The sequence below is a fragment of the Mchenga conophoros genome, linkage group LG20 (assembly GCF_057382185.1).
Source record: "Mchenga conophoros isolate Kocher_MC1m ecotype Shallow Benthic linkage group LG20, M_conophoros_male_GT1.1, whole genome shotgun sequence".
In the NCBI taxonomy this organism is placed as follows: Eukaryota; Metazoa; Chordata; class Actinopteri; order Cichliformes; family Cichlidae; genus Mchenga; species Mchenga conophoros.
In genome coordinates, this window is record NC_140545.1 from 29523282 (window position 1) to 29581111 (window position 57830).

Genomic DNA, 57830 nt, shown 5'->3' on the forward strand with positions numbered 1-57830 from the left:
ACCACCCGCTGATGCAAACTCACACGTACGCATATTAGTTTGCGCGTATGAAGGGTCTTTGATCATTTCTGGAAGCCTAATAGAGAAAATCTCATTTCATCTGCTGGTGTATGTTCCCCATGATCTGCTCTGAAGGGTGGATCAAAAGCAGGGCCAACAGCCACATGTTTAATATCAATAATCAACAGGAAATCACATTAATTCGCAAACACTGCCCGGGCACTCCTCACTCCTCCTCTTCTTCTTCCACGTTCATAAAATCCAGAAAGGCGAGAGAGAGAGAGAGAGAGGGATGTGCTAAAGAGGAGAGAGAGGAGAAACAGCAGAGCGAGTTGGCAGAGGTCACCATCAGTGTAATAAGCACACAAACGCACACAGACACATGCAGCAGACACAGCATGGATGCAGCTAGTGTGTGCAACAGCAGATCAGGTTGTCCTGGCTCCTACAGATGCTTCACGGGACGCTGAGGAGGAGGTGAGTCGGCTCCGTCTCCTCGTATTTCCCTATGATTTTCCTGTTTTTCATGAAAATGGGAAATTAAAATCTGTACAGATAGATGTTAATTTTAGTCACGCACTTTAAACCTCCTGTTTCATGCTCTTTAGGGTTGTTGTTTTTTTAAATCAAAAGCGGTAGAGGATTGCAAAAAACGAGTAAACTGAATTGATTTTTAGCTTTACGGCTTCTGCAAAGCAAATTATGTGTAAAGCAGCAGGTGTCCAGCTTTCTAATAGGATTAAAGGAGCTGAAAGGTGTCAACAAACTCAGCTCCGTGGGCTGGAGGGAATTCTCTGTTCATCTCTAGTGCTTCCAACCTGACACCTCCGGCTGACTGGAAAATATTTTCTCCTCTTCCGACTGAAATTCATGATGTTCAAACTGAAGCTTAAAAAGAAAACAGAAAAGACTAAAGAAAACTGATGATTTTAGCTTTAGCTTTGCCATTTTTGCAAAGCAATAGGCAAAAAAACTTCAATATAAAGCAGGCGTCTAGCCTTCGTCATCAGTCTCGGCTGTTCAGTTTATTTAAACAGATACTGGAGTGACTCCTGTATTTAGCTCCTGCGCAGACACCTCTGGCTGAATGAAAAATACTTTCTCACCTGCAGACTCTAACATTTACATCCTAAAGTGTTTCTTTCTGTCAGACTTGGCAATAATTTCAACAAAAACATAGAAAAAGAGGAAACACAAAAGAGATCTGATGACTTTTCTTTAGTTTTGACATTTAATTAGCATTTTGTGAATGAGTTTTAACTGCTGCAGTTTTTTATTATATAACTACTGGAGGATGAAGTTAAAAATCTGTTAAAGTATATATCCTATAATAAATTATTAATATTACTGTATCCATGCAAGGTTTTACTGTTGGAGTTCATTTAAATCATTTTCTGTCTGCTAATGATCGTTTTTTTTTTTAAATCAATAATTTATCTGCTGATTCTTTTATTGTAAAAATTTGGGATTAAATCAGAAACTCGGCCATGATCACCTCAAATGATTTTTAAAGCAGCTGCCAGTTCAGATGATTCACTGGCAAATCCCTTTAGCTGTTTTTGTACAAACTGAATTTAAAAAAGATGATGTTTAAAATGTAAACAAAACGGACTGCAATGATGTGCTAATGTCACAAACCCGCATTTTATTCACAATAGAGCACAGAAAACATATCAAATGTTTAATCTGAGAAATCTGACAGCATTTTAAAAAAAATCCTTTTTAAATTTGGTGACATTAACACATCTCAAAAATGTTGAGGCAGGTGTTTAAAAGGCTGGAAAAGTGGTACTTTTAACAACTGGAGAATCACTTTTCAAGTAATTAGGTAAAATGGCAACAACTAACATTGACTGTTTGATGTGAAAATAGCATCTTGGAGAGACAGAGTGGATCTATTTCTGAATAATGTTCATCAATGTAATATTGTGAAAACTCTGAATACTCATCATCTACAGTATGTGATATCATCAAAAAAATCTGAGAATCTCGAGAAATCTCTGTGCACAAAGGACGAGGTTGGCAGGTATGCCTGTGATGGACGGGTCTTCCGACAGCACTGCATTAAAAACAGACGTTATCACTGCATGGACTCTTCCAGGAATCATTGTGAACAGTTCACGGTGCCATCGACAAACGCAGTTATAAGCTCTAGCATGCAAATGACAATGAAGGTTTGACTGGATTTATATTTGATGACATCTTGATTAAAGGCATTTAAAACGTGTGACATCCTCCTGCGACGAGCTGCTTTTTAGTAAGCAATCAGAAGCATGTTGCATTGTTATCCGCATACCAAAGTGTTTGACTCCAAACGTGGATGAACTTAGAACAACCTCATTAGGAGCTCAGATCATCAAAGTATGCGAGCAGTTTGCTGCGTTTAATCCAAATCCTGACCTAATTCAGTTTTGCCAACACAAGCAAACGCATCAGTTGACGAGCTCTGTGTAGACCAGGGGTTTCAAACTCCGGTCCTCGAGGGCCAGTGTCCTGCAACTTTTCCATGTGTCCCTGTTGCAACATACCTGAATACAATTAGTAGGCCATTAGCAAGACTATAGAACCTGACTGCATGCTGAGGTGAACATTCAGCCATTTGATTCATGTTACAGCAGCTCATGTGTGAATGAACATGATGCAATAAAAATACTTTGAGAAGTATATCTTTCCAAACACATTTACTTAAATTTACTTGAGTAGGGTTAGGGGTTGCCACTTCAGCATGCAGTCAAGTTCTATACTCTTGCTAATGACCTACTAATTTTATTCAGATGACACATGGAAAAGTTGCAGGACACTGGCCCTCGAGGACTGGAGTTTGAGCCCCTGGTGTACGGTGCGAACGTCCTTGGATGTTCCAGCATCAGTGTGCACTTCACGGGCAGTTTGGTGCCTCCTCAAACTTGGACTTGGATCTGATTTCATGACCAAGCAGGACATCTGTCTGATTTTGAATGCCATGTGTGGAGTTGCACCGGGAACTGAATTAGGACCTATAGACTTTCAAAAATGGATTAACAGTTCAAGATAAAACAGAACACTGGAGGCATATGGATGACATGACTCATGACCCAGGTGTGAGGTCATCATTATCCATGATGATCTACCCACTTCCAGCGAGTCAGTGGGTAGACCATGCTATAACCTCAACCAAGACGAAGCTTTCTTTTTCTACTGCCCAAAGAAATTTGTTGTCTGAGACTAAGAAGTGTTTTATGTCTGCAAATGCTGCATGCATCTACTGATGTCTGTCACACTCACCTGACTACAGAAGCACTTAAAACAATGAAAACTATGCAGAAATGGGCCTGTAAAATCAGACTTGGCCAGAGGTTCTTAGGACACTTGAACAGCTCTTTGCACACTTGGATTTTGTAGGTCCAACTTTGCTTTGGGTTTGCTGGGAAGCTGCTTAGGTCTACCTTTACCAGCCACTTCCATGTAGGGTTTAGCAATAGTTCAGGAGAGGGGATTTATTCACATACAGAATAAATTAGACTGCCCCGGTGCTCAGAATCTACATCAGGGCTGCCCAATCCCGGTCCTCGAGAGCTACTATCCTGCAGCTTTTAGATGCATCCCTACTCCAACACAGCTGAATCAAATGAATGGCTTGTTATCAGGCCTTTGCCAAACACGATGGCATGCTGAAGAGGTAATCAAACCATTTGATTCAGCTGTGTTGGAGTAGGGATGCATCTAAAAGCTGCAGGACGGTAGCTCTCGAGGACCGGGATTGGGCAGCCCTGATCTACATGATATGTGCTGGTGGTGATGAAGATGGCAAAGGAGGATTGGATAAGGAGGAAGCAAGTCAGAAAGGCAAATAACAGAAGAGCCCGGAGCTTTAAACCGCAAAGAAGAGAGGCTGATTGGGTAAAAGGAGGAAAAGAGAATGATTGGCCTACAGTAATGATGTTGATACTGAGTTTGATGGGAAAGAGGAAGTGATGTAAAGAATAGAGTAGCAGCCTGAACACCAAGGAAAATCAAACAGATTAGCTCTTTATTGAATAAATGCATAAACTTCATAAATGATTTAAAAAAAAAACTGTTTTGGACGTTATTTAGATTAGTGATTATTTCAAATAAATACTCAAAGAATTTGGGGAAAATGGGTGTAATGAGTACAATAACTGAAAGAATGGAAAAGAAGAAAGAAGAAAAAAGAAACAAACAGTGCATCTGACAGAAAAAGAAGGGGAACATTTTCAAATGTTTTTATAGGATCTTATACAACAGTGCCATTTGTCTGGCCCATTTGGGATCAAATTGGTCTTTTTGTGTCCCGTGAACTAAAAAGAGATCAACACTTCTTCCCTAAACAAACAAATAAAGGGGTGGAGGGCTTCAAGAATCACAAACAAAGACACTCGGCAGTTTTTACAGTTCAGTGCACGCACGCAGACACAATCATAGAGCCCACAGGGCTCATCAGACCAAATGTGAAGGCAGTAATGAAGTCCTGTTGTTTGGCCAGTCTCCAGTGAACATCATTACAAACTTACGGGCAGTTAGGGATTTCCCCAAAACTGCACCTGATTCTAAGAATTTAACAATAAACTTTTTATAGTGACTGAAAATACATCAAATTAAGAAAAAATTGAATAAATAAATAGATTTTAAATTAACTTGAGTGCTGTACTTCAACCCCCTTTTGAGGTGCTTGTATTAAACTTTCTAAAACGTAATAATAATCACCTGTATACAAAAGATGGACCAGGAAAGATTAACGTTTGTTTCACAGTTTTCCTTCATAACGATGTCATCGTCTTGTCTTTCTGTGGTGTTCCTCTCCTGTCCCAGCCAGCATGTCCGTTTCTGTGATAACAGACACGTATACGTCCATCGACCGGCCGGCGGTCTCTGAGACCCCCACCGGTGCTAATGCTACAGAGCGGGAACGAGACGCCCTGCTGGCCGTGGCCGAGGTGGTGGTGCTGGCGGTCATCTTAGTGATGGCGTTACTTGGCAACGGGCTGGTCCTGGTGGTGTTGCTAAGACGAAGGCGACACCACAACCCCCTGCACCAGTTCATGCTGAACCTTTGTGTGGCTGACCTGGTGGTGGCGCTGTTCCAGGTAGCAAACACTCATTCACGTTGTGGGTTATATGTGTGTTATACAGGTGTGTAATTGTAGTATTATCTGAAAATATGTGCAGATACAATAATCTGGAAATGTGATCTTTTTTTTACAGTTTGTAAACAAATACATAAATCTGGAAAAAGACAAACACACTGAAGTCAGCAAATGTCTTCACAGGTTTCCAAATATGCACACCTACATGTAAATGTGAACTAAACTGGGGTAAAAGTGCACATGAATCTATTATGTGGGGCGACCGTGGCTCAGGGGGTTGGGAAGCGTATCTGTAACTGGAAGGTCGCCGGTTTGATCCCCGGGCTCTCTGTCCTGGTGGTTGTGTCCTTGGGCAAGACACTTTACCCTACCGCCTACTGGTGTTGGCCAGAGGGGCCGATGGCGCGATATGGCAGCCCCGCCTCTGTCAGTCTACCCCAGGGCAGCTGTGGCTACAACCGTAGCTTGCCTCCACCAGTGTGTGAATGCGAGAGTGAATGAATAGTGTAAAGCGCTTTGGGTGCCTTGAAAAGCGCTATATAAATCCAATCCATTATCATTATTATGTGCACAAATACTTGTAATTTTTCATTGATTTTTTTTTTTTTTTTGGTGTTTTTTGTATTTTGTTCACAAATTTGAGATTTTAAATGTACATGCAAATTCAGAAAAGTGCACAGAAGTCTTTCAGTTTTTGCATTAATCTGTAAATTTGAACTGGAATATGTAAATGTGCTCTGGGATTTATGAATGAGCACACTAATCTGTACCTCGAGATTTTTAATATGCACAAATGTCTGTGTGTGTTTGTGTGCACGTGTGTGTGCATAAAATTTGTGCATCATATACCACAACTCTCCACAGAGAAAATATATTGCGACATGTTACTTCAAAAGCATATATCCTTCCTCCCTCTCCTCTTCCTCTCTGAGGTGTTGCCCCAGCTCGTGTGGGACGCTAAGGGACTCTTTCCTGGTCCTGACTTCTTATGTCGCCTGGTGAAGTACCTTCAGGTTCTTGGAATGTTTGCCTCCTCCTACATCATCGTGGCCATGACAGTGGATCGCCACTATGCTATCTGCTGCCCCCTGCAGGCACATCGCAGCGGGGCCACGAAGCGCTGGAACAGCTTCATCGTGCTGGCCTGGGTACTGTCGCTGCTGCTCAGCCTGCCACAGGTATGCCAAAGAGGCTGGCCACAGATCTGCTCCTGAGATGCATAACTTAGGTTCTGATTACCGTTAGGCTCTTAAAATTAACATTAAAAAGAGAAGAAAACAAGGTGATAGTCAAAGAAAGGACAGGGGCATCATTCTGGTCTTAAGCTGTTACTTTAAAGGCCTATCATCAAATTCACATATGTTTGCCTTTAACTTTGAAGATAAACAGAGGTAGTGTCCCATTTTGTCACATTTCCAACCAACACTTTTATCACGTTAAAACACGAAGTCGTAAATAAGCACCGTGCCAATTAAAATCTTATAGAAGAGAGCACAAACACAAAATCAGACTGTTTGCTGTTTCCATCATCTCCACTCATCTCTTTGCTGGTTTGCAGGTCTTTATCTTTTCCCGTTCTGAGTTGGCTCCAGGTGTGTATGAATGTTGGGGCAATTTTGCCGAGTCCTGGGGCCTCAAAGCCTACGTGACGTGGATGACGCTAGCCATCTTCATCCTCCCCGTTCTGATCATCACCATCTGCCAGGTAGAACAGAGAGAACCAGAAGACAAGATGCTTCTGGAAACAAAAATTTACCCTCTCTCGTCTTTCTTCCTTTAGGTGCGAATCTTCAAGGAGATTCATAACAATCTGTACCTGAAATCAGACTGCCGCCTGTCCCCCGCTGCTCTCCCTCAATTAAGAAAAGAAACCCAGAGAGGAAAAAGAGGAGGAGGAGAAGGAAAGTCTAATGTCCCCTTCTATGTTTCCCCCCTCGTGTACAACAACCCTGGAAATGACTGCAGTTTGGACCCTGTGTCCACCTATCAGCACCTCCCGATGGGTGATCATTCTTGGACTCTACAGTAGCTTTGCATGGTTCAATAATGATAATAATGCTTATTTATCCTACACTGAGCCTTGAGATGGACGTATCTATAAGCCTTAAACCTGCAATAGTTTATAATGGCCAGCAGGGGTCGACTGCTGTAGTTGGTAAAGGACAACAGTCTGTAAAGAAGCTTATGGAGAAACAACCCTCATGCTAACTCATGTTTCCTGATTAGTTTAGGCGCTCAGTCACAGCTCTGCAGTCCTGTTGAAATCAACATGATGTTCATTTGGTAAATTATGGTCCTCACTGGTCTGCAGACAGTTAATTATGTATATGAATTATGGAGTGTTTTACCACATGACTGGCACGTCACCACCTAAGAATGTGCACTGTTCTTCAGTTTCTCAGTCAGCAGTTATGAATAGAATAGAATAGAATAGCCTTTATTGTCATTGTACAGAGTACAACGAAATTGGAGTGCCACTCCCTTGGTGCAAGTTTCAATAATAAATATAAATGTAAAATATAAAAAGTACAAAAAAAACAATCGTAAGTACTCAAACAATAGTATGTACAATATATACAGGATAGCAGCATTAATATAATGACAGTATGAATAGCAGCATAATATAATGACAGTGACGGTATGGAATAGGTTCAATTGTTTTTGTGCTTATTTACTACGGTGATAGCTCTGGGAAAGAAGCTATCCCTGAATCTGTTTGTCCTGGTTTTATGTGACCTGTACCGTCGGCCTGACGGTAATAGTTCAAACAGTTGGTTGCTGGGGTGAGAGTGGTCCTTGATGATATTGCCAGCTCTGCTGAGGTACCGAGAGTTTGCAGTGACCTCCAGGCTGGGCAGAGAGCAGCCAGTGATCTTCTGGGCTGTGTTGATGACCCTCTGCAGTACTTTCCTGTCTGCAGCTGAGCACCCTGCATACCATGTTGTTATGCCGTACATTAGGATGCTCTCTATGGTGGCTCTGTAAAATGTCACCAGCAGCCTCTCCTCCAGGTTGTTCCTCCTGAGCACTCTCAGAAAGTGGAGACGCTGCTGGGCCTTTTTAACCACCGCTGTAGTATTTGCAGTCCAGGAGAGGTCATCAGATATCTGCACGCCCAGAAACCTCATGGAGTGTACCCTCTCCACACAGCTCCCGTGAATGTAAAGTGGGGCCGGGTCTGCTCTGCCCTTCCTGAAGTCCAAGATAAGTTCTTTAGTTTTCGTGGTGTTCAGTTGGAGGTTGTTAACTGAACACCACTCAGTCAGTCTGTTGACCTCATCTCTGTAGTCCGACTCATCCCCCTTTGAGATGAGTCCAACCACTGTGGTGTCATCTGCGAACTTTATGATGGTGTTTGAGAGATGGGTAGGGGAGCAGTCGGATGTGTAGAGCGTAAACAGGAGGGGACTCAAAACACATCCTTGTGGAGACCCGGTGCTGAGTGTGATGGTGCTGGACCGGTGGGGGCCGAGTCTGACAGACTGTGGTCTATTTGTCAGGAAGTCCTTGATCCAGAGGCAGATGGGGGTGGAGAGTCCCAGGTGAGACAGTTTCTGGACCAGGATCTCCGGGATGATATGATTGAATGCTGAGCTGAAGTCCAGAAAGAGCATTCTCACATAGCTTCCTCGGTGCTCCAGGTGACTCAGCGCAGTGTGGAGCGCTATGGTGATGGCGTCCTCGGTGGAACGATTTGTCCTGTAGGCAAATTGGTGGGGGTCCAGAGTGGGAGGCAGACCGGCCCTGATGTGCTGACAGACCAGTCTCTCAAAGCACTTCATCACTACAGGCGTAACTGCAACAGGCCTGTAGTCATTTGGGCTGGCCACAGCTGTCTTCTTGGCGATGGGGATGATGGTGGAGGTTTTGAGGCAGGACGGTGTTTGATGACAAGGAAAGGTTGAAGATTTTAGTGAAGACTCCGGTCAGTTCGTCAGCACATGCTCTGAGAACCTTTCCATGTATTCCATCAGGACCTGCCGCCTTCCTGGGATTCACTGACCTTAGAACACACCTCACTTGGTGCTCCCTGAGTGTTAGTGTGCCAGTGCTGGGGGCGGGTGGAAGTGGTGTGGCAGCTGAGGGCCTGGTCGTCTCAAATCGGGCGAAGAAACGGTTTAGATCCTCAGCCAGTGAGGCATCAGTCCTAGATGTTGCCTGGTTATTGCTTCTGTAGTTGGTAATGTGATTGATCCCCTGCCACATTTTTCTGGGGTCGTTGTCAGCAAAGTGATCTTCAATCCTCCTCCTATAGGCAGCCTTAGCTTTCCTGATGCCTCTACTCAGGTCTGCCCTGGCCGCCCTATACGCAGCCCTGTCCCCTGACTTGAAGGCAGTGTTGCGGCTTTTTAGGAGGGATTGCACTTCGCTATTCATCCAGGGTTTTTGATTTGGAAACACCCTGACCCTTTTGTTGACGGTGACATTGTCAACACAGTTCCTGATGTACGAGAGTACAGTGTCCGTGTACTCCTGGAGGTTGTGGCTGGAGAATAAATCCCATACAGTTGTTGAGAAGCAGTCCTGCAGTTGAGAAAGGGCATGGTTGACATGTTGGTGCTGCTCAGGTAAACTAAACTTTCCATAAAAACTCTTCACCCATTTCTGATCATGCTTCAGGCACTTGACTTATTGCAGTCTTACTCCTAAAGCAATGTGGTGGTAGAAGGTGACTAAGATCTGGAGTATGCTCCTCATCTCATGCCTGAAATTAGCTAATATGTGCTTTTACTACAATCAAAAAGTTATATATAAAAAATTAATAAATAAAAATGTAACCATATTTATGGTCTTAACTCATGAAATGAGGAAATTCAGGGAGAGTGAGCGTCACAGGAATGTTTTTGTCCTCCTCGTCAGCTCAGCTGCAAGCCGGCGTCCCACCAGATCCAACAACGCCCTCTGCTGCCTGCTCACCACACCCCACCAAACTGCCTCCTGTCAGAGGTGGAGAGGTAACAGCAGCCATGTCAAAAACGGTGAGGATGACGCTGGTCATTGTGCTTGTGTACTCGCTCTGCTGGGCCCCGTTCTTCAGCGTCCAGCTCTGGGCCGCCTGGGACCCTGACCCACCTCAGAACGGTACACACACACACACACACACACACACAGTCCTGCCAGACCAACTTGATGTAATTTTAAGGATTTTTTTGTTCTCTACATCCCTAAAAAAAAATTAAATAACTTTACATAAATACCTTTAACCCAATTTAAATGGAGCAGTAATCTGTCAGGGTGTTTCTCCGCCTCTCATCCTGTGACAGCTGGTGCAGGGTCCAAACTGTACAACTGTACAACAATGAAGTCATTGTGTTAACTTTAAAACTCTCTAATAAACTTTTATATACAAGACTACAATAAGTACCTTTAGGGCTACCAAAGATACCACCCTGAAGCAGAGTTTGACTTGATGGCCTGATCTGCAGTCCCCTGTGCCATTTACGGACCTCCTCCTCCTCCTGTGTGTGTACACAGGTGTAGCGTTTACCCTGCTGATGCTGTTGGCCAGTCTAAACTCCTGCACCAACCCCTGGATCTACTCCGCCTTCTCCAGCAGCGTCTCCCCGGAGCTTCGTCTGCTGCTTCACTGTCGGCCGCACACTCGGCGCCGAGCTTCCGAAACAAACGACTCCACCATCACGCACACCTCCAACTGAACACTGGACACGATGAAGGGCAACTCCCTCTCAGTGGCACAGCTGAGTCGGCTGATGTTTAAGGAAATATTAGTTGAACTTTTAAAATGAGACCCGAGTGAACCCATGTGAAGGGGCGCTGAAAATGAACAGGGGTGAGTGGAGCGAGGATTTTTATTACAATAGAAATATGTGGAAAAAAATTCTAAAACAAAAATGTAACTGTGTGTATTGCCTTAGCCATGAAAAACACAATAACTACATTATTGGGCTTCGGCACTGCAGAGCTCCATCACTCACACACCCTCCATGACACCATGGAAACCACGAGTCTCTCCAAAGACTACAAAAATCCATCTTCCAGCACCTGTGAGGCTCATTTCTGGGTCGTGTTTGTTAAATCTGAATGTTAGAGCTATGCACTCATTCCATTTCATTAGGTACACCAGTGCAAATTCTTAAATCAGCCAATCAAATAACTTTGTCTGCACGACTGAAAGCACCATGTTGAGACAACCAGCTGAAGTTCAAACCGAGAATCACAACAAGTAATTTAAGTGATTTTGGAAAAGGTGTGATTGTTGGTGCCAGACAGGCTGGTCTTTCAGAAACTGTTGATCTGCTGGGATTTCCACACACACACACAACCATCTCTGGAGTTTACAGAGCTGTTAAGAAAGAGAACATATCCAGTGAGCAGTGATTCTCTGGGTGGAAAAAAGCAAAACTATACAATAACTCATAACTCCTGGCTATAACCAAAGTATGTAAAAGTAAAAGAGGCAAAAGAGCATCTTTAAATGCACAACATGTTAAGCCTTACAGCAGATGGGCTGCAGCAGCAGATAAGCACGCTGGGTGCCCCCCCTCTCAGCTAAGAACAGGAAACTGAGACTCTAATTTACACATGCTCTCCAAAATTGGATAATGGAAAATTAGAAAAACATTCACATGGTAGGGGTCAGAATTTGGAGTGAACGAGCACGAATCCATCCCACCTTACACCAGCAGGCCGAGCTGCTGGTGTGGAGGATATATTCTGGCATGCCTTTTGCCACGTGGCACCAAATGAGCGTGGTTTAAACACCGCAGCATACACACAGATTGGTGCTGTCCGACCCTTCTATGTCTGATGGTTGCATCCAGCAGGATAACACATCATAGAACTCAAATCATCTGAAACTGGTTTCTTGGATTTGTATGTCCCCCTTGATCTCAAGCCAACAGATAACAGATGTGCCATGAAGAATCAAGGAAGTCTAACCCTGTACTAGCAAGGTGTACCTAATGAAATGTCCAGCGAGTGTGAATTTGTCATCGAGTTTCACGTTTCTCTCTCGTCAAGCTTCTGTAAGTATTTGCTTGCTGTGGTAGCTTCAGGTATATAGAGATGCCTCCTTTACAGGATTTGAGTGCAAGAATTTAAGTTTTATATAAAAATGTTAGACATGTGTAATGACTGTAAATGTACAGTTTTTCTGCTAATTTTGAAAAAAAAAAAAAAAAAGCTTTATTTTTAAGTTACAGAATCAATACAACAGGTTTCATTTTAAAAACTGTTTATTCTCAACACTCAAAATAATAAGAACACACATAAAAAAAATCCACAGCAAGTAAAAGAAAAAATATTACAGAAACTAAAGTTTTGTCCGCTTTATAAAAACACTAAAAAAGGCGACTATTATAATACCGTTTTAAAACCCAGTTTAAATGAAACAGTATCGCCTCCTTTCAGTGTGTCACTTCACAAAACGCTCATCCTGAAAGTAGAACAACTTTAAATTTGAAATGACCATAATTCAGAAAATAAAACCTAGAATAACAGTTTATCGATTACCAACAAGTTCATGAAGGTCAGTTTTTTGTTTTTATTTATTTTTTAACGGAGAAAAAAAATCAGGGTTTGGAGCAGTCGAATGTGGCCGTACCGATGCAGCAGATGCTCTTTCCCCTGAAATATGAACCTGTTGAACAGGTGGATACTTCAGCGAGGAGAGAGACCAGTTTCCCCATTGGTACCAGTAGTACCTTTACAAAAATACACATGAAGAAACAAATTCACACTTTGTAATTAATCACTTTGAATACTAACATTTGGTCATATTTAGTCACCAAAATACATAATAACATAATAAGTATCCATTCCTACTGAAAGGGAAATGTAAAATCTGTCGCCCAATCGGAAGCTTTCCTCTGTGAGGAAGGAAATGCTCGGGCGACCGTGGAAACGTCTCATGTGGGCAGGGACTTTATCCGATTCTAAAGCTGGTCATGTGCAATATTTCTGTTACTCTCAACGTGATGAAAACAAAGATGATAACCGTGTTAGTCCCTCTCCCAACACGTTCTCAGCTTTCAGCCCCGTTAATTCACCCGGTTAAATCTGTCCTCCTGATATGAGTAATTCTGTACACTTCACAAACTGACTGAACTTACAATGAATGAAATGACAAAATCCCCCCAAACTTTAAACCTACCTGCTGGAACACAAACACACCTCACTCACTCACGTCGCCACTGATCCAAATACATTAAACTCTATAAAAAGGACCTCGTTAGATTGTCGTTTCCTGAAAGCTAAAATATTTTACTTTTTTTGTAGGGATTTGTAGAAACTGAACTAAACCGTTTTCACTATTCAAATACCACAAATGTGTTGTTCTGCGCCCCAAAAATTACATTAAAAAAAAAAACATTTTTGTAACAATGTTCAGAGCACACAGAAGCCACCCAACCATCCATCTACTCCGCACAGCTTCACCCCCTCACACGCACCAACGTGTGGTGCCGTTTATTACCCAACCCAGCCTGCAGCTCACGTGGTGGATGCATCAGCAGGGTTGGAGCCCGTCTGTGTGACCTGTTCCGATGATGTTCATAATCTTCATCAGTTCAATAAAAGATCAGAGCTGCTCTGAAATTCCACATTTCTGCCTCCATACCTGCATCCTGACCTAGTTTCATACCGCTCAGAAGATTCCTACATTACAGCTTCCTGATTTTCCACAAACAGGAAAACTGATATTTGTTATTCTACATTCCTAAAATGTTAAAAAGAAGAACCTTAACTTTTCCCTGTGTTGTAGTGAACTACTTTTTACCCCATATTTTTTTAATTAATTAAAAAAAAATCCTAACTAATATTATGATTAACAATGTGGATGCGAGCGCTTACATCCAGCCCTTGAGCAGTGAAGTGATTGTGCAGAACACGAGGGAGAAATTTCTGTATTGTAACATGTATGGTGACTTATTAAAAAAAAAAAGTTAAAAAGTGTGCGCACGAGGCCCTGAACCTTTGTGACAGCTTGAGACCCTGAGACAAAGTCCTCGTTACTTTCCGGGATGGTTACAGTCACTCCGTCTACTGTGCGTCTATCTGGTGTTTATGCAAGCAGCACCGCCTGGAACGCTCTCAGTTCACCAAAAAGGCACGTCAAAGACCAAAAACCGGAGGTCTGAATGAGGCCGAGCGCAGATTCACATCAGCGTCACCGCAGCAGGCCTCTGGTTTTAATCATGGAGCGGTTTCTATGGCTTCAGGGTGGTGTAAAAAGGGATTATTCTCTATAAAGATGCTGTGTGGTTGTAACTGCAGCTCTCGTGCGTGTTCATTTCTTCTCAAGTTTGTCCGTTTACACTGTGTCCTCATCCATCCTGGAGACTTCGTCCATTGTGACAGCTGCTGGTACGCCATCCTCGCTCGATTTTGCCGGAGAAGAAGGCGGCAGCATGGCAGCACGCTCCTCCCTCTCTTTTTGCTCCTCCGCTTTCTTTTCTCGGTCTAACATGTGGTAGTTGATGCCCATTCCCACAAAGAGGAAGATGCTTCCTATAATGAGGACGATGCCGCAGGTGATGTAGGTGAAGTCATAGTGTTGGTAGTAGTTATAGAAGCTGCCTGGAGGTGGGCAAAAGAAAGGAGATTCAGATTTTATGATCTGCGTCAACATTTTAACAATTATTACACCGATAATCTTTGACATCAAGTTTTATAACAGCCCAAATCTCCACCCTCCCTCTCCCTGGGATGTCTTACCTGTCAGTGGTGGGCCCAACAGCACCGGCCCACACTCCACGATGGTGACCAAACCCACAGCTGAAGAAAACCTCTGAGCCCCCACCAGGTCCATCAGCGTCTCAAACAGCACAGAACTCAGCCAGCCAAAACCAAAGCCAAAGAAGATAGCGTAGACCACAAATCCCGAGTAGTCTTTTGAAATCGGCGCCAGCACGTGACACACACCGTTGTACAGGACGGATGCAGCAAAGTAGTACTGGATCCTGGGCCGGACCCATTTGGTGTTCGCCAGAAAGCCCATTGAGGGCCGAGCAAACATGTCGATGAACGCCAGCACTGACAGAAGGAAGGCCGCCTTTTCTTTGCTGATGTCCTTACTCTTGGCGTAATTGGAGAGGAAGACGAGCGGAGAAAAGAGACCAAAGAACATGACGAAGTTGCCCAGCAGGTAGAGCAGGAAGCCGCGGTGCTTGAAGAGCGTCAAGTCGATGAAGGAGTTGATTTTCTGCAGCACCGTCCTCTTGGGCTGAGGCTGCCCTGCTTCCACCGCCTCCACTTTGGGCGGCTGAGGTTTGGGGCCGATGGGACGCATTAGCGAGCCGGCCACGCAGCAGTTGAGCAGGAGTCCACCGAGGATGAGGAAGCTGCCTCTCCACCCAAACTCATCGTACAGCCAGGAGTTGAAGGGAGCCAAGGTCGACAGAAACACGGGGCTGCCCGCCATGGCGAGGCCGTTGGCGATGGGCCGGCGCTTGTAGAAGTATTTACCGATCATAGTGAGCGCCGGATTCAAGTTGAAGGCCAGACCCAAACCTGGAAACGAGGGCACAGAAACAACATTAACAAGAAAACAAAACTCAGCCATCAAAAGAAAGTGTCATTTTGAGGATTTACTCAAGAAAACTGATGAAAAACAAACCTCCAATTACTCCAATGAAGAAGTACAGCTGCTGCACCGTGTTGCAAAAAGAAGCTGCAACCAGACCAGACCCTGACAGACAACCGCCGAGGATGATGATCGGTCGGCTGCCGAATTTATTCACGAGGATGCTGCTGATTGGACCTGGAGAGGAACAAGAGAACGGTAAGAAAGAGAACCATCACCAAGTAGAGTGATAGAAGAACAGAGTTAAATATTTAAAGTACATCTGTGGCCAATATTTTGCAGCCAGCACAGCAGGGAGGACTAACAAGCTGGTTCAGCAATTTCCCATTTTTCACCAAAGAAGAAGAATATACACTTTTTGATCCGTGCCAGTTTAATTCCACCCAGTTTTTGAGCTTAAGTACAAATTTTCTTTTCTTCTACCATGTCAGAACTAACTACGGTATTTTCCTTCTTTTATTTATTTATACATACATGAGATTTAATCTTTGGTTTAAATAAAATGAGGTACTTAAGATGTCTCCTTGAGTTGCTATTAGGATTATTAGGAATTCCACCTTTTTATGCCGCACTGAAAACAACTTTAAACCATTTCATGATAAAAACCAGCAGGAAACTGAAAATCTGTTTACTGATATTTTAACTCGTGTTTAATACGATTAAATCCCCTTTAAATCAATTAGAATGACCAGAAGCCAGATAATTGGCAGAAGTTAATCTAATTTATATTTGTTGAGCTCCTGACATGAAATACTACTTTTAATAACTGCGTGACGGACTGCCTCTGGTAACACCACCCACTCAAACATGTGTCTCAAGTTTATGCCATATCTACACCATCAAAGAGTAAATACTCAAAAAAAATGTGTAAATTAAATTTAGGGCATCTTACAGACATGGATTCAATGCTTTTAAGACCTTAAGAATTACAGACAGACTGGAGAGCAGATTCACCAACAGGTGGTGCTATGACAGCACAAATGAAAAACTGGGACAATGCTTGCATAACAGCAAGAGTTATAAGATGTTCACTAGAGAAAGAGGGGAGGAAGGAGTGAGACGGGAAAGAAATGGGTGAGGAGGAGGAGAAGGGAGCCAGGCAGAGGAGGCCCACGTGTCTCCGCCTGCCTGCCAGGCTCGCTATGAATGGGCCTTCACATGGATCCAGGCTGACAGTGAACACTGGCTCTGCTGGATACGAATACAAACTGAAGGCCTGCACATGAGCCTACAGTTACTGCTCGTACAGCATTTTGTTTTCTATAATGTAAACCAAATATCTTTGGGGTTTACACCAGTCAGGAGAAAGATAAGATTAATGGTGACCAATTACAAATTAGAAACATTTCCAAGTTTCCACTCACATCTGGTCTGACTCCCAGTGAAGACTAAAGTGCAGTTTCGCCACTTGTGCGTTTTCCCTTGGGTTCATTTCATTATTAAAGGTGTGAGAGGTGCATTTAAGTCGACCCTTATGTACCAACCATGACTCAGTCGTTTCCCCTCACACTTCAGGTACAGCATTAGTTAACTTAATTCTGGTATTAGCTCCCTGAAGTTAAGATAAGACATTTCTGAAAGCTGCACGGTCAAAGTGGTGCATCTTGGTTTCAAAACCAGCACATCCTTTACATCTGTGAGGCTGACTAACACAAGGACAGTGAGCTTTTTCAACCCCAAAGGAGCTGGTTGGCTCCTCCTTCCTAAGGAGGGACGGACACTGAAAGACAGCCGTCACGGCTGATTAGGGATAAACATCAGGATAGTCATGGCTCATCAATAGGGAACCTAAGGTGACTCCACAGCTTCCCAACCAGACATTTATCACAACGTGTTCCACAGCAATATTTTTGAAATCCTGCAGTCATCAATAAATAATTTGTAATCATGTCCAACAATAAGCTCCAAGAGGACAGAGAGAGGAGGACAAAAATAGAGTCTTTAAATATTCATGATTTTAGAAGACTCAAAGACTCAAGTGCACTTAGCCAGCAGCCATTTCCATTTCACTCGGCCTGGGTCCTTCACGTAGACCACGGTGGCCTTGCCCTTCAAACTGGGCAGAAGGCCACAAAGACCGAGGGCGCTCTGGCTGCACGAGCACTTACTCATGCACCGTCTAAATACCTCTGTCTCGGACAGCTCGCTTCTGTGTTGTGTCTGTCCCCGACTGAGGGTCTGACCGGCTGGCACAAAGCCCAAGCTGGGCAGGCTGCCATGTTCAGGGTGGTGGGTTTCCACGTTCGAGTCAAACGGGTAAAGTCGTGCTGTGCTTAAAACAAAGACTTGTGCCTGCTGTCAGAGCTTGTTGGAGCTTCACGGTAAACTGAAGTGAAACTGCACAAAGACAGGAATAAGTACAAACCCTCAGCACACAGGCTGCACATAAACAACTCCTGACAGTGTTTGCTGGCAAAGCACAGAGAGCAGTGTTCTCAGATATTATATAAATGATCCCTTCTCCCCCTCCTTCATTTGCTCCCTTTCTTCCTGTGACACCACAAAGACTTGTCCTCATCTCCACTCTGACACAGCATCCACAAGCAGAGAGCAGTCAGGTGTGCAAGCATCTAATTTTAGCACCGACCCTTCTGCTTCAGTCCAGGACTAGATTTATTTAAATAAAAGCATCCCAATAACAGAGCGCTAGCATGTCTTAATTTCATTTGTTTCATTAAACAACGACTGATCAGACTCCGTGGCAAAAAGAAAACTGCAGAAGAAACAGCTGATTGGATTTGCCCCAACAGTTCTACTGCATCACATTTCTCCACCAGCCACATTACTCACAAATCAACGTCCCTCCATCTGGCCTGCATTAAATGAATCCTTTTTTTTTTTTAAATAAATAAATAGTTTTAAAGCTCAGTATGACCATCACATTCAAAACATCTACAACAACTTGATTCAGGCAGAAGAAGAACTGAGGAGTTGCTCCAAAGCTCACTATAAGCTAAATCGGTTTTATTTATGACACTGACTCATGCAAAACTACTCTAGGCCAAAGCTAAAAATATACAGACAATCTGGCAATGAAACTGCCGTTTCAGTGCATATTTTATCACTCATTGTTCAATGCTCATCCGAAGCCACAGCACAGCAGGGTTTGTAACAGAAAAACACTCATTTTCTAACACTGGAAGCCAATATGAATGAATGCAAGAGAAAAACAAAACAAATTGCCAGCAGTGTCAACAGGAATAAAAATGGACAATAAAACATTGTTTGTGTTTGGTGACCAAAAGTGAACTTCAAACTCTTTTTGCTCTAAAACATCAAGACACTAAAGAGCCTCTGCTCTTAGTGCAGCACAATAAGCACCAATTCCCACTCATCCCTTCTTCAGACACAGGCTCTTTTTCCTCCTACTGACTCAGAAAAGTCCTTAGATCACAAGATAAGTCAGAAAGAGACGTCCTGTATCCGTGCGCCTACTCATCATGAGGTTTGTGACCGGAATTACACACGGGCCACATAAAAAGCCCCCTTTCCCCACCCCGCCACCTAAAATCCTGGAATTCCTGACGACAAAGTTAGCGAACGTGTTTTTGTTTGCAGCTCCGCTACACGTCTAAAGCTGTAAGGATTACAAAAATCAGGATCAATAATCCTCTTGCCTGGGTTTCCCAAACTGCTTCTGCCAAACAATTGTATGCAAACTTTTCCTGTATTAATATATGCATTTGTTGTTTTTATAAAAATCAGATGGCTTTCTTTAAAGGGACCCAATTCTACAGCTCTACAAAGAGCACTTCTTCATAGAAACAGATGCTTCTGCGTGAACCTCACGGTATTCTTTTATGAGAGAATACTGATACACAGAATGAGAACACAAAAACTAAGGCTCTGTAAGCATCGTGTTTGATTTCCCTTCATCCTCTCAAATTTTCATTTTGTGCAGAGTTTTATCTGAAGCCTTTCATATCGTTTAATACATGAGGTCTGTAACCTCAGTAACAGTTCCAGTTGAAAAACAACTTTACAACAAGAACTCATCGTGCACATCGCCACTTATAACAGTTCCTCCCAGAAAGACAACTTTTCTGCTTTCTTAACTAGCCTTTAATTCCATGCTCTACTTTCTTTAAAGCAGCAGGCAAAAGAAATCATGTATGAGAAAGTACAAACCTTGGGAAAGATGTGGGTTGAACTTTTAAACATTTAACAAAAGAACAGGATCCCATTTAGACTGAGTCAATCAGACATAAAGAGCTGGTGTACACAGGGCTATTGACATTGCTCAAACAGCCAAATCTCCCAAAGCTACTGCTAAATCAATGCAAATCTGTTTACTGCATTTACAAAGAGGGTATTTCGTGTGGTTTCTGGGAAGAAAAAACCCCAAAACAAACCCCCCACACACACACACATTAGTGGGGTTCAATGTCAGGAAAGATTATTTCACAGCTATGATTAAAGATGTTTTGACTAAGTCTATCTGACCTTCACACTAAAAATGCCCTCAAAGCATCACATAGCGAGTGTGAACACCAGGAAGAGCGGGGGTTATTAGCAATGTTTTCATGAGTAAAACTAATCATGGCTCTCTGAAATCTTTATTCCTGACAAGGGAAATATGGAAAGTTTTACAAAAGATTTAAAAACAAAAAAACAAACAAACAAAAAAAAAAACCTCTTCACTCACGACCGCGAAAGTCACATTCATCTCGTCTGGGACCTTCGATCACGTTTTCCTTTCGGCTGAAGGAACAAAACTGAGTTTGGGTAAAAACTGACCCTTTTAAAACAAACCGAGATGGACCAGATTTCAGTGTGAGCAGGGTGCCAAGTTCAACCCACTTATTTTACATGCTCTTATTTATATAACTGCTAGAGACAAGTTTCAATAAAAATTATATCCCAATAAGAGGTTTAATGAAAAACCTATAGCGTCATTCACTGAGAGAGGACAGTCCAGCTCAAGCTTCCAGCTCAGTGACCACATGACCTCTCCTAACCTAAGTACACTACAGTGTTTGGGTGTGGTCTATGGCCAAAAACAGCTCTACTGGTGTAACATACAAACTAGTGAGGAGTCAGTGGTTAAATGGCAGTTTCTGGGTCAAATAATGATCTTTGTGAGAAGATTCTCAAAGATATGAAGTCATTTGTACTACTTTGTTGTTGGTATGTTTAAAATGCACCAATAGTACATCAAGTAAACCCAAAGATGTTTAACCAGAGCTGAAGAATGACCTGTAATTGCATTCAGAGTTTCCCGTCTCTGGATTAATTGCCCCTTGTTGTACATGGACTGACTGTTTTTTGCATGTGTAAATCTAAGCCTGGAAAAAAAAAACATTACATCAGACAGTTTAATACAAAACAAACCCGTTTTAACCAATGCCTGGCCTTTTGCCATCATTCTGTCAGCAGCTGTGACCTTTTTATGCACCACATGGTGTGACTTTGAAAGCAGTAGGGCAGAATGCAAGTGAAACTCACCTGCATTTTGCCTAATGCTTTAATACAGCTGCTCCTTTTACACCATGTTAAACCGATCTGCTGCTGGAACACAGCAAAAAATGACTATTCTTGTGCATCTGATCCTGAGTTATACACTTGCTGGTACACAACATTACATTACATACACTAATTCTTCATTTTTCGTAAACACTAAGTCTTGGATCCTGTTCCCTGTTAAACACAAATATTCCAACAATTTTGGCTAAACTTATGGCCGGCTGCTGAAATATTACTTTCTACTGCCAAATGACAACTTTGAGGGAATCACTTAGAATATGTTGGTGGTTTTAATTTCAGTACGTGATGCTTGACTCGTCTTTGGTTTCTGGTTAAAAGGGAAGTTTGCGGGTGTTAAATAGTCTCCCTTTATGATTGTCTCACTCTTACCTACGTACAAAACATCCTGCGCATTTATTTGTTCACACTGTTACTCAGCTTTCAGTGACGTTGTGCATGACTCGTGTGTGGTGTGGTTTTTTCCCCCCTCCTTTTGTGGAAGCCGGTGTGTGTACATGCCTTGCCTCATGTGTAAACCAGTCGGTGAGTAAAATGGTTGCGGTAACCTAAACCTACAGTCTTTCAGCTCCTCTCATTTAGTACAACGACTCCAGGAACTGGTGATCTGTGAATTGTGAAGCAAGAAAGGAGGAACATTTCAATATTTGGGGGAATACATTTCACCAGCTGGCTCCTGTTGTGCAATTTCACTCCTCCCATCATTTCCTCCCTCGGTAGTTTTATAAAAGTCTTAACCTGCAGAAAGAGAGTGCAGACAGAAATTCGATCTGAAAATCCCACCCAACCTGAAAATCCACTTCTGTCTTTTTGTAAATATGTCTCAACAATCTCATGTATATGTAATTAAGCCCAAGGGGAGGCTGCTTTCCAATGAGCAGACTCATAGTTTAGTCGTGTTTGTACAAGGACTTTTTTCACAGGATAGCAGGAAACAGCCCATTAAAGATGCATTTACTGGAAATACTCTGAGTGCTTTAAATGATGAAGATGCCTGGACAGAACATGCAGCAGGACTTGCTAGTAGTAAACCTGGACCTAGTATGTTAAAGATCAGACAATCTGATCACATCTGACAATCGTGTTCTTACATGCGTGACAGTCGAGGAAGTCCTAGAAAGCAGCTCTGCAGATTTCCCTTTCTGCCAGGCCTGATGGGACATTGTTCTTACCCTACCCTCTAGTCCTGACAACTTCAGGATACCTAAATTTAAAGCTCTATTCCCAGCAGTGACAGAGGTGCCTAACTAGAAGAGACAGAAGACACTACCAGAAATAACACTGCTGTAACGTCCATCTTTTCAGATTTACAAAGACTTGTGAAGTTCAAGGTGATTCCTCTGCAGCCAAAAACAAATCTCGAACTGCTCAGCAGTATGGGTGGCACATTCATTTCAAACACACATGTATCTAAACATGCAATTAGCAAAATCTCTCCAAGCAGCACTGAGCTATAAGAATACACAGCTTAGAGGCAGCTTGAGATGACTATTCTGATGACCAGATTTGTTCCCTGATTATTCAACAAGCACAAACTTGATTTTTGTACAAAGTGTTGAGTTTAGCAAGCAACGAGCCACCAAGACATCTAGCCAGTGTCGATACTCAGTGCATGTTCATGTTAACGTCAAGTAAAGCTGCGTTTCTGGGTTTATTTTAGAAATTAGTTCTTTTCAACTAAAGTAGTGAGTTTGTGCAGATGAGCCTCATACATGCCAACTGAACCTTTGTCAGCTTTAGGAAATGCAGCTGAAGAGTTAAACGTACTTTTCATATCACTAGTTAGCGTCACTGATGGCCTTAAGACATCTCAGCCAGAATTAGACCCCAAATAAGATAAACAAACACCACATTAACATCTGGGCAATCCAGTGGAGAGCGCCAACTCCAGCCATTGTCATCAACACGTACTTATAACCCAAATGAGGTCACGTGATGCATGGGGTACTTCCGTGTGCATGTTACTGCTTTTTCCAGCTTAAGTGGAAGTTTCACCAATACACAGCCCACAGAAGATTTTTATAAGCCAGAATTTGGAAAATCCTGGCTTTATGTTGGAGTCAAGTGTTAAAATCGATGGTATTATCCTGATTTTTAAAAAGCTATACGAGTGTCACCTTTGAAACTCCCATTTCAAAAGTGCACTTTCACAGCCTCATGAAAGAGTCAGTTAAAACTTTGCAATGAAAAATTTCAGATATGTTGAAATACACGTAGATTTCTTTTGTATTATGAGCTGTTCAGTTCATTTTATTTACACTAAGCTTATGTATCGCCCATTGTAATCCCTACGTTTACCCAGTAAACCACAGCATGAACCCTTATGAGAGAGGTGAATTCAGTCATTAATACAATGTGTTCTTTTTCCATTAGGTTTTGAATGGGTTACAGTAGAACAAACATCTGCTGGATTTCCTTTTTCTTTTAAATGCAAAGGCACCCATTGAGTGCTCAGTGAGGGCTATTCAAGCTGTGAATGACTCAGAGTTTGAGTGGTAACGGATGGAGAGCATGTTTACTTTGGGCGAAAGACAGAGGCAGAACCAAGAAAGCGCCAATAAATGTTTAAACCAACAATGACAGATTAAATAAAAATAAAGTGCTCCAATAATTCTGTTTCACTGCCAGCATCCCTTGCTCTGCCTCAAAGCCAGGACACTACAGGGTCATCCAGATGAAGCCCCATTAGAGCCAAGTTATATAGGTCTATCTTAATAAACTATGTAATTAAATGTTGACTGCAAATTGTAGTCAACTTGACATATTGGTTTGACTATCTCAGTCTGCCTGCCATCAGATATGAAGTCTTTCAGGAAACTAAAACCTCAGCTGCAGTTTTGTTCTTCTGTCAGGTAGTGACAGACTTTTCCTGGTAGCTGAAATGAGTGACTTGTTCCAACGGTGGAATGGCATAAAAAGGGGGAAAGGGGAAGCCCCGTTTTTGAGGCCGTGCTGCATGCATATTAGGTTAATGGCTCATAATTAAAGGATAATAGGAAGTACATCAAATGTTTAAAATGATAAACTCTAAACTAGAATGAAAGATTTAACTGAGCTCCAGGACATGAGTTCAAATCATATCTGATTAGCACCATTTCTGCTGTTTACACAAAAACATAACATTTGCACCTGATACAAGGACGTGTTTCTATAAACACAAAGCAATCCAGTCTTTGCAACACCAGGTGTGGAGGTGTGTTGTATATTAGTGTAGCATCCTCAAGTAACACTTCAGGAAGCTACAGCCAGTGGCGTGTCTAGAAAATTTTTGTTGGGGGGGCCAGGTAGGGGCACAGATTTGGAGAAGGGTGGCAGATTTAATTGGCAGATAATGTTTAAAAAAAAAAAATTCTACCAACCCTTAACCATAATTCAATAATCCTATAAACCTAATAACCAAATGCACTTTTAACTCTTATTAGAATGAGATTTTAACCACTACGGTGCAAAGTTTTTAGATACTGCGTTGATAAAGTACAAGAGATACAATCAGTGCTTTGTCAGTGTTTACTCAGCATTCAAGGACAGCAATATTTGCATAGTATTTTTACTGACATATACTGCACATATGTTTTGGGCAAAAACATTTTTGAAAATTAAAATACGAACATCTGTAACAAACAATTTACAAATTAGCCAGTTCCAATGTAAAACTTTATCTGCCTGTTAAAAAAAGAAGATAATCTTCTCACAAACTGGTGTTTGATTTTGAAACAGGAAAAAAGTGGGGAAACAACTGAAAAGACTAACATTTGAATAAAACCTGAAAGCAAGTAAATACTTTCTATGCTGCCTTATGGTAAACTTTGGTAATATTGATAAAGAACAACACTGGCTGATGATAAAATACAGTCAGCTGGCATGGTGACACTGCCAGTATTAACCTGCAGGGCTGGACTGGGACAAAAAAAATTGGGCATTTTTACTACAGACCGACCCACCAGGTATTAAAGCCATAAAGACTTTGACTGAAAACAAACCCTGTTGTGACAGTGATGTACAGTCTTGTTGGTATATGTATGATTTCTATACATTTTACGTCAGATAAAAACTTTGGTTGTAAGATTTAGATAATTATTTAATAAAAACTAGGTATTTTAAATGAGAATAAGAAAGAAAAGTATTTCTTTGTGCCCCACCTTTCCCTGTTAATGCCCTACCTGGCCCCCTGGCAAAACTTTGCTAGACCCGCCCCTGCACAGTTACCAGCTGTCAGCTACATAAAAAAAGGATCCTGGTGTTATTTGTCTCTCAGAAACAGTTCATAACTTCCCTTCAACTCATTCATGTCACCTAAAAGGTAAACCTGTTTCTCCATCACCTGTTCAGCTCTGATGATTCAGTAAGGACATCTCCTGGTTTCATCTTCATGTTTCCCTCTCACCACATATCTAAACAGACATCATGACCAGCAGCTTTACAGCTGTGGCTCCAGCAAACATCAGCTGATACTAGAAATTAATATTAAATACATTCTAACAACAGCTGATCAAGCTTAAACGTGCTGCTGTTGTTTAGCGCGACATCTGCTGGTTTCCTCTTTCTGGCGCAAAGTGGGCGATAAACAAGAGAGAAAAGCTGATCAGCTGATCATTGATCAGTTTCATGATTGAAGTAGCAACAGGAGAGGGAGGGGGAGAGAATGAGAGAAGAAGAGGCAGCTGTGCAGCATAAAGACAGAATAAATCCAGCTTTGTGTCTTTTTCCATTCTAGCTAAAGTCCGGGACAAACTGCGTCTCTTCTCAGCTCAATACGAAACGCGTAATATTTTCTCTGATTGAGGGACCATTCCATTTTTTTAAGGAGCCGTTGGCAACTCTACTAACTAACCTTATGAATAAAATAAAGTTCACTATCAGTAACATCATAGCACCCACCCAGCTGTATAAAAACTCTGTCAAACTGGCTAGAACGCAGTACGAGTTATTGCAACTGACAGTAAAAAGTCAGCAACATGAAAATAAACTCCACCTAAACTTGGTTTATATCTGACCCAGATAGACTGCAGGTCATAACTTCTTACCTGAAGTTCAGTTCACCTGACACTCGGACTGGCGGCTGCTTCGGGTCTCTCCTCCTGCCTCCCCTTCCCTCATCCACCTGTTGCCTCTGTGGAAGCCCCGTCATAGCCACCACCAAACAACGGAGTTATTTCTACACATCGACCTGCATCTGGCCAATCCACCACCTCTCATTGTTCATGCCGTTACAAAAAAAATAAAAAATAAGTCAAATAATCCCGATGGCCAGTCCAGCTATGTTAACCTGCAACCAAATCTGCAGCTCCATACAGCAATGTTACGACTTAGATTATATCTTATAACTTATAACTCTTATGTTAGCTGCCCTCAGTAGCATACTGTCTGAAATATACGACGGCTGAATTAATTCTTTAAGTGTTATTTTTTTCCTTGGTATTCTAATTTCACCGAAGTTTACTAAACTCAACAAACTTAATATTACTGACCGGGACATTTATTCTGTCCTCATTTTCTTTCACCGAAAAATTGTTTCCTGCAGTGCCATCTTTCGCGCTTGGCTCTCCTACCTTTGCTAACGTGATGCACATAGCGCAGAAGCGATGCTGCATTCACTTACACTCGGATATCTGAGCGTCACCGTGAAAACATAATCGGACATTTGATATTTGATTGAATTTTATTGTTTTGCCTTTGGGGTGGCACCTGGGGTGGCCAGTCTGGTTTGGGGGGTGGCCTGTGCCCCCCCAGGCCACCCCGCTGGACACGCCATTGGCTACAGCTGAACATAACTAAAGCATACAGGAAGACTTTTTCTTGCAGCAGGTTATTAAAAGTAAGCGCTCAGTGTTTCGGAAGCTGTGCAGTAAGTTTGGCTGACTGGGTTTATCACAGAAGTCATTCCTCTAACGTCTTTGACCATGACCATTATATTAGGAGTGGTTCTGTAAGGAAGAATGGAAGGAATGTCCAAAATGTGGATTTAATGCTCATGACTATCAATTAAGGTGATAATTGATTGAACAAAAATCAATTTAGTAGTTTTTGATTCTAAAATTAAAATTACAACCTTAGTTTCAGCTTCTTATCTTAAAGCGTTAACAACACTTTTCTGCTTAATTCTGGTTTAGTGGCCACAATAAAAAGGTCTAAAAACAAACATCTTTGTGCATTTGTATAACACCTGACAACAAACCAATTTAAAAATAAATAAATAAAATTCTTAAGGACACGTCAAGGTTTTAGTTGTTGATGTTGACGGCTGGTCACTCACCTCCTGCATACATGACAGCCAGCATGATGGAGGAGATCCAGGACACTTGACTTGGTGTGGCATCAAAGATGACCTCAATGTCTTTGAAGAACACAGTGATGGATTTGGGGAAGGCGTAGGAGAAGCCAATGGAGATGAAGGCCCCCAACACCACCACCCAACCCCAGCCACCCTCAGGAGGGGTGTACCCTACTGGCCCGCCCACTGCTGCAGGCATATCTGCTCACGACAACTGGGATGACGATGGAAATTGTGTTTAAGGCTGTTCCTGGAGGACAGCGGAGCGTCACAGGATTAGAGGATGCAGCACAAACTGGAAGTAGAAGCTGTACCTGTGAAGGAAGCGAAGAGCAGGGAGTGTGTTAAAATCCAGAAAGATTGTGCAACAAGGTGATTGCGATACAGAAAATTCCTCAGAATTTATCTAAATTACTCACACTTACAAGGCACCAAATCAAAGTACAGTCTTCATAATACTAGACCTGTCATACTAATACAAAGACATTTACTATTTTTAAAACTTTTAATATTCTGACAAATCTCAGGTGATCTGGTCTTCCTCAAAAGGAATTAAAAGTCACCAAGGATACTGCAACCACACGTGTATGCAGGGTCGTCCCCCAAAGGTGGATTTCTCAGCCAGGAAAAACCCTGCTCGTCATAGCAGGAAGAGTGCTGGTGTGACTAACAACACATCTTAGCTGAGTTGTGCCAGTAAGACACAAAAGTGCCGCAGGGGTGTATAATGCTAGAAACCTGCAACTGAAGCTTCAGAATGAAAATTAATACTCTAAGGCCAAGGGACTCGCAAGCCAGTCGACTGACAGCCTAATGGACAGATGGATAGATCAGGGGACATCATGCCAAAGCCACCACCCTTTTGAAGCCCCGATATATGACATTCTCAATTCCCAAAGAACACCTGCCAACGTTTTATTCTTTCTCAGCCATCGTTTTAATTGGGTACAAAGGTAAACGCCAAATGTCTTCATACATGTTGCCATTTGGTGACCTGGTGAATTACTTTATCGATATAAAATTCCACAGCATTATAAACGTTGGCACCATTGGGTCTGATGAAACGCCAACAGCTCAGCTGGCAATCATTAGTCATGTCGAAATTCAAGACCTGAAGGACCATTGATCAACTGGTGAAAACCAAGTTTTAAAAAAACAATGAACAAGGCCAGGGTGTGGCGTACTCCGTTTTATTGTTATCTAAGATAAGATGGCGTAAGTAGTTAGCTTTGGCCTGTTCTTTGTTGGTCTCCCTACAGTCAGAGTTTATGTTTTGCACAGAAATTAAGAAGAGAGGTTCAATCTATTCCCTGCTCCATGATGTAAATTAGCCTTTCTAGGTGAAGTGCTTAATGTCCACTTGCACAGACAGCAAGCAGGAATCATGAAGCTCTTATCTTATTTCTCTTCTGATGAAACTCAATTGCCCGGTAACTGTGCCATTTAAAACATTCCTGTTCGTGTTCAGTTCTTGAGAAACACTCCTCCCTTTGAAATGGAAGAAATCGGAAACGTAACAACCTTTATTTAAAAAAAAAAAAAAAAAAAAAAAGTTGTTGCATCAGACTCATTTCATGGCAGAGAAAGCCAAACACAGAAGCTATTTAGTGAACTGAGTGTAAAAAAAAAATAAAAAAAATAACCAGCAGCCCCAAAAGAATTACTGTTCGCTTCAATCACATCTCAAAACCTGCTCGTCCAAAGCAGCTTGCAACCCAGATAGCTGTCATGTTTCCTGTTAAACTCACTGTAAGGTTTTCATTAAGTGTTTGGCACATTTACAGCTGGAAATTCCTGATCTGCTTCTATGAATGCAACCATCTAAATGTCCCCTTTCCAATTTAGGTCACACACAGACAACTGAGCTATTTATAGCTGGCTCTGACATCATCTCTGCTACTGTTTGGTTTTGCTTTACCTTAAATGGACTTTAGAACACACCTTTATTAACCAAAAATAGACTGAAGGGACACTATAGCTCTATACTGATGCTATTTAAAGCAGAGTCATAGAGAAGCTCCCACTCAAATCACTTAAACCAATTTTTAGTGCACTGAATAAGAGGACTGTGTTCTGGGTAGAGCTGGGCGATATGAGATTTTTTCATATCACGATATGTTTTTTTCATTTCAGGCGATAACGATATCTATCACGATATAAGCCAAATAACTATATTTGTAAGATTTAAATGTGCCGTTGCTCACAAGTAAAATGTGAAATAATCAGCAGCTTGTTTTTATTTAAATATTTATTTCCCATAATAAGTTCAACAGGGTAGATGTACTTAAGGAACATGAGACTTTTTCAGATAAATAAAGGCAAATATTGCAAACTACACAAAAGGCAGCCGCTAAAGCATTTAAGTTTCAAAATAGAACAAACAAAACAGACTAAATTGTCAATTCCACTTAGAAACAAAATATTAATTCTAAAAATAAATCTTAGTTTGTTTTACAGAAGAACAGACAAAACTGACTAACTTTTGTCAACATCAAATAAACTGAGAACTAAAAGGAAATTCTCAATCTCTCCTTGTTGTATAGCTGAGCTTTTCAAACAGTTGTAACAGTTACTTTAGTCTGACAAAAGCCGAATGACGAATTAGCGCTTCCAGTCAGAGACTGAGGCTACGTCCACACGTACACGGGTATTTTTGAAAACGGAGATTTTCCGTTTTCGTTTTAAAAAATAATCCCGTCCACACATAAAGGCAGAAATGAAGGAAAACGCTGCTATGAACATGCCAAAGCAGCAGGTGGCGCTAGATTCCTAACCGTGCAGAAATGTTGGCCAATCAGAAGTCTAGAAGCCTCTGTGGGAAAAAGTAAACAAAGCTGGGGCATAGAAGCAGAACAGAGTCGTATGTGTGGACGGACAGTAACTGTGTGTATATGTAAGCATTTAAACACTGCAGAGAGTAGAATTAACAGTATTGTAGAAATTCATTTCACCGAAACAATAACGTGGTGCACAGTGTGACGCATGCACCAGTTTATTGTATTTCCAGACTTGCTTTCGGCACAATTTACAGTGCACGCTACTCTGTTTTTTGTCAGACTTGAAATAGCCGAAATACCTTCACACTACGGAACTTCTATGGCTCTTCCGTTCGACAATCTCTCCGGCATTGGAACCATCATCTGTTTTCTCTTCGGTCACGCTCGGTTGATTTTTCTAGTCTGCACACTCATTTCCTCCATTACCCGCTGGCTGCTTCCCAAACAAACACACGTGCGGCTTGGCACTTGTGCTGTAAGTAACAAGTCACGCGACGTGACGCTGCGGCTGTGATTGGTTCGGCTCTGCGCTACTTAATTTGGATTGGCTGACCTTTTTTTTTTTTTTTTTTTTTTGAGGACAAGAGCTGCGAGGTCTATCGCGATAGCTTAATTTCTCTATCGAGTAAAAGTTATATCGCGATACATATCGTTATATCGCCCAGCTCTAGTTCTGGGAAACTTCAAGAGCATCCAGCCAGTCTTTCAGTAAGAAATGAACAGCCAGGAGTCAAGTTCTCCAACACAGCATTTAGCCTTGATCATGTTGTAAACAACCATGCTCCACCAATCATTACAGATGTAGAGTGACTGGTTAACCCAGCCCCATGCTCACAGCACATCCCCACAGCTCTCACTGTTCACTCTTCTCTCACATGCTGAAACTTGTGCAGCCATTACCTCTGCCTGTGTTGGACAGAAGGGAACTAAGTTACTAGGCTAAAGACTGCATCAGCCAAATTTAAAGCACAGACTCGTGTCATTTGAACTTTGAACACTATAAATACCTTGGAGTACACATTGACAATAAACTGGACTGGGCTAAAAACACCACAGCACTTTACAGGAAGGGCCAGAGTCGTCTCTATTTCTTGAGGCGACTGAGGTCCTTCAACATCTGCCAGAAAATGCTGAGGATTTTCTATGAGTCTGTGGTGGCCAGTGCGATCCTCTATGCTGTTGCATGCTGGGGGAGCAGGCTGAGGGTCGCTGATGCCAACAGACTTAATAAACTGATCCGTAAGGCCAGCAATGTTGTGGGGATGGAGCTGGACTCCCTCAAGGTGGTGTCGGAGAGGCGGATGCTGTCCAAGATAAAGACAATGTTGGATAACACCTCCCACCCACTCCATGACATGTTGGTCAGTCACAGGAGCTCGTTCAGTGAGAGACTGAGATTACCGAAAAGCACCACTGAACGACACAGGAAATCATTCCTGCCTGTGGCCATCTCCCTGTACAACGCATCCACTTAACACACTGTTTGCTGCTACAGCTACACATGTTTCTTTTCCAAATATTTATTTATAAGTGACTTATGTATGTATGTATGTATGTATATATTGTACTATTCTTAGTTAGCGTATTGTCTGTCTTGTCTTAATGTTGGTTTAAAATGGAGCACTGTAACAAAAAATAATTTCCCCCAGGGATCAATAAAGTATTCTGATTCTGATTCTGATGTTCACCACAACACATACATACACACGAACATGACTGCTTGCAGCTCTGATTGTTAATCAAATCTAAGACCACAGACTGAAGTATTAAAGCCCTGAATCTGGTTGTTTTGCATTTTTTTTTGCTTATCAGAATCAGAATACTTTATTGATCCCTGGGGGAAATAATTTTTTGTTACAGTGCTCCATTTTAAACCAACATTAAGACAAGACAGACAATACGCTAACTAAGAATAGTACAATATATACATATATATACATACATACATACATAAGTCACTTATAAATAAATATTTGGAAAAGAAACATGTGTAGTTGTAGCAGCAAACAGTGTGTTAAGTGGATGCGTTGTACATTTTAATGAAATTTTAATGAAATCTGCAGATTATTAAACCTCACCGAAACAAACTCCTTGCTATCTAAAATATAACAGGACACCGGAGTAAACTCTCGAGCATCTCACACTTCTGATAATCAGCCGTCTGCTTGACATTTATTCAGCTGTGTAAAAACTTTAATCTCAGCCAAACCGATTTACTCAGGAACAAATAAAATACTAAAAAAAAGCCGAACAATAACATTTTTAAGTTATCTAAGTGACTCATATATCATGTTTAACCTGAGTAGCGAAAGACGGCGGTGGGTTTGAAAACGATTTGCCCAGAGTCCGGTGTTCTCACGGCTCTAGTGAGCCTTGCCCCCGGCTAGCCATCGAGCTAGTGGGTAACAGACGTCTCCGAAAACGTCAGAGCGCTTTTGAAAATATGTGGTGTCTTGATAAACTGAGCAGATATTTGAGGTTTACACAGCTACATTCCCGCCTGAAATTATGCTAAACGTTTATTTTGTGACCCAGAAAGAGTAATAAGAGTAATATTAAAACTAACTAGCTGCCGCCATTGTTGGAAACTGAGCTGGGCTGCGCTATGAATTCTGGGACACTGCTTCTTCTTCTTCGGGGTTTAACGGCAGCTGGCATCCTTGTACATGCAGTGCTGCCATCTTCTGTTTCAGTCCGTTATTACACCCTTAAATCCTGCCACTTATTCCTGCGTCTTTTGGGATCTTACAAAGCTTCAAACGAGGCGTCGACTATTAAATCAGTCGTCGACGATTTTGATAGTCGACGTAATCGTGACTAGTCGACTAATCGTGGCAGCCCTACTCTGCAGTACAAGATTTCTTCCTGTTTAAAAAAAAAAAAAAAGTTTTTCCTTCCCACTGTCACCAAGTGCTGGCTCAAAACACGTTTAATTGTTTGGCTTTTCTCTGTATTATTGTAAGGTCCATCTTACAATATAAATCACCTTGAATCAGAATACTTCATTAATTCCTAAGGAAATTAGGAAGAGACTGCTATTGTGTAAATAAAGTTGAATTTTGTTTTGCTACCTATGAAGTGCACTTATGACAGATAATTGGGCCCACTGCCTTTGAAATACAGCAGGCCTTCTATGCAAAGTCATTGCTTATAGGAAAAGATTTTGCTGCAGGTATTCAAGTTCCAGCTGGGCTTCAAGTCCACTGGCGAGAACCCTGCGCTTATGAATAAACACGCGAGCTGGTTGCCGATACACGTGTATAGCAAGTATGCTTCAGCACCATTTCAAGTATTCAAGCACCCAGGAGGAAGACCAGCAGGTAGGTTGAGAGAGCTTACCACATCCCAGTTGGTCTGCACTTTGCAGAGTGCCAACACGCGGTGTATTTCATCATATGGGTTTAACAGACCTATTGTGTTACTACTCATACTAAAAGTGGTCTGTGCAATGAGCATGTGTCACCATTCCTGAAAAGGAAGGGATGACACTGAGGTCATCTCCATCCAGTTTTACCTGCATAAAAATAATGTGACCTTTTGAGATATTATATGGCTAGACATGACCTACCTACCTACCTACCTACCTACCTACACAATCTCCGTGTACAACAGCAACAACATGTTGCTCAAGGAGTTGTTACCCAAGTCCACTTTCAGTGACCTCACCATGCAGAGTTCTCACATGCTTGTGCAAACACTTGCACTGTACCGCAAGTCAAAGTCAACCTTTGATGTGCTGCACTTAAGTGCAATTTCATAAGGGAAAAAAGCCTAAATGTAATGTTCCAATCACCATAACAAAAAACAAAAAGAAAAAAAAGGGGGGCATAAAAGTCCCATCAATTGTTACTGAGTCAGCGATAAGCTAAGCAGTGGGGTCCTGACATGAGTTGCACCACTGCCTTCCTGTGCTGAGGAGGAATGTGATGACACTGCACCCAATCTTCCTTTATTACTGACAAATCAAACTGCACTGTGTGCATTTTAAGTGTCCCCCACCACCCAGAGTTTCCTCTTCACTCCAACTTGTGGATGTTTCTATTTGAGGCTGATGAAATAGTCCCATCAGGCTCATTTATGATCCTCATCATTTACAGGAAAATGTGACACTAACTGCTAGACCGAGAGCAAACATCGCAAAGAAAGCTAAAAGGAAAGGGTCAGCAGTTTGATGGATGTTTGAAATGGACTTAACCACCAACTGTGGTCAAGATGACATCTGATGAAAAGCTCCACAGACGCCGCGCTTCCTTTCTGCCGCTCACTCACCATTAGGGCTGCCATGATTTGTCGACTAGTCACGATTACGTCGACTATCAAAATCGTCGACGACTGATTTAATAGTCGACGCGTCGTTTGAAACTTTGTACGATCACAAAAGACGCAGGAATAAGTGGCAGGATTTAAGAGTGTAATAACGGACTGAAACAGAAGATGGCAGCATTGCATGTACAAGGATGTCAGCTACCGTTAAACCCCGAAGAAGAAGAAGAAGAAGCAGCTGTGTCCCAGAATTCATAGCGCGGCCCAGCGCAGTTTCCAACAATGGCGGCAGCTAGTTAGTTTTAATGTTACTCTTATTATTCTTTCTGGGTCACAAAATAAACGTTTAACATATTTTCAGGCGAGAATGTAGCTGTGTAAACTTCAAATATCTGCTCAGTTTATCAGGACACCACATATTTTCAAAAGCGCTCAGACGTTTTCGGAGACGTCTGTTACCCGCTAGCTCGTTAGCGAGCCGGGGGCTAGGCTCACTAGCGCTGTGAGAACACCGGACTCCCCGCAAATCGTTTTCAAACCCACCGCTGTCTTTCGCTACTCAGGTTAAATATATATGAGTCACTTAGATAACTTAAAATGTTATTGTTTGGCTTTTTTTTTTAGTATTTTATTTGTTCCTGAGTAAATCAGTTTGTCTGAGATTAAAGTTATAGTTTTTACACAGCTGAATAAACGTCAAGCAGACAGCTGATTATCAGAAGTGTGAGATGCTCCAGAATATACTCCAGTGTCCTGTTATATTCTAGATAGCAAGGAGTTTATTAAACTTCACCGAAACAATCTGCAAATTTCATTAAAATTTAATAAACTATCATCTTGTCTTTATTTTTAGTTAGCACAGACCTTAAACACTTAAAGCTGTAAGCTAATGATAGTTATATAAGAGCAGATGCTGCTGGTGCAATAAGCTGTAGTTTTACGTCTAATGGATGATGATCTGATTAGTCGACTAATCGCAAAAATAATCGGTGACTAGTCGACTATCAAAATAATCGTTTGTGGCAGCCCTACTCACCATGTTCCTTTACACTTGTTGGGAAGGTTTTACTACACTTAAACATAATGAGTTCTTGGAAGACTAGCCTCTTTTTAAGTACATATTTCCTTCCCTCTCGCTTATGAATTAAAATCCAGTAGAGTTCATTTAACGCTGAAATGTCATTAAAACACTGACAGATGCCAAAAGTCAGGGTCTTAAAACTGATCGGGATCTGTGAATCTTTATTATACCTATGAGTAAATCAATACTTACACAATGCGTTGATTTTTCTATTCACGGAAACAAAGTGAAATAGTTGCACAGCTGCAATTTGATAACTGGAAAAACAGATCAAAACACAGGATGTTACAATAAGCCATGTTCCCTTTTTTAATGCCTTCAAGCATGAATGAAAGATGTCGCAGATCAGGAGAGCAATATCTGCAATTCAGTCTTTGGTAACTGAAGCTAATAAAAAGAAGCTTTTTAAAGCAAGTTAATCTGTATTTTGTTCTTTGTACTGTACATAGCCTTGCGTGACCGTGGGTTACCTTATGTACTTGGGACAGAAAGGTCATCAGAGGCCAGATCTGGCTTGAACACGCCAGCTTCTCAATTACACTTGGAAAGGGAACAGCTTATAACAACATATAATGTTTCTTTCTGCATACTGGATCCCATTTTAGCACCATACTAACCATACCAAGACTAAGACACATTACTTTCAATTTCTCCAGGAAATGTGACATTTTCTGAACAGTGATGCTCTGTAGACCAACAGCAAGCTAAGCAAACTTTGAATAATTTGGTCCATGCAAAACAGTTGCCCCATTACAAACTTTGTTCGTATCATATACAAATAGCCTTGACTGTTACTAGCCTTAATTGTAGTAATCAACCTCATTACTGCTCTGTGTCTTCAGAGTGTTTGATATGGGTGTAAACTTCCTGACAGGAAACTAAAAAGAACGTGTTTTTTAAACTACCCCTTTTTCATTAGTAATATAGGACTGAAACAGAAGATGGCAGCACTGCATGTACAAGGATGCCAGCTGCCGTTAAACCCCGAAGAAGAAGAAGCAGTGTCCCAGAATTCATAGCGCAGCCCAGCTCAGTTTCCAACAATGGCGGCAGCTAGTTAGTTTTAATATTACTCTTATTACTCTTTCTGGGTCACAAAATAAACGTTTAGCATATTTTCAGGCGAGAATGTAGCTGTGTAAACCTCAAATATCTGCTCAGTTTATCAAGACACCACATATTTTCAAAGGCTCTCCGACGTTTTCGGAGGCGTCTGTTACCCACTAGCTCGTTAGCTAGGCGGGGGCAAGGCTAACTAGAGCCGTGAGAACACCGGACTCCCGGCAAATCGTTTTCAAACCCACCACTGTCTTTCGCTACTCAGGTTAAACATGATATATAAGTCACTTAGATAACTTAAAATGTTATTGTTTGGCTTTCTTTAGTATTTTATTTGTTCCTGAGTAAATCGGTTTGTCTGAGATTAAAGTTATAGTTTTTGCACAGCTAAATAAACTTCAAGCAGACAGCTGATCATCAGAAGTTTGAGACGCTGGATAATATACTCCGGTGTCCTGTTATATTTTAGAAAGCAAGGAGTTTATTAAACTTCACCGAAACAATCTGCAAATTTCATTAAAAATTAGTCGACTAATCGCAAAAATAATCGGTGACTAGTCGACTATCAAAATAATCGTTTGTGGCAGCCCTAAATGCGGTACAATCGTAGTCTTTTTTTTTCTATTTTTATAATCGTTGTCATTTGGAAATGAGATCGCACATAAGTATGAATCGAGATAGCGATTTTCTAACGATTAATCGTGCAGCCCTATAGTATAGTATAATAATAATAATAATAATAACAACAACAGATTGGATTTATATAGCGCTTTTCAAGGCACCCAAAGCGCTTTACAATGCCACTATTCATTCACTCTCGCATTCACACACTGGTGGAGGCAAGCTACGGTTGTAGCCACAGCTGCCCTGGGGCAGACTGATAGAAGCGAGGCTGCCATATCGGCCCCCAGTAGGCAGTAGGGTAAAGTGTCTTGCCCAAGGACACAACAACCAGGACAGAGAGCCTGGGGATCGAACCGGCGACCTTCCAGTTACAGATGCGCTTCCCATACATGAATCAAAAAAAGCTGCTCGAGGTGAATCTTGCATGCTCTTACCGAAAGATTCCCAGAAAACAAGTACACTGTACCGTGGGATGTTCTGTCAACCAAAAAGGACTACACACAAAAATCAGTTAGAAAAAAGAAAAAGCTACTACATAGTAGTGCACATCAAAGGCCTTGAGTAAAAAATAAAGACCTAAAGCTGCCTGGAGAAGTTACTGTGAGAGCTACCCATCTTATGATGGCTCCAAGTTTGTTTAAGGGTACCTGGAAACCAAAAATCCCTTCAGAAAGAAGAGATTTCTCTTTTTTTCCAGTTTTATCCACTTCAAAAGATTCCTGGACCTGAATTGGAGGACACAAGATTGTTTGTTGGATTGTGTAGAATTATCTGACAATGACATGGATGAAGGTTATGCCAGTGGATCTTATTCCTAAGCAAAACTGGGTTTTTTTTTGTTTATTTGTTTTTGTAGGCATTCCAGACGTGTTTCTGCAGATATGAATACAGGTGGGCATTGAAACGTTTGGTTTGCACTTCTGTGTACCTCTGCTGCCCTACAGCACAAGTGCAAATGTGCAGTGTGCGAATAAGAGGCTTGCTACAAAAACAAATTCTCACTTCATGTATTGCAAAAACCCAACTACATGTGCATCACCGGTTAGAAACGTTCGTTTTATACGTCACAGACCAAACCAGCATCAGATATCATGTCACCCAGACAGAAAGAAGTGAGATGTGAAGTTTACGGACTGCTATTAATGTGAAACAGGCTTCACCAGTGGGAACGGAATAATGCTACCTTTTCCCCTGAGGTCCTACTGAGCTGTGCTGAAGCCCAGTTAGGTGTTTGTGTGCGCCAGTAAAGCAGGACAGGTCCTGAAGGAACCATCAATGAGGCCATTCATCCCCACTAACAATGCTTCTCTCAGAGTGTAGAGGGGATGGGGTTACCTGAAATCCAACAGACTGAGAATAAATAAGTGGGTACAGCAAGTGAAAGGTTACAAAAGTCTGACAATAAATCAAACTGAGGCTGGATTTATACAATGTGCCCTTGTACTGAGATTAATGACCAACCTTTAGAGGGTTCGACTGCAGGACAAACACTATCAGCACTGAGATTAAAAATACCAGGCCTACTTAATTTCCCAAATGAAAGACAAGATACTGCAGCCACTCACTGAAAACTGGTGACAGGAAGCAAGGGAAGGAAGAGAGAGAAGAGGGTTAACCAGGGAGGAGTGAGTGTGCAATTTTACAGCATCATGATGACTCAGGAATTCCTTAACCCCATGACTGAACATAAGACAACGGGAGGAGTGAGTGTGCAATTTTACAGCATCATGATGACTCAGGACTTCCTTAACCCCATGACTGAACATAAGACAACGTAAGTTTTGAACTCTCACTTTCGATTGGATTTTAATATCTTGGAACAGCAGAAAAATTACTTTAGATGACACAAGATGATCTTTTCAGTTAAGACTTGATTTTATATAAACCAACTGAACCCATTTTTCTGATCATTACACCAAACAATATTACTAGGCAAAATAACTGCAGTGTGATGTTTACCAGCTTGCAGTGATTAGCACTTAAACCCCACTGCTGTTAATGTGGCCCCATTGTGCATTTCAGAAACTCACGTACACATAAATCCTTATACTCTTGCATGCAAAGCCTGTGCATGTACACATGCACGTAGGCCTGATCGAGGACAATCAGCTGCCACACGCAAATGTTCTAGCCTGGAGTCCAGCGATGCTCACGTAAAGCTCGTGCAGGTGTAAATGCACGTACTCAAACCATGACCAGTGTCAAATACTATTATAGCATTCAGATACTCGCATTACAGGATTCCTCTTTGTTGTGGAGTATCTGCTTAACTGACCCGTTTATTGGAGAAAATAAAATATGGATTTTTTCTAAGGCCAAGTTTTAAATATTTAAACAGGACTTTTTATTTATTCAAACAAGCTGAAAGGCCAAAATTACAGATTTGGATTATTAGATGGAGGGAAAATGTTTTCCCTCCCATCTGATCACTTAATCGCTTATCATTAATTGGGGTGAATTAATAATTCATCCATTTGGATAAGGGAATTACGGGTGTGGCTGCTGTGACTGACAGGTTACCTGACACACCTGACCTGCAGTCACTAAACTGGACCTTTCCACTGCATTTATGTAGTCACTGTGACACCTTTTTAAAATATTATCCCACTTGCTTTACATAAGTCATTTGCACGCATGAACTATGTCCATGTCAGGAGAATCACTTGAGGACATTGTCAAACTTGTGGTTTCTAACATGTGGAGAACTTGTCACGTGCAGGCAGGCAGACTTGCCTTTCACCACATGAAAACAGTTTGTCCCCTCCATCATGTGGTGCTGCTTGGGTTAAGGGAACAGGAAGACGATCCGGTGTGAATTCCCTATACAATTACCTGCTCAACTTTCATATGGACTAATTACACAGACTCTGTATCTCATTGTACAACTGTATAGTGACAATAAAGGCATTCTATTCTATTCTATGGGGGAGATGACATGGTCAAGACTATTTAAAGTCCAACCTGACAAATTAAGAGATTTCTGTTCTCACGTCCTGCTGCTCTGGTTAATGTCTATAAGGTTGAGAGCTGTGGTGCCAGTGTAAAATAGCTCAAAGCTATAAATGAGAGTACCACACTACATTTACTATCTATTGCTCCAAAAGATCCGCCTAAACCAACCCAGGTTGATTCAGGTGATAGATACTGGGTGTCTTCTCCAACCAAAACAATGCAGTCTGTAACCAACGACTTCTGGTATTAACACACTGGATACCTGCCAACAATCACAAAGACAAAGATGCACTTGAGTGTTGCAGTTTTTGAAATTTGGCTGTCATATCCTCAGAATTGATCAGTCCTAACAATAAAGATTACCTGCAACAAATATTTAATAATGAAGTACTGCTGACTACGTGCTCACCTTACCGGCAATACCTGAGTGCTAGAACATGTCTGTAACACAAAAACCACACTGGGAAGACCTGGAAATCTTCCAATAAATGCTATGTGTGTTTTTAAACAGGAATACAACCAAGAAAGAAAGTGAACAAGTGAACTTGTTTTAATAAGGTGTTCAGTGGGAAGATATATTTGAGCTCCGGGTCCACAAAGTCAAATTTAGTATCATTTTTGGCCCCCCACAGATAAGAGAACTCACAGCTGGAGCAAAGTGTTAGTTTAATATTTAGTGCAAATGATTAACTTTGGGCTTATGAAATGTCCGGTTAAAGCTGTGGGCTTGCGTACATAGTTGAAGAGGGGAATCTGTGACACCCATGGTGCATTTTGGCAACGAACTTTTAACCACATTAATTTGATTTCAAATGTACCTACTGGGCTCATTTCCAGTTGCACAAGGAGAACAGTATGTCACTATTATTAAGTCTAATCAGCAAACAGGTTTAAGCAGGACCTGTTCTGCTGGTTTCAAGCTCCATATTTTATTCTTGTGCCTCTATTAAAAATAACTGCACAATTCAAAGTAATCCTTATTTATCTTAAACTGTGCCTTGGTGCAGCCACTCAGTCTGAAACTAGCCATTTTAGCTTGTAGGCTTTGTATAAATGGTAATATGGTTAGTGAACTCCTGTTGTGAAACCTCAAGCCGAGGCCCTTCACAATGGGATGTTAACACCTTGGTGTTTTGAAACTGGAAGTAACAAAAGTGCACAATTGTAGAGTAACAACTTTGCTAGCCCCGATATATTTCTGTGAGAAATTTTAATCTAGTACTGTGACAATTATTCACAGTAAATAATCATTCTGACTAGTGTGGATAGTACTTACAGGAAGTTTAAATGTTAAATATGAGCAGACACTCAGATTTCAACTTTAAGACATCTTCCTTTCAAAATATAGAAGGGACTTAAAAAAACCAAAAAAAAAAAACCTGTTTCAATAACTTCTGTCAGCTACAAATTGTGTTTTCCTGAAACCCAGGGGGAGATGTTCAGCTGTTTAACTGTCAGTCCACTAGGGAGGCCAGAGTTCAGAGGACAGCCACCAGCACTCAGTAGCTACAAAGAAACATAAATCCAGTGCAGTGTTTATCCTTGTAGGGGTCACCTTGTCACCGCAAGTGGAAAATGACACAGCAATCACTCATTTTATGCACCACAGCTTGAGAACATGCAGTGGTTACACACCTATTAATAAACAGTTCTGGCTGTTTGGGGACAATAAGGGTTGCATGGGATCCCTTTGCGTGTGGCTGTCATGCGATCTTTCCATTCACCCGTGACCCTGAGAGGGTCAGCATGTGAAACTCATTGAGTGAGATAACACGTTCGCCTGCAGTCAGATGCAACATACTGGAAATCACACCTAAGATGCAATTTCTATGTTGCCATTAGAGCTTTTTAAACAACAGGGATGATTTGATTCTTTTTCTCCCCTCTGCTCACATATTTTCAAGCTGTTGCATCATTGCTTTCTGTGTAATCTGAGAACTGGACTGAGCTTTTTGAAATGCAGAAACAAACTAACACGACACCAAAAACAGAGACTTTATCATATTTGGATGCTTGGAAATAGTGTTATCAGCCAGTAATATCAAATCTAGTAACTAATAATCCAATTCTTATTACACTGGGCCAGATGAAGCCATTGAGCACAAAAGCTCGACGTAGCTTTCGGTTGAAAATGTGAAGAAAATAGGGCAATTTCTCAAACCTGACTTCTGTTTAATTGCTAGCATGGAGCAACACTTGTGACTGCTAAAAGACTATTGTTATACATAAGAACTTTTATGAGCCCTTTTAATCTGACTTCTGAACTCTTTACTGGTCATTTTATGGACTCAGTCGCAAGTTTCAGGTCATACAGAATAAAACATTAAGACATTAAGAGTTAGAAATTAGGATTATCCAGACTATGTTCACTGGTTTAGATTTGTCCATCACTGGCTGTTAGCCAACAAATGTACTGTTCCCAGACAGACTCTCTTGCTCATCACATCCAGTTTCAAAACACTAAGATGTGGATGGCGGAAAAAAAAGCAAAAAAAAAAAAAAAAAAAAAAAAAAAGCTTGGGTCCATGCTATATAACATGACTTCAGAAACCATTTCTGTGATGGCACATCATCTGTATCCAGGCTTTACACCACCTACGAGCACTACACAGAAAATTTAAGAGTAGTTTTCCATGGGGAAACGACCACAGTGGTCAGGATATGCAGGCTGAATCTCACTTCTGAATTTCTTGCAGCGGTGACTTTTAATAGTCACTGACATGGGTGGGACGATGGTGCTGACATTTTCGAATAAGAGGCAGTGGAAGAGGTTTCAGACTTGGCATTGGCATGGCGTCTCTGGAAATTGTGGCATCTCCCCCCCAAACAGACAACAGTCAAGAGATTTTGTTCACTTTCTGAACTCTTCACTCACTTTCCAAAGTAATAAAATATATTTTGCTTATCAAATGACTGGCATGATAACAAAAACTCATTTCCTTAAAACAATACAGACTAATCATGCCTAGTCAAGCTTTCAAGAGCTCCATTTTAAGCCAGGAAAAACACTTTGTGGGGACGTGCCAACCGAATTAAGTGAACTGGACCTGTGGGTGGATGGGGGCACGCTAGGGACCCAAAGGTCCCTGGGGGAAGGGGTGAAATCACTAGAAGAGTGAAACGTCCGTGGAAAACCACAATAGGAAACGAGGGAGAGGACTCTCAGTCAACACGAGATGGAAAATGACAAAATTGACATCACACTGACTTTCTGTATGACTGTTCTGGTAAAGTCACAGAAACCACTAAAATTCCTTTTTTATGCGGCTTCGACAAACCTCTCCAGCAGATGAGATGTGAGGCCCTTCACGTGTTTGTGCCACAAAACTTTTTTTTTTTTTTTTTAAAAAAACATCCACATTGCCTTCACATGTGGATGTAAAAATAGCGGCAAGTCAGCATCACGCCACGGTAAATGAAACCACGTCGCTTCAGAGCGTCCTATAAGGCCACTTAGCTTCAATCATGTGCGCCTTGTCGTAGTAAACGGACTAAACAACGACAGGGGAACTGGGTGGGTTGAAAGTGGCTCACACATGAGGCGGCTAACCGAGAAGCAGAGCAAGCTAATTTAATGCAACTTTAGCCGTTGAGCCCAAATTGTGATTTAAAACTATAAAAAGCGGATCTTTTGCCTCAACACGCCACGTTGGGATTCTCGGTCCCGCTCACTCACCGCGGAAGGTTCTTCGGCTGCGTCCGCTGGAAGCTCGGTTGAGCTCGAGTGGCCCCCGGTGTCCCTTTTGTTGTGGAGTACAGCGACACGTTGCTACGGTACCACCTCCGGGTACCACAGACCTCAGACTGAGAGGAGTTACGGGATGGTGATGGCGTTATAACCGTAGCGCATGCGCATGTGAAAGAATCTCATAGTCGCAGTAAGGGGAAGCTGAAAACGTGCACGTGCGACTATGAGGCGGGGCCTAGCGGGAACCATATGTGACTTCAACGGAGAACGGACGTTGCTTTGTAAAGATGAAGTCTAACACGTCACACTACGTGCTTTAAGCGCCTAATTTTACAGAAGAAATGAATGGAAACCAAATGGAGTCACTCTACTGAGCCTCTATTTACTTACAGTTTTATTTGGTTTAGGTTTGAAATATTGAGAGATGCTTGAGATCTTTGTCTCGAGTAGCAGCCTAAATACTTTTTATATCCATCACCTCATATCCTAAAACCATATTGATTAGCAGAAACACTGCAATATCCAGCAGGCTGTCTCTAACAGTACAATTTATATTACTCAGACATGCCAGTATCTACCTATGCTTCAACCCCAAGTCAAAATTAAATCTAGCTTAAATTCAATAGAGCATGAATGTCAAACTGACTTTACGTAATGGGCCACACTTTGATCTTAACTGGACTGGACTGGTGAAACTTGTCGTTTGTGTCAGTGTAAAGAAGTGTAACTGCGCATTTAACCCTCATAATTAGAAAAAGTGGTGCAATTAAATGATAAAAAGTAAAATTACTGAAAAGCTTCAAGCAGCTCATTGCCCAGACTGTCCTGTAATCATACAGCAGAATTCACAGAAAATGTGTTTAATTTACTGTTTACATTGTAAATAAATAAATACATTTCTGTTCTAGACAGTAAAAAACTGAAAAAAACTGAGACTTTTCTCCAGTTTAATTGTTTTTCTGTTACTTCATTGCTTTAGTGTAGTGTGAATGTCTGTGGTGAAAGTCTATCAGTAGGACAAGCTGTAAAATTTATGAAAATCCAGTTAAAAGCCCTAAATGTAAGTACTCCTCATTTATCGAGAAGGGCTGGATTGGAGTCTTTGCTAGGCTGGTTCTTGTACTTATTTTTGCAATAGAGAGTCTTTAGGGACTTTAATCCAGTAAAAGACAGTAAATTATCATTTTTCAGGAAACATAAACCAAAGACAAAGGAAGAGAGGAAAGGGGGAAGACATGTTAGGAGGTCTGAGAGAGAAGGGAAAAGAAAGGACCACAGAAAAGATTAGTGGATGTATTAATGGAGGACATACAAAGGGTTGGTGTGACAGAAGAGGATGCTAGTAATAGGATGAGATGGAGGCAGATGAGCAGCTACTGTGAATCTTAAAGCAAGAAGCCAAAAAAAGAAGATATGTAATGAGACTCTTTGGTATGTTCTGTAGTGGTCTCAAATAACTGAGTTTAGATTTCACTCAAAGTCCTTCTAGAAGCCAATCCAATCTGATTGTAAAAATTCAAGGAGCGTTTGCTGACTCTTTGCTCATACATGACTGTATTTACTTAATAGATGCTATTAATCTTAGGCTCTCTTCCACAGTGTGTTTTTGTCCTGTCTTCCTCCCCTCACTCCAACTGGTCTCGGCAGATGTCTGTGCCGAAGGTTTCTTCTTATTAAAAGGGAGTTTTTCCTTCTTACTGTTGCCAAAGCGGTTGCTCATAGAGGGTCATATGTGTTTTTGGGTTTTCTCTGTGTTATTCTATTCTATTCTATTCTATTCTACAGCATGTGTTTATCAGCAAGTCAGTAGCATGAAGCATGGATGAATGAACAGGTGGCACCAAAGAGCATGCTGTTCACTCCAGGCTCAGGTAGCTCGCACGGCCTCTGATCAGGTCAAAACAGGCCACAATACAACAGAGGCACGTAGGACACCCTGAATTACTGATCTGAAATACATACTCAGCACTTAGTGTTAAAAGCTTGCCATATATGCTTCAGCTGCTACACACACAGATGCACACACAGTCATTAGCTGTTTATCATTAATATATATTTGAACATTTTTATGATTTAGAATAAAATAAATGAGCGGTAAAGCCACAGGTAAAAATGACAGAATTACATAATATTATAATGCATGTATTGCATTACCTTATTATATTACAGATGCTGAAATAAAATATCTATTTCTCTTTGCTGAAAAAAAGAAGAGTTTGCGTAAACCTGTTGGTATGAGCCGTCTCTCTAGAACCAAATAGTAGAGGCGCATTTTAGCGTTTCAGGAGGTACTAACAAATATACAGTATATACATATTCATAGTACTTCTCTGTGTCTGGATAAAATGTCATTATATACAATGACACACATGCAGCCTCAAAAAATGCTGACTGAGCACTCCTCTGGCACTGACCGCTTCTTGGAAAATTTCATATTTCAAAAGACGTGTGTGTGTGTGTGTGTGTGTGTGTGTGCGTGTGTTTCATTTGACATTTTATTCTAATGCATTATACAATATCATATTTTTACTGCATACACACAATTAAAATATCATGTGTTGCCATCATGCTCCCTCCCATTCTTCTCCACTCAGACGATTGTTGCCCAAACTGAGAACCCCTGAAATGACCTGAGGACATGACGGGTGTGTTGTTCAAAGACACAGCGCTTAGTAATCAAATCAGATTTGAAGGTATTACAGCTGCAGTAAGATAAGCAGGAGGCAAACTCCTTTGCAATATGTACTCTGTTCCTTTTCTGTATTATTACTGATAGATATTAATGTAATCACAAGAAGATCAAAGGCACAAAGGATGTAATGTTTGATAGTGATACGCTCAGTACTGCAATCCAGGAATTTCTAAATAGGAAGTTTCTGTCGCATTTCTTTAAGTGCTCATTTATTTATCGAACCTGTACCTTTCCTCTGCAGCTCCTGCTTTACATTCCCACAGTGAAGCTAATGTACAGTTCATCGGATTAACATTCCTTCCTCATCCTCCACTGAAAAAAGAGATCACATGCCCACTGACCCTGCAACAGTGAATGCAACTGTATGTACCCCTACTACACTCTGTTCTCCAGCGCTCTCATGAAAGCACTGCGCTGGGGAAGAGATGAGATTGTCACTCATGTACAATGGGCATTTGTTTAGTTACCGCGGCCATCACCGTCCTCTGTCAAATGCTTCCAGCTGACTGCATGTGAGGATGCTTTTGGCACCGTAATATGACAGCCCTTAATAGGAATATTCATCATATTCATTCAGCTTCTGCTAATGAGGAAGAGAAAGAGTCCGACTGTGGCAAAGCTGAGTTTGGAAGCGTGAGAGATGGAGAAGAGGAAGGAGTTTAAAGTAAAGTATTTATCAGGTCCAGTCCAGTACAATGAATATGGCTATGACTGCTTGCCTAGCTGCCTGTGATCCAAATCCTTAATCCGAAGCTTAAGTCATAAACGTGGAGGCAGTCGTATAGGTGAACAAACCAGTGAGGAGGAGCCTGGTCCAGCAAAGGATCACACAAGGTTAGAACTAAACTAAAAACAAGGAACACAAATGAACTGAGAGAAAAAATCATGAACTAAGAAAATACACAATGAAAACGTTAAATAAAAGAAAAAAGAAAAATACACTGCAAGCAAATAAACATAAATATGTACTTGGGGAAAGACTTGTGTTAAATAACAAGCTCATACTGCAAGTGGGAGGTGGACTGATTGGCTGATTGAACCCACTTATGATACAAAAAAAGGAAAAGAAAAAAAGGCATTGGCAATAACGAATAGCTACAAAAGCTTACAAAAATAATCATCCTTCCAAAAAAAAAAAAAAATCCAATTCAGGGTCACCAGCAGGGCGTTGGAACCAGCTGACACGTGAGAAGCAAGGTACATGTAAACTACACGTCCTGGCACAGTGGGAGGATACCAGAATATCTCCAGGCATGGATAGAACATGTAAATGCCACACAAGTGCCTTCTTACTGTGAGGCACCAGTGCTAACCACTCCACCACTGTGTCAGTCCAAAGGAAACAACTTCAGCAATGAACACAACACAAATGCCCAAATACTAAAAGATCTTACTAAGGTCATGTCTATCCACTCATTCGTCGTCTAAAAAGCCCAATACTCTGATGTTTTTCAATCCCTAAAATCAAAAATCAGTTTTAGATTGAAAACTCCGGGAGCGTTTTTAGTTTGGACAGATAGAAACGTCTGCAAATTATGACACAGGCTCAGACTGAGAACTGCAGAATGACTCCTGTCCAAACTCATAAACAAATGTTTTTGGGTTACATACCTCCAGCAGCTCCCCATTAAGAGCAAGGTGTCCTTTGGTGCCAGTTTTCCGACTGATGGCCACAACCAGCAGAGAGGTAAGAGGCTTACAAAAACCACATTAGAAGTTTAGAGGACAGATTTCTCTAAACTTCAGTTTCAAGTTTGCCAAACTGGTTTGCATCCCATGGGATCTTTGTGTTTCTGAACTTTGGCTGTTTTTGGTAACTCGATGTTTAGGTTTAGGTAAAGATTGTGGTAAAATGGGTTACTACACAATAGCCCCGAACTTGCAGCCTGAATCAACATGGTATCACAAAACAGTGATTTTCTAATAAGCAGGACACTGTATCTGTAGCTACAGGATAAACACCAGATTTCTAATGAGGTGAAAAAGCTGGTGATGTGCATTCATTCACTACCCTGCTAATTTCTAGTTTCTGTTTCTTTGCAGCAGCTTAGTTAAATACCATTTACTTCTTATTCATTCCATCAGCACTCATGGAGTGGTTATGATGGTAATTCAAATTAGAGCTGGGCGATATGAGATTTTTTCATATCACGATATGTTTTTTTCATTTCAGGCGATAACGATATCTATCACGATATAAGCCAAATAACTATATTTGTAAGATTTAAATGTGCCGTTGCTCACAAGTAAAATGTGAAATAATCAGCAGCTTGTTTTTATTTAAATATTTATTTCCCATAATAAGTTCATCCATTAAGTGGACGCGAATGGATGGATGAAGTTCAACAGGGTAGATGTACTTAAGGAACATGAGACTTTTTCAGATAAATAAAGGCAAATATTGCAAACTACACAAAAGGCAGCCGCTAAAGCGTTTACGTTTCAAAATAGAACAAACAAAACAGACTAAATTGTCAATTCCACTTAGAAACAAAATATTAATTCTAAAAATAAATCTTAGTTTGTTTTACAGAAGAACAGACAAAACTGACTAACTTTTGTCAATATCAAATAAACTGAGAACTAAAAGGAAATTCTCAATCTCTCCTTGTTGTATAGCTTAGCTTTTCAAACAGTTTTAACAGTTACTTTAGTCTGACAAAAGCCGAATGACGAATTAGCGCTTCCAGTCAGAGACTGAGGCTACGTCCACACGTACACGGGTATTTTTGAAAACGGAGATTTTCCGTTTTCGTTTTAAAAAATAATCCCGTCCACACATAAAGGCAGAAATGAAGGAAAACGCTGCTATGAACATGCCAAAGCAGCAGGTGGCGCTAGATTCCTAACCGTGCAGAAATGTTGGCCAATCAGAAGTCTAGAAGGCTCGGTGGGAAAAAGTAAACAAAGCTGGGGCATAGAAGCAGAACCGAGTCGTATGTGTGGAGGGACAGTAACTTTGTGTATATGTAAGCATTTAAACACTGCAGAGAGTAGAATTAACAGTAACAGTATTGTAGAAATTCATTTCACCGAAACAATAACGTGGCGCACAGTGTGACGCATGCACCAGTTTATTGTATTTCCAGACTTGCTTTCGGCACAATTTACAGTGCACGCTACTCTGTTTTTTGTCAGACTTGAAATAGCCGAAATACCTTCACACTACGGAACTTCTATGGCTCTTCCGTTCGACAATCTCTCCGGCATTGGAACCATCATCTGTTTTCTCTTCGGTCACACTCGGTTGATTTTTCTAGTCGGCACACTCATTTCCTCCATTACCCGCTGGCTGCTTCCCAAACAAACACACGTGCGGCTTGGCACTTGTGCTGTAAGTAACAAGTCACGCGACGTGACGCTGCGGCTGTGATTGGTTCGGCTCTGCGCTACTTAATTTGGATTGGCTGACCTATTTTTTTTTTTTTTTTTTTTTTTTTTTTTGAGGACAAGAGCAGCGAGGTCTATCGCGATAGCTTAATTTCTCTATCGAGTAAAAGTTATATCGCGATACATATCGTTATTGTTCTATCGCCCAGCTCTAATTCAAATTATTGTGGAAATCTTTCTTGGTAAAGGAATATCTGAAATAAGAACCTGTAATGTACCATGTTGAATCAGGGGTTAACTAAACAACAGGAAAGCGGCAAAGCTTGTGACAAAAGTCCACAATAACAGTTTAAATTAACTGTGTGGGGTCACAGAGATAAAGAGCCCCATAGCTAACAAGGTGACAAAGGGGGGCAGACGAGAGTCCAAACAGTCCAAAATCCACAGGGATTTGATAAAAAGCAGTAGGACACGGGCAGTAGGTCAGCCAAAAAAGATTCAAAGTATCAGCAGGAAACTGTTGGTACAAAAAGGATCACGGCTGTTTACTAGGTGAGTAATAATGTTCTGTTCCAGAAGTCAGAATTTCCCAGTCAAAATTTTCAACTTCCTTAAGTTCAACTTCTGCTCTGTAAAGTGAAGTCAGCTCCACCAACCCTAACTTTGCAATCCAAGATGGAGGTGGCAGATGTTTGACCAGGTTCTATCCATGAACGTGCTGCAGCAATGTTTCAAAGAGCAGAAAAACAAGCATCGTGCTGTATTTCTGGCAATGCATGAATTGGTCTAGCTTGTCAAGGAGAGAAACATAACCTGTTTTTCCTTTCTTTTCCAACTTTACCACTGAAATGTGCCCAAGTGTTGTCACCTCCAGCTCTGATGTCATGTGAGGTAAATGTAATTGATGTGACAAAGTTGTTGGTGGGAAACAGCAACAAAGGCAGGAAGAACAACCAAAAATAAAGCGACTCATTTAAAATGTAAGAGAAGAGGAAATAATTATTTGGAGACAGTCTGGGTCTGTCCCACCGCTAACATAGACTCGACTGATTCATCATTCTCGAACTCTTGACTGTTTTCTGGAACAAAGCAAAGGCCTTCATCCTTGTGCAAGCATGGATAATGAAGGACAGGTACTGCAGGACATCTAAGGCTAAAATGTGCAGGAGTTAAACAACCGATTGCACAGGAGTGGTAAGCAGTGACAAAGCCTTCTGAATGTGTGCTAAACTGCTCATCTGAAGAACTCATTCGTACAGATGCAGCCAAACACAATAGCCAGTTCAAGGAAGACACATGCTACTGTGTAAACACTAACCGAGATGAGGGGGAAGAGAGTAAAACAAAGACATGGGGGCAGGCAGTAAAAACAAAAACCGTAACAGTGAGGGGGATGGTATCTGTGAAAAAAAAATAGACTGAAGGAGAAATAGTTTTTGTCCTTTGAACAGTTCAGTTTCGGATGTTAGGAATTCATGCTGCAATAACAGTTTGTGCGCACGAGGATTTCCTTCTGTTTACATAAGTATTTCTGCTCATGTGAGCCAACAATTTCTTCATAATTCATCATTCTCCAGCAGACAAACCTTGAATCTGTGAAAGCGGTCAAAGTACAGAGCTCACTACTTCTGTTAAAGTAAGCCGCTGATAAAATTCTTCTGTTGAGCATGTCTTTATCTGTGCCCAGATCTTCGTCTGAGTTCTGATGTCTTCATACTTTTATTGTATCCATTATCTAATTTACAACCTTTACAGGTACAGTGTAATTATTTACTTAGGTGAGATCATTTTTTGTCTCATGCTTTTGCATCAAATCACAATAACAGTGGGTTCAAGGGGGTAAATCCCCTGCCATAATACAGAGGAACCCCCAACAATCAGAGAACCCCCTATGAGCAAAAATTCCCTTTTAATGGGAAGAAACTTCCAGCAGAATCAAGCTCAGCTAGTCAGCTATCCTCTGTGACTGGTTGGGGGTGAGGGGAAGAAACACTATGCATCATGGGAACCCTCCAGCAACTTATGCCTCTTGCACCGTCACTCATGTGTGAATTATGTTTCTGCTGGAAATCTACTTTATAAGAAATGTAACTACAAGTTAGGTTGACCCACTGCACAATGAGAAAATGAGTTTCTGGTTATGATGTAAGTTAGGATTAAGATGTCCCGCAGTAATCTAAATCAAGCTTCAGAGAGGATTCACGGTCGCCTGATCCAGCCTTAGCTATATGCTTTATCAAAAAGTGAAGTTTTGAACATGCTCTTAAAAGCAGAGAGGGTGTCTGTCACCTGAACCCAAACTTGGAGTTTATTCCATAACAGAGGGGCCTGAAAGGGGCCTGAAAGCTACCGATAGTGAAGTACTCTATTCAGGTGATATGGTACTGTAACATCTTTAAGATAAGATGGGGCCTGATTATTCAGGACGTTGTTGTCATGGTCCTGGGTCGTGTGACCCAGTGTGTTATGCTTAACCTATTTTGATGTTTATTGTTTGCTTAGGTTCTTTAAGGTAGTCCAGCTCTTTTTGTAATTATGTTACCCTTGCATTACGTCTCCCTTGCCCTTCGTGTGTTTATGTCTGTGTGTCTTGTACTGTCAAGTTCATGCTGTCAGTTATGTCACCTCCCCCTGTACTACGTCTCCCCGGTTCATGTCTCATGTTTCCTGTTTTACTTTGAAGGCCTGCATTCACTGTCTGTGTATTCAGCTCACTCCTCCTGTCCTATCGTTAAGTTCATGTGTGTCAGCTGCGTTCCCATGTGTGGCCACTTCCCCTGATCATCCCTCATGTGTATTTAGTCTCTGTGTTTCTTACAGTCTGTGTCGCGTCGTCTGTGTTATCTCCCCTACCCCTTGTCATAGTTTCCCAGCCTTAACTAGTCCTAGTTTGTACTTTGTTTATCCATAGTTTTCCCAGTCTATGTTCAGGTTTTCCCTCAGTTGCTTTGCTGCCTTGTTCCTTAAGTTTTCGGCCCTAAATAAAGGCTCGCCTTCTGTTTTTTTTTTTTTTTTTTTTTTTTTTTTTTTTAATGACATCAGAAACAGCAGTATGCGACATTACGTGATGGCAGAGCTTCAGTTCATCCTTTGTCATTTTTTTTTTTTTTTTTTTTTTAATAAATAGGACAGGGGGAATGAATGAGAGAAAGAGGGGGAGAGAAAGAAAGAAAACCAAAGGGGAGAAGAGACGGTGAGAAGGGGGGGGAAGAGAGAGAGAAAAAAAAAAAAAAGAACTCCTGGGTCACCTGTATGGAGAAAAAAAAACAAACAAACAAAAAAAACAAACAGAGGAGACAGCAAACAACAAAGAGCAACATAATAATAGAGAAAACAAAGCACCATCACAATAAACTAGCTAGCCATAGATATCAATATTTACTAAATAATAAACGATATTGTGCAGCACGCAAGATAGACAGCGCACAGTGTGCTTTGAGGTAGCAGCCAAGAAAGCTTTAGTCCGCGTCTGTGAATACCCATGTGTGCATACCTGTGTGGATCAGCATGCTTGCATTCCAAAGGTTTCTCCATGTAATGATCTGCTAGGGAGTGTGGGGGGGCCACAGCCCCGTCCTCCAGGGTGTGAAGCGGGTATGGAGGAGATCAAAACTCCAGACATCCAGAGGCCCCCAGAACACAAGAGACCATGGAAGACCAACAGAGGGGCAGCCGCGCCACTGTTCCAGTAAGAGCTGAGGAGAGTCCCAGATGAGGGCTCGCCCAGCAGCCGCGGAGCAGAAGTCAGGGGGAGTTGCAGTGACGCGCCCGTGAGCTCCGCCGGCCCCCAGCTGCGCCTGAGTGACCGAGCCCCAGGCCGAGAGGCCGGGGGCACCCCACCTCCAAAGGGGCCCGAGCGAGCCCCAGGCCCCAGGCCCCGACAAGCGGCCGCCAAGGAGTGAGCCGGTGTGTACCCGGACGCCCACCCCCAGACACAAAGAACCACCAACACACCGACACCTGAGGGAGTCCGCCACCGGCAGGGGAAGTGGTGGTGGGTGGAGATAGGCCTCCAAACCTTGGAGGGCCTGAGGTGTCCCCAGAGAGGTGGCGTCTGATACCCAACCTGACATATAGACACAGACATACAGGCACACACAGACACAAACATCCATTCCCACCCTCATGCTCTCATATGCACTCACTCCACACTCAACCAACGTGGAGACAGACATAAAGAGACGCTGTACACACAATCACACTCCCCAAGCGTACTCTACAAACCGGGTCTAGGTACCCTTGTCCCTGGAGGGGGGAATTGCACCCAGACCCAGGTGGTGTTACCCTTTTCCCTGCGGTGGGGAGAGGCAGACCACCCCGACTCCGCAGCAGCAGGGAGGCCCCACACCCCAGACCGCAGTCGGACGGCCAACTCCTCCTACTAGCCCTCCCGCTCCAGCAGGCCGCAGAGAATGGGGGTGGGAGAAGACTCCAAACCTCCCTCCACCCGCTCATTGTAGTGTTGATGCATATGTGTTCTAAGGTGCAATTAAAACCCAGGAGGGCATGGAGCTACCTGCCATGGAGCAGCAGGTAAGCGCATAGTCCCTCCTGCTAGCCCTCAATGACTAAGTGTATTTAAAATTGAGAGGTGGGCAACGACGTCAGGGGTGAGGTATACACCCTGATGGTAAATTGGACTCCGTGATTGTGCCCACCCCCAAGATCCTATATGTATGTGTAATGAGAGTGTGAATAATGTGAATGTCTAAGTTGTGGGATAAAATTGAGGCAGAGGCAGCCAGAAGGGGACGGGGGGGGGGGGGGGGGACGGGGGGGGTAGCCTCCTCTGCACCCTGGTGACATACCCCCACTCCAAGGCCCTGCATGTGTGGGTGGTTGTGGAGGAGCGGGAAGAGGGAGGCAGCTGGAGATGGGGAGGGAAGGAAGGGAGGGGCAGGTAACCCCTCCCTGGGGCCAGCTCCCCCGCTGACCCCAGTAGGCACTCCCACCCTCCGCGACCCGCCAGGGAAGGGGGGCCCAGGCCCATCAGACCGGGGCCCAGTGCAGTAGCGCCCTCCGGCTCCACAGAGCCCTGGACAGTCCACCCAACCCCACCACAGAGAAAACTGCACCCACCCCACCAACCACACATCTTCCAGACTACATAAGACGGTAAACGCCCAGGCTGAGATCTTCCTCCACCTCTCCTGTATCTCCCCCTCCCGCAGAGAGTTCCTGAAGAGAAGAAAGCTCCTGCAAGATGTGACCATCCCCCCCACCAGATGAAGAGCCCCCCAGGCGGCTCGACGCACCGGCGGCACCCTGCTCCAGGGCCGGGCCCCCATGCACCCACCCGCCCACAACCCCGGCAACACACCAACCAGGACCCAAGCCCCCGAGGCCCGGCCCGGGCCCCAGCCCAGAGACGGAGCGCCCCCAGAACCTCACGCCCATCCCGGACCCACCCAGGGGCAGCCAGGTTGCCAGGTCAGTAACCCACGTCCGTCAGCACAGACCCTCCCCTAGTCCCGCTGCACGCAGCCGCGAGGAAACAGTCACCTGAGAGCCAACAGAGCCCCCAACCGGACGTGACCGCTACCCCGGGTTGAGCCCCCCAAGGAAGATGCCTCCGGGGAACCCCCCGACGCCCTAAGCCTGTCCCTACCCCCTCACCAATCACAACAGTGAAGGCGGGACCAAACTATGACCCCCCACCCCCACTAGGTGATGGAGCTGATAAAAGGGGCCCAGAGCAATTGATCTAATGTGGTGGCAGAGGCTGTGTCAAGACTAATGTAATCTAATAGATAATTTCTATATTGGTTAGAATTAAGATTATTTTTATTTTTCCAGTTCATGAGGACTGTTTTCTTGGCTATGGCTATATTCTTTTCTGAAGTGACATTATCTAAGCTGCCCAGTAGACACACTAAGGGGGAAGTTGGAATGTTACATTTCAGACACTTTGATAAGTCTTCACATATCTCGCGCTAAAACTTTTGCACTGGTGGACAGAACCAAAGAGCGTGGATGTAATTGTCTGGTGTATTGCCTTGACAGTGTGAGCAGTTGTTGGAAGATGTAAAGCCCATCTTGAACATCCGATGACCTGTATAGTGCACTCTATGAAGTATTTTGTATTGTATTAATTGCAGACTGGGATTTTTAATTAATTTGAAAGTTTTTAAGCAAATCTGAGACCAGAAGTTTTGGTCTAGGTTGACTGATAAATCTGCTTCCCACTTTGCAGTAGGAAGGGATATTGATTCATCTAATTTAGAAAGTGTTCTGTATATTTTAGATAATAATTTGGGGGATTTAAGAGTAAAAAAATGTGCCGCACTTAGTGGTGTTTGTAATTCAACTTGACTGAGGTTAAATTTCTTTTTTACTATGGATTTAATTTGTTGATATTCTAAAAACCTTGTCTTGTTGATCCCATATTGTTCAACTAGTCTGTCAAATGGAATAAATTCTGTTCCCTCTAATATATGTTCTAAGTATTTAATTCCTTTACAACTCCATTCTGGGAAATTAATCATATTATTGTTTTGTAATATGTCAGGGTTATTCCAGATAGGTGTACGTTTGCATGGGATTAATGAAGACTCCGTTATTTTTAGAAACTCCCACCATGCTGTTAGAGAAAAGCTGATGTTGATACTTTTAAAGCATTCATGTCTTTTGATGTTTGAGCTAATAAATGGTAGGTCTGAAATCTCTAGATCCTTGCATAGTGCCTGTTCAACATCTAGCCAGGGCTCAACTAAGAAGGTATGTTTTAACCATTCTGAGATGAACTGAAGCCTGTTGGCTAAGAAGTATTGGTGAAAATTAGGCAGATCTAATCCTCCTCTATCCTTGGTTCTTTGTAGCGTTTTTAAGCTAATACGCGGGGGTTTATCTTTCCAAAGGAATTTGGAAATATATGAATCCAGAGATCTGAACCAATCTTGTGATGGTTTGTTAGGGATCATCAAAAATAAGTAATTTATTTTTGGCAAGATCATCATTTTTATAGTGGCGACCCTTCCCATGAGTGATATGGGTAAAGATTTCCATCTAGTCAGATCGCCTTCTACTTTCTTTAGAAGTGGGATGTGGTTTAGTTTAGTTAAGTCTGAAAGCTTAGGAGAGACATTAATACCTAAATATTTAATATTTCCGGATTGCAGTGGGGCAGAGGAAGAATTATGGAAGGAGCAGTTAATGGGGAGAACTGTAGATTTTGGCCAGTTAATTGAATAATCTGAAACTCTTGAAAACCAGTTTATTAAAGTAATTACCTCAGAGAGGTTGGTTTGTGTGTTTTGCAGAAAAAGCAACACATCATCCGCATAGAGACTGATTTTATGTTCTATGTTCTTACATGTTATGCCCTTAATTGTTGTAGCCTGTCTAAATGCTGCTGCTAGAGGTTCGATAAAAATTGCAAAAAGTGAAGGGGAGAGTGGGCATCCCTGTCTGGTGCCCCTCAGGAGACAGAAGCTGGAGGATGTCTGGTCATTTGTTCTGATACGAGCCGTTGGGGAAGACACATGCTACTGTGTAAACACTAACCGAGATGAGGGGGAAGAGAGTAAAACAAAGACATGGGGGCAGGCAGTAAAAACAAAAACCGTAACAGTGAGGGGGATGGTATCTGTGAAAAAAAAATAGACTGAAGGAGAAATAGTTTTTGTCCTTTGAACAGTTCAGTTTCGGATGTTAGGAATTCATGCTGCAATAACAGTTTGTGCGCACGAGGATTTCCTTCTGTTTACATAAGTATTTCTGCTCATGTGAGCCAACAATTTCTTCATAATTCATCATTCTCCAGCAGACAAACCTTGAATCTGTGAAAGCGGTCAAAGTACAGAGCTCACTACTTCTGTTAAAGTAAGCCGCTGATAAAATTCTTCTGTTGAGCATGTCTTTATCTGTGCCCAGATCTTCGTCTGAGTTCTGATGTCTTCATACTTTTATTGTATCCATTATCTAATTTACAACCTTTACAGGTACAGTGTAATTATTTACTTAGGTGAGATCATTTTTTGTCTCAT

At 42.0% G+C, this 57830-nt stretch overlaps 2 protein-coding genes across 3 annotated transcripts; one reads left to right on the plus strand and one right to left on the minus strand.

Annotated features, from left to right (window-relative positions):
* The first annotated feature begins 402 nt into the window (after positions 1-402).
* LOC146551067 (vasopressin V2 receptor-like) lies at positions 403-12217 on the plus strand. Its single transcript, XM_085261053.1, has 7 exons — positions 403-481; positions 4810-5084; positions 6017-6262; positions 6643-6789; positions 6865-7087; positions 9921-10166; positions 10560-12217. Exons 1-7 carry the CDS (start codon positions 403-405, stop codon positions 10739-10741), a joined length of 1398 nt encoding a protein of 465 aa, XP_085117179.1. The 3' UTR covers positions 10742-12217.
* Positions 12218-12262: 45 nt separating this feature from the next.
* On the minus strand, positions 12263-43967 carry LOC146551068 (monocarboxylate transporter 1-like). 2 transcript variants are annotated; one of them, XM_085261052.1, is made up of 6 exons: positions 43812-43967; positions 38367-38518; positions 27362-27693; positions 15661-15804; positions 14760-15554; positions 12263-14621 (listed from the first exon to the last, which is right to left on the minus strand). In XM_085261052.1, the coding sequence occupies exons 3-6, from the start codon at positions 27576-27578 to the stop codon at positions 14356-14358; spliced, it is 1422 nt and encodes a 473-aa protein (XP_085117178.1). In that variant the 5' UTR covers positions 27579-27693; positions 38367-38518; positions 43812-43967; the 3' UTR covers positions 12263-14355. The 2 variants fall into 2 exon arrangements, with proteins under 2 accessions (XP_085117178.1, XP_085117177.1); XM_085261051.1 differs by lacking the exon at positions 38367-38518 and having other exon boundaries at positions 43812-43966.
* Positions 43968-57830: the final 13863 nt, after the last annotated feature.

Bases quoted from the DNA above. Each gene is read 5' to 3' on its own strand.
- LOC146551067 (XM_085261053.1), top strand. From the start codon at position 403: ATGCAGCTAGTGTGTGCAACAGCAGATCAGGTTGTCCTGGCTCCTACA. The intron at 482-4,809 runs GTCGGCTCCGTC...CTCCTGTCCCAG, and splicing joins GGACGCTGAGGAGGAGGTGA to CCAGCATGTCCGTTTCTGTG. The intron at 5,085-6,016 runs GTAGCAAACACT...TTCCTCTCTGAG, and splicing joins TGGTGGTGGCGCTGTTCCAG to GTGTTGCCCCAGCTCGTGTG.
- LOC146551068 (XM_085261052.1), bottom strand. From the start codon at position 27,578: ATGCCTGCAGCAGTGGGCGGGCCAGTAGGGTACACCCCTCCTGAGGGT. The intron at 15,555-15,660 runs GTTTGTTTTTCA...CCTCGTTTCCAG, and splicing joins CTTCATTGGAGTAATTGGAG to GTTTGGGTCTGGCCTTCAAC. The intron at 14,622-14,759 runs GTAAGACATCCC...GCCCACCTCCAG, and splicing joins GTTGGGCCCACCACTGACAG to GCAGCTTCTATAACTACTAC.